Genomic DNA, 58,881 nt, shown 5'->3' with positions numbered 1-58,881 from the left:
GTTTAGGGATCGGGCGAGATGGAGTCACGGATCCTGACATCAGACGTGCTGAGGTAGTTTAGGGATCGGGCAAGACAGAGCTCACGAATCCTGGTGTCGGGCACAACCGAGGTAGTTTAGGGATCGAGCAAGACAGAGTTCATGAATCCTCGCATCGAACGCAGCCGAGGTAGTTTAGGGATCGGGCGAGATGGAGTCGTGGATCTTGGCGTCGGGCATAGCCAAGGCGTTGGGCGTCTTGAGCCCCTGAGACCTGTTGGGCTTGGTAAAGGTTGGTTGAGTTTTGTGCGTTACCCCATCCATGGTTTCTCACAACCAGAGGGGCTAAGCTAATGTCGCTTGCCTCGATGGCTCGAGTGATGCGCTCGCTAACGGGTATGTTCGAGTGAAATCTGGGCCCATCGTTCATGACGGGGTTGAAATAGCCCTCATGTGGCATTCCATTGCTCCTTAACCTATAACCCGGTAGATGCCTGGGTCATTCCAAAGATCGACCTAGGTGGCCCGCTGGCCTCTCCTCGATGGAGATTCTGTGGGTTTGGCTCGAGGTTAGGATCGAACAAGAAGGTTGAGATGACCCTGTTTGCTTCGGGGTAGATTGGGCGAGGCCCGCTTGGGGCTCATTTGTGTTTTCTCCCCTAGCTCTGTTTGATGCGAGGCAGCCTCAAGCCCTTCATGGGCCGGCCTTCAAACCCTGGTCGGTTGTTGCTCATATTGAATGAGACAACTGCCACTTCGTGATGCAACATAGAGCATTGTGATGCTTTTAAGTGCATATGCGATGCTTTTGGATGTATGGAATGAATGAATGCATGTATGGATGAATGAATATTCATATAAAGAAATAGTGGGGGTTGGTAATGTTACCTTGATGACTTGAGTGATGGGGTTCGAGGAGCTCCAATAAAAAATGTCCGACTAGAATCCACGGTCATCGTTTGTGATGGAGTCGGCATGGCCCATATGGGGCATCCCTCTGCTCCTTACCTATGTTTCGGTGTTTGCCTAAGCCGTCCAATTGACTTAGGAAGCCCGATGGTCTCTCCTGGGCGGAGATCCTATAGTTGTGCCTTTCCAAGTCCCACCTGGGAAGGCGGAGGGCCACCTACGTGTGGTGGCACTTTGTTTGTTGCGCCTGGCATGCAGTAGTGGTGGGACATACCCAGGCCATGTCTCGTCTGACCAGACGTTATTTCGTTGGGCAGGGTGCGTCCCATCAGTCAGGGCACGTCCTGTCATTTTTTATTTGCATTAAATAGGGGAATGGAGAGGTTTTTTTCACCCCAATCCTTTGCCCTTCTTCAACTGCTACATCTCCTCCTTAAATAGGGGAAGGGAGAGAGAAAGGAGAACTCACAGACCCATTCATGATTTTGGCGTGTAATGTCGAGCTGGAGGTCATCCAGCGTAGATGAGGTGGTGCTAGCCATCTTCACCGAGAAGGGGCTACTTCCACCCAAGGAGGTGGTGCTAGCCACCTTCGTCGAGAAGGCACTGCTTCCGTTGAAGGAGGTGGTGCACTGGAGGATACTGCTTGTCGCCGGCTTCATCACCGTCTATGTGGCTTTTGTCGGGATGGAGCCGCACGTGGACTCCTTCTGGCGAATCTTCTTCGAGCGAGTCTTGTCAGAGGGGAAGATGCTTAGAACTACGCTGGTGGGGGGTTTCACCCTTGTAGCTGCTCAGGTTGGTCAATTCACAAAGTTTGATGTGACATCCTCAAGCCACGGCGGCCATACTTCGGTGGGCAGCATCTCTACCTAGGAGCTGCCTTGACTGCATGAGAAGGTCCGGAGCTCCATGCTCTTCTACTAAGCATCTATGGGTGCGATGCCCTTGAGGTACCCATTGCGCTCGCCAAAGTCGAGGGAGCGGAACCAGGCGGGGCCCTTGCGGTGGTGGTTATGTCCGGCGGCATGTGCCGTGGCCTCACCTTTAGCATCAGTCGATGCCGCCGTGCGGCCATAGTAGCATTTGGGGTAGAAGTAGTCAGCAAATGTAATCGTTAAGTTCATAGGGGAGCCCCGTGTGAACAGTTTTGTATCAATGAATACACCAGTTCTACTTTGTGATAGAATCACTATCCGTTCCTTATTTTTTTATCCTAGCATAGCTTTGTTTTTATCCTTTCTTTTTTACACCTACCCATTTGTTCTGTAGGCTACAACTTTAAGAACCTAGGCGTGGCTCATGAGGCTCGGCTGCTCGTAATCGTAGGTCATGGTGGGGTGCGCTTGGTCAGGAGTAAAAACAAAGTTACGTAGGGTAATCAAAGAAATGGAATGCTCTTTCGTTTAGGAAAAAAGTTTTTACCATGTGATAGTAAAAAAAGAGAGGTAGTATTGTACCCTCATGGAGCCCCCGAGCAACCTGGGTTGAAAGTGTTCAGGCTAGGATGCTTTATAGGAGCAAGTGTTGAATAAAAAGTGGTAAGACCGAATTTAGGGGGAAAACAACGTAGCTGTTCAATGTTCCAAGTATTGGTGAGAACATTGCGATTGTCGTCCTTCAGTCGGTAGGTGCCCGGTCGGATCACCTCGGTCACCATATAGGGACCTTCCCATGGTGGAGAGAGTTTGTATTTCTCCTTCGTTGGCTGGGTCCTCTAGAGTACAAGATCACCGACTTCGAGGATCCTTCCCCTGATCTTCCTTTCATGGTACCTGCGAAGAGTTTGCTTGTAGCGACCGAAGTGGGTGATGGTCGTCTCACGGGCCTCCTCGAGCAAGTCAACTGTGTCTTGCTGAGCCTCCATGGCTCGATCATGGTCGAAAGCCTTCACTCTTGGGGCACCGTGGTAGAGGTTGGAGGGCCACACTGCTTCAGCTCCATAGGCCAGGAAGAAGGGTGTGAACCCTATGGATCGGTTTGGGGTCATTCTCAGGCTCTAGAGGATCGCTGAGACCTCTACAACCCATCGCCCGACATACTTGTTGAGTCGGTCAATGATGCATGGCTTAAGTCCTTGGAGGACCATGCCATTGGCATGCTCGACCTGACCATTAGTACATGGATGTTCGACCGAGGCCCAGTTGATCTTGATGTCGTATCCATCACTGAAGTCCAGGAACTTCTTCCTAGTAAAGTTAGTCCCATGGTCAGTGATGATATAGTTAGGAACACCGAACCGGTAGATGATGTCGAGGAAGAATTTGACCACCTCTTCTGGGCGGATGTTGGTGATGGGCTTGGCCTCTATCCACTTGGTGAACTTGTCGACCGCTATGAGTAGGTGAGTCATGCCACCCGAGCCCTTTTTGAGGGGTCCTACCATGTCGAGGCTCTAGACCACGAATGGCTAGGTGATGGGGATAGTTTGAAGCTCCTGTGCCGGCAAATGAGTTTGCCGAGCGTAGAATTGGCATCCCTCACACCTGTGGATGACCTCCTCTACATCTTGTAGTGCGGTGGGTCAGTAAAAACCTTAGCAAATGGCTTTTTCGACCAGCGACCTCGGGGCCACATGATGTTCATAGATCCTAGCATGGAGCTCGAGGAGGAGCTGTTTCCCCTGGTTGGTAGGGATGCACTTCATGAGCACCCCCGATGGACTCCGTTTGTAGAGTTCATCACCGAGCATGACAAAGATCTTGGTGCATTGAGTGATCCATCGGGCTTTAGTCCTTTTGGGTGGGAGAACCTCCTCAAGGAGGTAGGCGAGTAGCGGCGCTCGCCAGTCGGTTTGATCGAGTGCCAACACAGCAACATCGGTGGGTGACGTCGTCATAGGGACACTAGGGTCAGAGCCCCCGAGCGCTGGCTGGGCATCAGGGTTTGTCTAGATCAGACCTTCTAAGACACGGGCAGATGGCTCATGGAGATCATTGATGAAGATCCTGCTCAGAGATGGATCCTGCCTGGCGACCAATTTTGTAAGAAAATCGACAGCATCATTGTCCTTTCGGGGGACGTGATGCAGCTCGATCTCCTAGAATTTGTCCTCAAGCTTGCACACCTCCTAGTAGTATGCTGCCATGAGTAGGGTTCTGCAGGAGGACTCCTTCATGACTTGGTCAACGACCAACTCTGAGTCGCCGTGGACGTAGAGTCGCGTAGCGCCAAGCTCAATGGCGATGCGCAGCCCGTTGATAAGGGCCTCATATTTTGCGGCGTTGTTTGAGGCCGAGAAATGGAGGCGGATGGTGTAGCGGAGCTTGCTCCTGTCTAGGGATATTAGAACCACTCCAGCCCCTGAGCTAGGTGCCATTACAGACTCATCGAAGTACACTGTCCAATACTCGTGGGTGACGTCCGAGGTCGGTAGCTAGACCTCCATCCATTTGGCAACAAAAATCCATGAAAGCCTAAGATTTAATAGCGGTACAGGGGATATACCTGATGTTGTGGCCCATGAGTTCAAGTGCCCACTTGGAGATCTGTCCCACGGAGTCACGGTTGCGAACGATGTCCCCGAGCGGGTATGAAGTGACGACCGCGACTTTATGGTCGGTGAAGTAGTGTAGGAGCTTTTGGGTCACCATCAACATGGCATATAAGAGTTTCTGCACCTAGGGGTACCAGACCTTGAGGTTGGTGAGTACCTCCCTGATGAAGTATATGGGTCGCTGGACCTTAAGGTGGTGTCCTGGCTCCTCCCTTTTGACAACCAGGGCGGCGCTCACCACATGGTTGCTTGTTGCGACGTAGAGGAGGAGGGGTTCTCCCCGTTTGGGAGCGACAAGGATTGGAGCCAATGTTAGTGATGCTTTGAGGCTCTCCAGAGCCTACTGAGCTTCCTCAGTCCAGACGAAGGCGTCTATCTTTTTGAGGAGCTTGTAGAGTGGCATCCCACGTTTGTCGAGCCAGGAGATGAATTGGCTTAGGGTAGCCAGACAGTCGGTGAGCCTTTGTATGCCCTTGATGTTACGTATAGGTCCCATGTTGGAGATGGCCATGATCTTTTTGAGGTTGGCCTCGATGCTGCGCTCAAACACAATGCATCCAAGCAGCTTCCCCTTCGAAACCCTAAAAACACATTTCTCAATATTCAATCTGATGTTGAACCTTTGGAGGTTCATGAACGTTGTGGCCAAGTTTGTGATCAGGTCACAACCTTGAGCCATTTTGACCACTATGTCATCAACATAGGCGACGATTGTTGGTTTTGGTCGCTCAGCTTGATTAGGCTGATCGAGCGGGTCGATTTGGTCAGCAAAGCATTGCTGCATGCACCTTTGGTTGGTGCACGAGCTATCCATGAGCTTGTTGAAGTGGTCAGGTAGGCCCTGCTAGGGTTGCTTGCCCATGTGATCAGTTGCGGCGACCAACGCGGTGTTGGCCACTTGATGCTGATCCTTTTTGTTCGTCTTGCCCCTTTGCGTGGAGGGGCCCTCATCTTGGTCCTCGCGCTTGGCCTTGCCTTTGTCCCAGACTTCGTTGAAGACCACTCTAACCGCCTCCTTGCTAGAGGCATTGTTTGTGGCAATGTCGAGCAGGTCGCGGGTGGTACGGGGCTTTAGGCAGCCAAGCTTGTGGATCAGGGACTCGTAGGTTGTTTTGGAGAGGAATGTGCTGATGACGTCCACGTCGATGACATCAGGGAGGGAGTTGCATCAATGGGAGAACCTATGGATGTAATCCCACATGGACTCGTTGGTCTCCTGCTGACAGCTCTTGAGGTCTCGGAGTTACCATTCGTGTACCTATGGTTAGTGCAGAGCAGGCGCTAGGTCGAACCGTGGCGCAGTTGTGGCCTCCTATGCCATGCTTGGCGGCTGTAGCGGTGAGCAGATAGAGCGATCCGTTTGGTGCCTCCCCACTCCCCTGGCGGGAAGAGAGGCCATGAGTCGAAGTCACGTTGCGGTGCTTTTTGCCTATTGAACAGTAGCGGCTTCCACCAGCGCCTAGAGGTTCTGGTGGACCACCTGCTCTTAAGGGTCGATAAGCTCGGGAATGCCACATAGAAGCATTGTCACAGCGGTGATGTTCTGGCTAGCCCGAGCAAACTGTGGGGGGTCGTTCCCCTCGTCCATGATGTCGCACTGGACCTAGCGAGCGCGACCCCAGGTGCCGCTCGTTGGGTTACGCGCATGGGGCGCAACATGATGCACTGAGCGCAACAGCGCAGGTGGCGGCTGGTACTACCACCGTTGTCATAGCTCCTTAGTGTGCTCTTGTGCGAGGGCGAGGGCCCCCACATGAGGGTCCAAAGGGGTGTGAGTCTATAAGGATTCCGCTACCACCAGTGGCTGTCTCGGAGCGTCTGCCACAGCGCACTCCTAGGACAGACGATGTCTAGGTGCCACATCACCGATGCTAGAGCCGTCGCTCTCAACCTCGTCATCTAGGAGTTCATGAAAAGTGGCGGGAGCATAGCTCGCCATTCCCACGAATTCGGATGTAAGACAGGGCGGCACCAGTGTCCTTTGGAATCCCCGAGTGTACACATCCACAGGGGATGCAAGGCTGTAGGGGAACCGGTTGTATGGTGGTTGTGGTGCGGACAATGCGGTCCCTTTAGATAATCGGCAAAAGATAGTAAAAAGCGAGTAAATAACAGCATGTACATTACTCACAGCGAGGTTTGAGTAGAGCGTTTGCTCGGAATGAAGCACAGGTGCCTCGTTGTTGAAGTTGTCGTGTGTCCCGGAGCTGATGGAGGGCGCCCCTCTAACGGGAACCAGAATGAGTGCCTCCTCGCAGAGGTGTAGTACGCCGAGCCAGTCAGCGATGAGGTCTAGGCTTTTGAAGAGGAAGGCCTAGGATGGCTCAAAGATAGGTGGAACCCAAGTCCCAATAGGTGGGAGTACAGGAAACTTCAACGAGCCAAAGCAAGTCGTATCGTTTGAGCCTGCCATGGCGAATGTGGTAGAAAAGTGAGTCATCCGATGACTAAAAGTGTGAACATACAGCACCTTCTTCACGGACAACACCAACTATCAGTGCAGAAAGTGACTAACACGTAAATATTTATAGTTTTGTCATACATTATGATCGGATGTGGCCTAACACTCAATGACATAAGGTTTATACTGGTTCAGGTAATGTGCCCTACGTCCACTTTGAGTCAGTCGATGACTTTATTCCTGAGCCTAGGTGCTCGAAGTTTGCTGTGGGGTTACAAACGGAAGGGAGAAAGATGAGGGGTGCAAGAGGTCCGGTTGGACTCTGGTCTGAAGGGCTGAGAGTTATGGGAGCTCTGCTATGTGCTAAGTGTTTGAGTGTGAGCTCGAGGTTTGAACCTAGTGGTTCTGTTGTGGTGTGTGAGTGAACTCTGGAATCACGCCCTTGTTGGGAGAGAGTGCATCCCCTTTTATAGATGAAGGGGACGGCCTTACAAGTGAGAGAGAGAGTACGTATGGTACTAAGTCTTGTTGCCCACGCCGTCGGGTACAAGATGATGGTAGGCGCCCATAACACTATTATTGTTAGACGTATGTGGGAGGTTGCATCGTCTTCTTTTGGTATGGTAGATCTCGGTGCCTGCCATACTATTGATGCCTAGAGGCACATGGAGGAGCCTTACTGCGTTTGTCTGGTATAGGAGTTGATGGCGCCCACAACACTGTAGGGCACATGTCAGCGTCTATAACACTGCTTGGGTTCTGACATGCTAGGAAGGTTACAGGGTACCCTTCTAACATGCCCTATTGGTACTACCCTACAGGTATACAGGGTATGGTCCTTGATATTATGGTTGACTTGAGTTCCCTACCATACTTTCTCTGTCCGTTTCCTGGTTCTCACCGAGCGAGCATCCCTGGTCGGTTGGTCCCAGTCGGCTCTGATTGCGCCAGTTGAAGAAGAGCTGTAAGCAGGGGTTCGGTGCATCCCCTGTTGGAGACATGGGTCAGAGTCAGAAGTGGTGTTTGGCTAGGTCTTCCAGTCAGAGAGGCCATTTGGAGGTCGGCCAGAGTCAGAAGTGAGCGTTGTTCCTCCTTAGTGAGGCCTTCCGATAGGAGAGGTAGGCCGGAGTCGAAAGCGGGCGTCGTTCCTCCTTGGCTAGGCCTTCTGGTCAGAGATTAGATTGCCCTTCTAGCCTGTCATTTAGGTATTTGGGCCGGCCCATGAGTTACGCGTTGTTTGCAATGTTTATCTACTGGGCTGAGCCTTTGTTGGGAAGCCGGTCTATGAGGGACCCCGAGTTTATGAACACGATAATTTCTACCCTAATAGCCTCCTTGTCTAGTGCGAATCATCAAAGTTTTTGCTTGATCGGTTTGGTGGTCGGCAAGACATTCAAGGAGTGCTCGATCTTTTCTTGTGGTCCCCCCTGCATGTCTGTAGGTTTCCAAGCAAACACGTCGGCGTTGGCACGTAGGAAGGAGATGAGCGTGCTTTCCTATTTGGGGTCGAGATGAGCCCCAATCTTGACGGTGTTGGTAGGGTCATCGAGGCCAAGGCCAACCTCCTTTGTTTCCTTGGACTTGGTGGAGGCACATGGAGGCTCCAATGCTGGGATCTCTAGGTCATCGGCGGGCACCGTCTTGGCGTTGGTGACCACACTAGCCATCTGGATGGAGAGGTTGGTGGCTTCGGCGAGGGTGAGACTCTCTATTTTGTAGACATAGGCGATGGAGAGGTTGGCCTATAGAGCCAGAACTCCAGGTGGCAAAGGCATCTTTAGTACCAGATAGGCGTAGTGCGGTATAGCCATGAACTTAGCTAGAGCTGGCCAACCAAGTATGGCATGATAGGCGGTGTTGAAGTCGGTGACGTAGAAGTTGATGTGCTCGATGTGGAAGTTGCTAGCCATGCCGAACTGTACTGGGAGGGTGATCTCTCATAGCGATTTTGATTCCCTGCTAGGTACCACACCCTAGAAGGAGTCAGAGGGAGTGAGGTCTTCTATTCTGAGGCCCAGCTCCGTCAAGGCTCCGGCGAAGAGGAGGTTCAGAGCACTTCTGCCATCGATGAGTACTTTCCTGATGGTGACATCAAGGACAAGGGGAAAATGCCCTGTGTAAGGGATGTTTGCTGAAGGTGATAGGGACCTTAGACTAGGGGTGACAGCTGGGGTTGGCGATGGCGTCTTCTATGTTGATGGTGAGTAGCCGGCGGGCGATGAGCTTTTGATCTCTTCTACTCTCGGCTATGGCAAGGCCCCTGAAGATAGTGGCAACCACCTTGTCATGATCCTAGAAGGCGTTGTTGTTGTCCCTAGGTGGTTAGCGACCTCTGGCTTCATCATCGTTGTCATTGTCCTTCTTTTTGGCCTAGAACTTCTTAGCTAAGCCAAGACAGTCCTTCATCTTGTTTTTGCTATTCTTGTGGAGGGGGCATAGGTCTTCGAGGATTTTCTTGTATTGCTCATCGTAGTTGCGCTTGGCGCGAGGTTCATCAATGGCGGCAATGATGTGGTCTGGTCGACGGCAGCGATATTGACAAGCTTTGGACCCTTTCAGCCGATCACGGTCACTATCATGATGGTGGCCACGGTCATCATAGCGGCAATCACTATGACGTCGTTCGTCAGGGCGCTTGTCGCTGTGGCGAGTTGGGCGGTGATTGCCTACATCCTCGTTAAAGCAAACTTCAGCCTCTTTGGCGTCGGTGTACTGATTGGTGATCGTGATCATCTCGCTGATCCCCTTTGGCGGCTTGCGATTGAATTTGGAGCAAAGGTCACAGTGATGGAGTCCTTGGACAAAGACGGTGATGGCTTCTGCTTCCGTGATGTTGGGAATAGAATTCCTCATCTCAGAAAATCACCTAATGTGGCTACGAAGGAGCTCGGACGATTTTTAGTAGATGTGATTCAGATCGTGCTTAGTGCCCGGCCGAGTATATGTAGCCATGTAGTTGTTGGTGAAGACCTTCTTTAGCTGTTCCTAAGATCCGATGGAATTCGAGGCGAGGCTCGTGAGCCAATTCATTGCGGTTGTCATGAGCATGACAGGAAGATAGTTTGCCATGATGCTGGTATCTCCCCCGACGGCACACACAGCGGTGGCATGAGCTTATAGCCACTGTGTGGGGTTCATCCGTCGTTCGTAGGGCTCAACCCTGGTGATTTTGAAACCATGAGGCCACTAGAGTGTTCAGAGTGCTCTAGTGAATGCTCAGGGCCCTTTGGGATCATCACCATCGAGATCTATAGCGTTGCCGACATTGAGTGGCTGGAGGGCTGTGTCCGGGTTACCAAACTCTTGCTCGTATTCTTGACGCCAGCGTACTTCCTCTTCTTGGCAAGAGAAACGGCGCCTGTCAATGTGACATCGTGCATCCCGAAGGTTGTTGATGTGTGCTCGAACATCTCGGTCGACTTCCTAGTCATGTTGGCGAGGGTAGTTGATGCGGCTCCCCCTAGCTCCCCCATGGAGGGGTTGTCCAACGTCACGCTGTTGGTCAGTGAAATGGCTTCGGCTAGGGTGGCGATTAGATCTTAGCACGGTGGATCGGTGAATCGAGCTTGTCGAGTAGGAGGGTCCCTGATCCTAGCCGAGCTTGTTGACCTAATAGTGTGCAGCTTTAAGCATTGCGGCGACCTTGGTGACCTCCAACGTTTACTCGAGCTGAGCGAGCTCATTAACGCCCATGACCAAGTTGGCGCTTTGGGTCTTGTAGATGTCATGGCCGTCGACACGGATGAATTCATCATTGAGGTTGCGGCGGAGGGGGCATGGCCTCCCTTGTGAGTCGAGCTTTTCTCCATTACGGGCAGCCTCGACTAGCACGATGGTGACCTCATTTGCTTGGCGTTGTGCACAGTTGGCATTCCTGTTCACATGAGTGGCGCGGTCCTCGTTGGTTTCCCCATCCCATGGGGGGCTATCGACGCTGACATTAAAAATCCTGCCTCCTCAGAAGGGTGGGAAAGGAGGTTGAATGGCGGTGGTTTTAGCCACAGTCTCCATAGAGCCCTAGGACTCGGAGTCTAGGTTTTCCTCTAGGATGGTTTGGAGGGATGCTTCGAGACGTCGGTAGATTTGCAGCATGTTGATAGTTAGCGAGAGCTAGTCGGTGATCTGATCGGTGAGAGAATAGATGTCTCCCACCTGGTCGATGAATTTTCCCCTTAGGGCATCTTTGTAAGAGGCGGTGATGTTGGTGAGCCCAAAGGGCAGGGCCATAATCCCTGGAGTTTCCTAATCAGCCTTCGATAGATCGGAATCGGAGGGTGGTCGATGCTGAACCAGAGTGGTTAGAGCCGATTCCGCAATGGAGAGGCAGTCGGCGAGCTTCTAGCCAACTTGATCGATGGATGCGATCAGATCATCGTTGTCGATCTGCTTTCTTGGATAGCGGGGGAGAGGGCGACGAATTGTTAGTGAAGACGACCTTAGAAGTGATTTTGAGATTAGATCTGCTATTGCAGGTGTTGGTGTGGTCGCCATAGAATCGATCTATACCGGCTCGATGATCTCTCCATCTTCGTCAGCGTTGATGACCCAGAAGATTGATCCGACCGTGAAGATCTGGTCAGGCTTTGGGGAGGATGAAGAGCCTACAAAATATACCATCTTGTTTGTCGTAGAAACAGCACGCATACCCTTACCTGGCGCACCAACTGTTGACACGATAGTCCCCCGAGGGGTATCCCACGAAGGTAGATTGATCGGCAGCGGTGCATATAATTAAGAACAAGAAGGCAATAGAGACACAAGAGTTGGACAGGTTTGGGCCATCAGCACGATGTAATACCCTACTCCTATGGTCTGTTGGTTTGTATTGGCGGTCGTATGATATTGCGTGTGTTTTGAGGGGGTCCTGCCCGCTTTATATAGTCTAGGGGACATGGTTATAAGTCAATTAGATCTAGGAGATAACCTAAAAGTAATAATAGATTACATGAATCATGGGATCGAACGTATCCTAACAGATCTCGTAGTATCTTCAGGATATCTTCCCGGTGTCTTGCAGGGCGCGCCGAGCAGCGCCGTGCTCCGCAAGGCTTCGTCTTGTGGGCTGGACCACCCTAGGGGCGTAGCCTATGTAGTCTGCCGTGGGTATCTGGGGTCGTACCCCCCACACTAAGAAGTAATCATGACTGCTAATAAAACTTGACTATAAGGATAAACTATTAGTAATACTTTTCGCAAACAAAAAGAAAACAACAAACCCATATTGCCTATCATATTCCTTGGAGTCGGAAAACTATTCCCACTAGTCGGGTAAGTCTTGCGAGTATATTTGTGTACTCAGGGTTTATTTTACCCCTATTGTAGGTGCAGCTTGAGGAGTAGGTCTTGTGTGGAGGATTCTTCTGGTGGGCACAGACGGATCCTTGTATCATTTTCGCTAGATGCTTATTTCCATTCCGATGTTTAATTATCGCACTCTAAACTCTAGCATTGTAATAAATAATTTCTAAGAACTCTTGTTGTATGAAATGGACTAAGTATTGTAAGCTCATACTCATTATTGGATTCTGGATATAAAACGTAGATTGTTTCGAGTTCTCCCTTGGGGTGTGCTCGATGAAACTATCCGATGTAGCTCCCTTTCGAGATGCTTAGTGTCTAGTGGAAGACGAGCGCCTTCGAAAGCGTGTTATTTCGAGTGGTTCTGCCACAATAAGGCATGGGGCCCACTTGTAAGTGATGAAGAGAGAGAGAGTAGCTAGGGTATTTCAAGCCATACGAAGAATATGTATCAACACATGCATTAGGCCCGACGTCAATGGAGACATATAAAATGGCATGTTCAAACAATACGTGAATTGTAATGGCAAGCTTCCAAATATACGAATAGTAATGCCATATCTTAGAAGCACGAAAATTATAATAACATGATAAAAAAAACTATATTATTCTATTCAATTCTCCTATATTTAAGGTGCTTGATATTATTATTGTTTAGGTGACATGTTTCTTTTTGTATTGTTTGACTATAGAACTGTTTTCTTATAGTGGTGGATGGGTAGATGCGAATTTGGGGGCACTTTATACTGTTTTTCTTAATTTTACATGTGGGGTCACTTTAGATTTTTTTTTGATAATGGTGGAGTTGCTAGTTTAAATAGTTGCAAATTCTTATGAGTATGTGGTGCGTGGTGGGGAGGGGAGTGTTTAGATTATTTGTCAATATATACCGGTTCTTGTAGGTAGTTTAGACATTGACTTGTATTACTTTAGGTTTGTTAGGTATAGATTTAATGGGTTATTTAGAGATTTTCATAATGGTAAATGTGACCATACACATGAATAAAAAATAGGATCCATTGGATGCATTAATGTTAATAGTGACCATAGTCTCCCCATGTTTTTATATTTTTTTTATGAATTGTGATACTTGTCTATTTTGTGATAATTAACGAGGAAGCTTCAAAAGAAGCCTTCGATTAGTAACAATAATGTGAATTCACTATATATAGAACTGAGTGTAGCACGTACCTTTATATATATTATGCATACAAGTAATGCTAAGTGGATTAGTTCTTAGTTGACTATTGTTTTGGAATGAATCACTTTTGGTGTATCATTCATATAGCATTCACAAAATAATGCCTAACTGCTATATACAGTTTGTGGTGGCAACCTCACCGCTCCAAATATCTTATCAAAAAAAAACAAACTTGAGAGTCTTGAGTCTAGTACTAATACTAATCTATATCAGTATCAATATATCTATATCTATATCTATATTTTTTTATTAGTGTCATGTTTATATCTATATATATCTATATGTATCTATATTTTTTTATTAGTGTCATATTTATATCTATATCTTTCTATATCTATATTTTTTTATTAGTGTTATGTTTATATCTATATCTTTCTATATCTATATCTATATTTTTTTAATTAGTGTCCTTATATCTATATCTATATCTATATCTATATATCACTCTATATCTATATATCTTATTTTTTTCAAGGGTGCACGCTCTTCCATGGTGGACTTCCAAACGGACCTAATGAAGAGAATTGATGACGTGGAGGCCGCTCTCGGCGCCCGCTTCACCACCCTGGAGAACGCCCACAAGTTGTTCGACGATTGGCGTCCCCGAGTGGATGCGACCATCGACGGCTTCCGCGTCGAGCTGGGTGCGATGCGCAAGACTATGAATCAACTGGTTCTCGATTCCGGGGCTGCTTCATCGGCAGGCCTCCTTACCAAGTCGAAGATGACCATAGTGTCATCATCTGTCGGCAACCCAGTCATCGGCCCTGATGGGCATCGCATCGACAAACATCACTGGGGGTTTGGGTTTCAAACTCGTCTCCCGGCCAAGGGTACATGTGGTTTCCCTAAACCCAAGCTCATTCGGTTTGCATCTCATTCGTTGTTGGAGGGTTTGGGTCATCATCCGTTGGGTCCATGTGAACGTCGTGTAAGAAATACGTGTATGAATCTAGACTCTCCTATCTCCAATAGAGACCTCATCCGAACCTGCCTCTTTCCCGCTTTCTTCCCCAAATTCCCTACTGATTACCTGGTGTTAACACAAACCACATCGTTCACTAACATATATTTACTTGTCCACTTCACAGTGCTACATCATCCACTAACATACTTTATGATATTTATCCATTCATATAAGTAATTATAAGTAGTATAATTTCACCTATGATCCCCGTAGCAACACGTGAAGTATTCTTGTAGTATTAAGAAAAATACATGGCTGTTTTGAAAAATTTGCGTACATTGTATATCTTTTACAGTGTTTTTATATGCTCAACCTACATCCACTAACTTCCATCGTTTCTGTGGTAAAATAGTGTATCGTTGGCTTTCCTAAATTACTATCCTGGCATAGAATTTTTTTTGTAATTAAAGGGCAATTAAAAGTAGTGGACCAAATAGAAGTCCCACAAAAGTTTTCATATTAAACATGCATTTGCTTTAGGGCTCGCCCATGTATCCACATCAACCTACCCAACACATATGTATTAATGTAAATATATGGACAATCAAACAAGACCTTAGGGATTGAAATGGGTTAGACCCATGTATTGAGAGTAATCTTCTTTGAGAAAAATAAATCGAAGCGTGGAGGCGTGGAGCAGAAAAAACACAAACTTCAAAACAAATTGCCTGTATTCCAAAAGTGACTTAGCCAGCCGGCGCATTGGCAGGGCACCCAGCGGAAATATACAAACATGCTCGCCTGAAGCTGCAAGCAAAGCACGAGCGAGCCACGAGGGCTCTTGGTACAACTCCAGACCACACGTTGTAGGCCGTGCTGTTGGCTGTTGGTTTGGCTGATAAGTATTGTCGGTACAGAAAGTGACCAACTAGTAAATATTTGTAGTTTTGCTGTACGTTGTGATTGGAGGTGGCCTAGCACTCAATGACATAGGATTTATACTGGTTCAGGCAGTGTGCCCTACGTCCAATTTGGGTCAGTTGGTGACTTTATTCCTGAGCCCAGGTGCTCATAGTCTATAGTGGGGTTACAAACGAGAAGGAGAAAGGAGGGGTGTTCAAGAGGCCCGATCGGGTCCAACCGGAAGGGCCGAGGGCGACCGGAACTCCGCTATGAGCTAGAAGTCCAAGCGTATGCTTGAGGGGTTGTGAGCTATCGATCTAATGAGTCTGAACTTGAAGAAGTTGACCTCTCCTGTTGGAGGGAGCACATCCCCTTTTATAGATAAAGGAGATGGCTTTATAGGTGAGAGAGAGAGTATGGATGTTTCTATGCCTTGTTGCCCACGTCGACGAGGGTAGCGATGATGGTAGGCGCCCACAATACTATTGATGTTGCTGTAGAATGTTAGATGCACATGAAAGGTTGTGTTGGCTTCTTCAGGAAGGGTGGATGTTGGTACCTGCAAAAATACTATTGTTATGTGAGGAGCCCTTACCATGTGTACCAGGAACGGTGAACCCTGGCGCCCACTATTGATGCCTAGAGGCATGGGGGGCTTTTTGTCGTATGGGAGCTCAACGATGCCTACAATACTGTAGACACAAATGTCAGCGCCTATAATACTATTTGTGTCAGGGTGGTTGTGAAGCACTGCTCTCGTAGGCGTGTAGGGTACGGTCCTAGTATCATGGTTTGACTTTTTGCACTGCTTTCTCTGTTCGGCCCTGGTTCCTTCTGAGCGGGCATCCCCGGCCGGATGGCCCCAGTCGGCCCTGGCCGTATCAGTCGGAGAAGAGCGGTAAATAGGCTTCCTATGGGGTCCCCGATCAGAGACGTGGGGTTAGAGTAGGAAGTAGTATACTTACATACCCAGATCAGAGAGACACGGGGTCAGAGTCGAAAGTAGGGTTCAGGGTAGCTTTCTGATCGAAGAGGCCATTCGGAGGTAGCTGGAGCCTAGAGCGAGTGCTCTGGTCAGATAGGTGGGCCGAACAAAGTTTGATGAGCGGGTGTCGCTCTTCTTAGGCTAGACCTTCTGGTCGTCTGCTAGGCCATTCCTTTGCCCTGTTGTTTTTTAGACTCTTGGGTTGAGCCTTGGCGTGGAAGCCGGTCCCTGAGGGACCCTGGGTTTATGAACCCGACAGGAGCCCTTGAGCCCCTGGGCAATTCAGGTAGAATCGTTTGGGGAATTTTTTGTCTTGCCAGCGGGTGCGCGCGAGCACACCTGCAGGTGCAGCCCCGAGCCCCCAGGCGGTTCGGGCAGAACCGGGGGGGGGGGTTGAATTGCTAGTGGGGGAGGTTCTTGTTCGACGGGTGCGCGCGGGCGCACCCGCGGGTGTAGCCCCTGAGCCCCCAAGCGGTTTGGGCAGAACCGTCTAGGGGGTGTTTGGAGCGTGTTGTGCGTGTTTTTAGTCTGAGATGGATTTTTGTTTAACCACGATGTCGTTGTGCCGCCAAGGCATTTTTAGGCACAGGGATTGGATCGAAACAGAACTTACTGATCCCGACATCGGTGCATGCTGGGGATCGGGCGAGGAAGTTTAGTTTGAGACAAAACTTGGCATCGGTGCGCACCGTGAATGGAGACAACTTAGTTTGGATGCGATAGAGCTCACTAATCTTTGGCGTCGATGCACGCCGTGGGATCGAGTGAGGCGGAGTCACGAGTAGACCCAGGCGTCGGTGCGCGCTGTGGGATCGGGCGAGGTGGAGTCGCAAGTAGACCCAGGCGTCGGTGCGCGCCATGGATCAAGAGAGTTAGTTTTTGTTAGTTTCAGTTAATGAAGCCATTACGCGAGTTCAAAGTTGCGGTCCCAAGAGCCGTAGCCGGATGTCGCCGATCCTGTCGACGCAAGTTCGGGGTCACAATCTCAAGAGCCATAGCTGGATGTCGTCAATCCTATCGACACGAGTTCAGGGTCATGGTCCCAAGAGCCATAGCCGGATGTCGCCGATCCTATCGACGCGAGTTTGTGATCACGGTCCCAAGATTTCTTTGGAGCATAGTCAGAAGTGAAGCTATTACAAAGACGTTGTTAGTTAAGTTAAAGATCAGATGAGATTGTGCTCACAGATCCTGGCATCGATGCGCGTCATGGGACCGGGCGAGTCATAGTCGTTGATGTGGCGAGTTCGAGGTTGCTATCCTTAGCATTTTTCTTGAGCCCCCGAGCCCTATTAGGCCTTCACAGGGGTCGATGTGAGTATTGTGCGTTACCCCATCTGGTTCCTCACAACCGGAGGGGTTGAGTTTCATCGCCTATCCCGATCGATCGGGCTCGAAGACTAGCTCGGTGAGCTCGCTAATGGGTGTGATCGAGTGGAATCCAGGTCCGTCGTTCGTGATGGGGTCGGCATAGCCCTCTTGTGACATTCCACTACTCCTTTACCTGCAACCCGACAGATGCCTAGGTAGTTCCGGAGACCAACCTAGGTGGCCTAACGGCCTCTTCTTCGATGGAGATTCTATGGGCCTGGCGAAAGGTTCAGGATCAAATGAGAAAGTTGAGATGACCTAGTCTACCAGACCAGGCTAGGGCCACATGGTGCTCATCTATGGTTTTCTCCCCTGGCTCTGTTTGGTTGCTCATGTCGAATGAGGCAAACCACCGCTTTGTAATGCAACACAGAGCGTTGTGGTGCATTTCGCTGCACGTGCGATGCTTAGTTCCCAAGCCCCCGGGCGGTTCATGCCCTAACCATCTGGGAGGGGTTCAGGCGTATGAGATGAATGCGCGTATGGATGTATGAATGATTTGTAAAGAAATAGAGGGGGTTTTGGAAATGTTTACCTTGACGACTGGAGTGACGGGGCTCGGAGAGCTTCTGTCAGAAATGTCCGACTAGGACCCATGCTCGTCGTTCGAGATAGAGTCGGCATGGCCTGCATGAGGTGTCCCTTTGCTCCTTACCTATCGCCTAGTGTCCCTCCTAGGTGATTCGATCGACTAAGGGAGGTCAGGTGGTCTCTTCTGGCGTAGATTTTGTTTTTGGCCCCTACACCCATGTGCGGTGGCGCTTTGGTTCCTGTGCCCATCGTGTGATAGTGGTTGATCGTGCGGTAGTGGTGGGCCATGGCTAGGCCACGTCCCATCCGATCAGGAGCCATTCCATCGAGCGGGGCGTGTCTCATCGGTTCAGGGCACGTCCCATCTGCATTAAATAGAAAAGAGAGAAATTCTCGCTCCGCCATTCTACCTTCCGCTATTCCTTTTCCTCTAAATAGGAGCAGGGAGAGGGTTTTTGTTTCGTTCTTTTGCCTATTCTTCATCTTCATCTGTCGCCGCCTTCTCTCTTCCTCTTTTGCCGTGAGCATTCCTGAGAGCCGTGAAGGTTTCTAGGAAAGAAGGGGGAGAGCGAGGGAGAAGAGAAGAACGCACCGACCTTTTTTCGATCCGAAGCGAAATGTTGGACTGGTGGACGTCCAACATGAGGAAGTCAGTGTTGGAGGCTTTCATCATGAAGGGGTTTCTACTGCCGTAGGAGGTGGCACGCTAGAGGGAGGGGAGGAGTTCCCGCAACCTCGTCCCAATGAGGTGGTTTCTTTCCTTACCTTCCATGAGCACGGATTAGGATACCCCACGCACTGGTTCCTATGCAGGCTCCTCAACTAGTGGGGTCTGGAGCTACAGCATCTCAATCCGATAAGGGTGCTGCACATTGCTGGTTTTGTCATCATCTGTGAGGCTTTCCTCGGGATGGAGCCGCACGTGGATCTCTTCCGGCTTTTCTTCTCTGGGAGAGCTATGGCGGACTGGAGTTCGGCCGAGATTGCACCGGTCGGAGGCTTTGCCCTACAAAAGAAGCTATGTGTAGGAGGCTCGTATCTTGCATACTCCCCATGTGACTCCAACCGAGGATGGCATGGGGAGTGGTTCTACATTAGGAATCCGGTGGGGGCGCCATTTCCAGCGTTTACCAGCAGGAGGCCGATGAAGTAGAAGAGTTGGTCATGGGGCTATGCCCACATGGAGAGGCACAAGGTGGAGGCCATCGAGGAAGAGCTCTGAAAGCTCGTAAGGGCCGGCCTCGATGGGGTGCAGGTGTTCCACACACTTTACCGCCACTGGGTTGCGCCGTTCATGGAGAGGACACACCCGATGTGGACATACGGTGACCGGTCGGACCTGGACCGTGCATCACCAGAGGAGCTGCTGGACGATGAGATCTGGAGTTGCATCGGGCGAGTGTTGCAGCTGAGGCCTGGAGAGACGGTGGTGGGAAAACCCATACCGTTCAATGCCTCGATCGTGCCCACGCTGGTATGCTCCCTTATTTTGTTCGTGCTTTTTCTCTGCCCCCTTTCTTTTTTGATTTTGGTTCATTTGTTCTATAGGGGCTTGGGAGATACAAGTCCCGGCCATACCTTCCCAAGGGATCGGTAGGCTAGGACTGGCAAGCCACCTAGAAGGACGCAGCAGACGCCTAGAAGAAGAAGAAAACCAAGGAGGTTTAGTGAAAAGAAGAAAAGAAGGAGGTCGCCCAGCGCATGAGGGCCAGGGAACATAGGAGTGACATCGAGTCGGAACTCACATCAAATGATCCTACGGATTTGGACGACATGGTCTTCTCCGACGAGGAGGAGAGTTGGGAGGTCATTGTGACCTCGGCGGTGCGTCACGACCCCATGGTGACATCCGCTGGTGAGGAGCAGGAGGCCTCGCGACACATGGAGGTTCCTACATTGAGGAAGCATGCGGTGAGCGTGGACGCCATTGGCGAGCGAGCGGTGAAACGGATGCGGTCACCGCGCCTCTCGGTGGTGTTACCGGTCCTGTTGCCGCCTGTGGCGAATGCGGCTGAGGGAGCCGAACGGTCCAAGGAGTGGACCAGCGCTCATGCAGCGATGGGGCCGGCGCCAACACCGGACTTGTAGCCAAAGGAGGCCCCACCTGCCATGGGTGTGGTCGAGCAGTCTGGGCAGTCTGAGGGGTAGACTGGTGCCCGGTCGATGCGTGACTCGCAGTTGGGGGATGCCCTACCCACTGCTCCAGTCAGGGAGCCCCGAGCCGGAGGTCGTAGTGACCCGCAGGCCATGCGGGAGCCGGTCAGGATGACTCTGACCCCATCCGAAGTGAGGGGCACGGGTTGTAGCATGGGAGCGTTCCTCGTCCTATGAGCCCGTTGTTGTCAGAGCCTGCCTTTAGAGTTGTGCCGCTTGCCACCCGGTATGTTTCCTTTTGTTGCTTCTTCGACTTTTGGTGGTTGAGTCTTTTTTTTGGAGTGTGGCTTACCCACAATTTTTGTCAGCGGTCGGGGGATGCTGGGGTTGAGCATCGCCCTGACCCCCATGCGGGAGGCTTGGAGGCCCACTCTACAATGTGTTACGATGAGCGAAGGGGGCAACAGGGTGGTGGCGGTGAAGCCTTCCCTCCTGGGGGTAGTGCTCCTCGGGGTGGCTGCTGATAACATGATAGTGGTGATAATGTTATTGGCGGTGATCCCGGTGCTGATGGCAGAGGTTGCATTGGAGGTAACTCTCGTGGCCCCTCCTCCGCCAGTCGCGGTGGAGGAGACAAGGGGGGCGAGCTCCCTACCTTGCCGGGTGGAGGGTTGCATGACCTATCCTTGCTATCGGAGCCAAAGGCACCAGAGGGAAGCATGGCTGGGACGGAGTTGGGATGCTCGGCGGTGTCCCATGCGAACAAGGTGGTGGAGATCTCGTCTGACGACGAGGCGGATACCGTGGCGAAACCACTGATGTTGCCGTGGGAGCTAGCGGTGGTCCGGTCAAAGGCTGGGCCCTCTGGCGGTTCATTAGAGGGTGACCTGGAGTGGCCCTTTCCCGAGGACCCATCAAAGGCGAGGTTCGTCCTCTAGGATTCCTAGGAGCGCCAGCTCTGGGACATTTTCGGGGGGCAAGGGCATGCCGCGGTGTCTGAACTCACCAAGCTACCTGCGAAGCTTGAGAGTGTCCAGAAGCAGGCTTAGTTTGCCCGGTAGCTGGTTGAGGTTGACCTACAGCTCACCGCGGAGGTGAGTTTCTAGTACTTATCCTTGCCCTTTGAATCTTTCGTCGGTTGTTTTTAGCATGCCTGTTTTTCATAGGAAATAAGGAAGGTGTCGTCCCGCAAGTCTTACTTCCTCCAGGCAGAACACAATCAGATGGTCGAGCTTGAGCGTCGGGTGGAGTTAGCTTGCCACGAGTCCTAGGTCCAGGCGGCCAAGGCATGGGTGGAGGGGCAGTGTGCGGCGAAACGAGCGACTGCTGCCAAGCAAGGGCTCGAGGCAGCAAGGGTCCGCCAGGAGGAGACTAAGGCAGGGCTACGGACATAGCTGGAGAACACCGAGGTGGTGCTTCAAGTGGCCTTGGTAGCCCTTGAGCCGAAGCGAGCCACTCTAGAGTCAGCACAAAAGGCCCTGGAGGCAGAGCAGAGTGCCCGGTCGAAAGCGGATCGAGAGGTGCTCGCGCTCCGGGACCAGGTGATGGGGATGGAGGACGCGAGTGCCCGGCTACATAAGCAGGTGGCTCGGTAGGCAGAGGATCTCTCCACCCTTGAGGCCTCTCGCATCGGTGCGTACCTTTTTGTTTTCTTGTGGTGTTGATTTTTTTCCCTAGCCTGTTTCTGAGCTTGTCGCCCTTCTTGTAGAGCTAGGTGAAAAGGTGAAGGCGCTGGAGTGAGACCTGGAGATGACTAAGGTGAACTTTAGCCAGAATGTCGAGGAGCTGGCCAAGTCCCATGAAGAGCGACGTGCTCTCAAAGGGGAGCTTGGCCAGATCCGCAACGCTACCCAGCTCGTCGTCTCGGAAGTCTTCGGGTCAGCGTCAAGTACCAGCACGCCCGTAGTTTAGCTGACAGAGGTCCCGGACGCGGTCAAGGACCTCGTTAGGAGTAGGCTATTTTATAGAGCATCGGGGGTGCTGACCTCGGTGGTGACGTACCACCCGAATCTAGATTTCACCACTATCTGCAGCGGGTATGCTGAAGGCCCAAGCATGGAGGACATCCAATCAATCAGGGAGAGCTTTCTACCACAGACGCGGTCGGTGTCAAAGCAAGTCTCCACCGAGTGGGTGATGAATGTTCACCATCAAGACATGGCCCAAAGCATGAGTGGAGAGGACACTTCCAAGCCTACAGATAGCCCAGAGCCTGGTTTGGGGGGGGATGCCACCTCGGCCTTGACCGAGCCGAACGTCATGTCGCCAGGGAGTGAGCAGCCTACGCCTTCGTCGGTTGCGCCGCCAGCAGATGCCACCGGGTCGGTTTAATAGCTTGCAGAATATAAGTAGTTTAAGTTCATGGGGGAGCCCTCGTGTAAAACGTTCATGTGTGTTTTAATGACTGCAATCGGGTTTTGTTTTTGTGATGGAGTTGCTCCGTTCGGTGAAGCTTGTTCCCTTTCGTTCCTTAGTTTTTCCTTAGCATAATTTTGTTTTAAATTTCTTTCTTTCTCATACCTACCTGTTTGTTCCATAGGCTACAACTTTGTGAGCCCGAGGTGTGGCCCGCGAGGCTCAGCTAGTCGTAACTGTAGGAAAAGACAGGGTGCGATCAGTCGGAATGTTCTAAAGCAAAGTTACGTAAGGTAAATCAAAGGAATGAACTGCCCTTTTGTTTTGGGTAGGAAGGAGTTTCTCCATATGAAAGTAAAAGAGTACTTAAAGTAAAAACAAAAATAGAGGGGTAGTGGAGCCCCCTAGTGGAGCCCCCGAGCGCCTCGAGCCAAAAAGTGTTCGGGTTAGATGCTTTTATAGGAGCGTTTGCTAAGTAAAGGTAAGACTGAAACTTAAGAAAAGAAGAAACGACATAGCTGTTCCAAGGTGCTCAGAGAGAGCATCGTCGTCGTTGTCCTTCAGTCGATAGGCATCCGGTCGGATCACTTCATCCTTTAGTCGTCTGGATCCTTGCCTGCTGTGCCCCCTTCTTCGGTTGCTGCTTCCTCACCTTTTTCTTCCTTTGTCCTGCCAGCTTACCTTAGTAGGCGCTTGAGGAGCTGGCAGTCCTTGTAGAGGTGTTTGATGAGGTAGTCGTGGTGGGTGCACGGGCTCTCCATGAGCTCGTGAAAGTGGCCCAGAGGGTCTTGCTGGGGCTAAGTGCCCGCGTAATCTACTGTGGCGACCAACGCAGAGTTGGCCGATCGGTGGCGATCCTTTCTGTTCTTTTTTCCCTTCTGAGTGGAGGGGCCCTCGTCTTGATCCTAACATTTAGCCTTACCTTTGCCATGGCCCTCGTCAAAGCGCGGTGGGGACGACGCTTGCTGGGGGTGTCGGACAAAAGGTCCATGGTTCTAGGCTATTAGGGCTGGGACTCTAGTTGACGCTGCACGTGTCTTGGTTCAGCCCGAGCCGCGCGTAGATAGGCGGTCGGCACAGGGCAGTCGTCAAGTCGAGGTGAGGTGCCATTGCGGCCTCCTGTGCCACACTCTATGGTTGTTGCGGTGATAGGGTGTAGTGCCCCATCTATTGCGTCCCTGTTCCCCAGACAGGGAGTGAGGTTGCGAGTCAGCTTCATGATATGGAGCACTCCGCTTGTTGAACGGCGGCGGTTTCCAGCAGTGCCTAGAGGTTCTGGTGGATCACCCGTTCGTGAGGGTTGTTTAGCTCGGGCAGGTCGCATAGGAGCATTGTCGCGACGTCAACGTTTTGACTGGCCTAAGCAAACTGTGGGGGATTAGTCCCCCAAACTAGGACGTTGCATTGGGGCTGACGGACATGACACCGAGCATCGTTTGCTGGTCTATGCACACAGGGCACAGTATGGTGCGCCAAGCACGCTGGTGCAGTCGGTGGCTCATACAGCCATCGTTGTCGCAGTTCCTCCCTGTGCTCACGTGTGAGCTCGGGGGCCTCCGCATGAGGAGCCAGAGGGACGTGAGTCTGTGAGGACTCCGCTTCCATCGATGGGTGTCCTGGAGGGTCTGCCATGGCGTATTCCTAGGACAGACGGTGGCTAGGTGCCATGTCGTCGATGCTGGAGCCGTCGCTCTCGCCATCATCATCCATGAGGTCGAAGAAACAGGTGGGAGCATAGCTCGCCATTTCCACAAATTTGGATGCGAGAGGAGGCGGCGCAAGCATCCTTCGGAGCCCTCGGGCGTATGCGTCCGCGGAAGACGCGAGGCCGTAGGGGAACTAGCCGCACGGTGGTTGCGTTAGGGACAACAGGGTTCTTCCGGGTAATCAACGGAAGATAGAGAATAGTGAGTACATAACAACGTGTATATTACTTACAGCGGGGTTTGAGCAGAGAGTTTGCTCGGAATAAAGCGTAGATGTCGTGTCGTCGAAGTTGCGTGTCCCGGAGTCAACGGAGGACGTCCCTCCGACGGGTGCTGGGTCGCGAGCCTTCTCGCGGAGGTGGAGTACGCCGAGTCGATCGGTGACAAAGTCTAGGCTTTCGAAGAGGAAGGCCTGGGATGGCTCGAAGACGGGTGGAACCCGCATCTCGGCGGGCGAGAGTCTGGGGAACTCCAACGAGCTGAAGCGAATCGTATCGCCCGAGCCCGCCACGGCGAGGTTAGCGGAAAGGTGGGCCATCCGATGACCAAACAGTGTTGAACGTATAGCATCTTCCCCACGGACGTCGCCAACTGTCGGTACAGAAAGTGACCAACTAGTAAATATTTATAGTTTTGTTGTACGTTGTAATCAGAGGTGGCCTAGCACTCAATGACACATGATTTATACTGGTTTCAGGTAGCATGCCCTACGTCTAGTTTGGGTCGGTCAGTGACTTTATTCCTGAGCCTAGGTGCTCGTAGTCTATAGTGGGGTTACAAACGAGAAGGAGAAAAAAGGGGTGTTCAAGAGGCCCGATCGGGTCCGATCGGAAGGGCCGAGGGCGACCGGAACTTCGCTATGAGCTAGAAGTCCAAACGTGTGCTTAAGGGGTTGTGAGCTATCGATCTAGTGAGTCTGAACTTGAAGAAGTCGACCTCTCCTATTGGAGGGAGCGCATCCCCTTTTATAGATAAAGAGGATGGCTTTACAGGTGTGTGTGTGAGAGAGAGAGTACGGATGTTTCTATGCCTTGTTGCCCACGCCGACGAGGGTAGCGATGATGGTAGGCATCCACAATACTGTTGATGTTGCTGTAGAATGTCAGATGCACATGGGAGGTCGCATTGGCTTCTTCAGAAAGGGTGGATGTCGGTACCTGCAAAAATACTATTGTTATGTGAGGAGCCCTTACCATGTGTACCAGGCACGGTGAACCCTGGCGCCCACTATTGATGCCCAGAGACATGGGGGACTTTTTGCCGTATGGGAGCTCAACGACGCCTATAATACTGTAGACACAAATGTCGACGTCTATAATACTGTTTGTGTCAGGGTGGTTCTGAAGCACTGCTCCCGTAGGTGTGCAGGGTATGGTCCCGGTATCGTGGTTTGACTTTGTGCACTGCTTTCTCCGTTCGCCCCTGGTTCCTCCCGAGCGGGCGTCCCCAGTCGGATGGCTCTAGTCGGCCCTGGCCACGCCAGTCGGAGAAGAGCGGTAAACAGGCTTCCTACGGGGTTCCCGGTCGGAGACGTGGGGTTGGAGTAGGAAGCAGTGTTCTTACGTACCCGGGTCGGAGAGACACGGGGTCGGAGTCGGAAGTAGGGCTCGAGGCAGGCCTTCCGATCGAAGAGGCCGTTCGGAGGTGGCTGGAGCCTATAGCGAGTGCTCTGATCGGATAGGTGGGCCGAACGAAGTTTGACGAGCGGGTGTCGCTCTTCTTGGGCCAGACCTTCCGGTCGGCTGCTGGGCCGTTCCTTTGCCCTGTTGTTTTTTAGACTTTTGGGTTGAGCCTTGGCGTGAAAGTCGGTCCTCGAGGGATCCTAGGTTTATGAATCCGACAAGTACCGTTCGTTGATTTATTGTAAAAAAAATATTATTCGTTGGCTGAAAAAATAAGGTTTATAAGCACAGCCCGATGATAGTGCTCGTCACTGCCGACGCGGGCCCTCACACCGGCGCCACCACGGCACCGCTATAGCAGCAGCAGCCCAAGCAACGGAACGTGCGCCCCCAGGTTTCTCCTTCCTCTCCAACGGGCTACGGGCTACCGGCTACGGTGGCGGGGGCATAGAGAAGGGGCGGGAGCCCAGAGATAGGAGTCAGCGCCGCGGCGCGGTCTGCTGCCTGCTGGAAGTGGAGATAGACGATCCGCACCGCAGGCAGGCCCGCCGCGCAGCATCCATCCAATTCCATCCACCTCACCTCGCGTCGTCGTCCACCTCACTCCCCCGCCGCGCCCACGCTCCCCTCCTCTCTTCCTCGCCGCAGGTCACGCGCGCAGGCAGGCGCCGACCAGTAACTGACGCATATCTCCTTCCTCCCCCCCCCCCCCCCCCCCCCCCCCCCCCCCCCCCGCCGCGCACAGGCCCCTCTACAAATCCCCTATTAAACCCTAGAATTCCCCCCAATGTGCGCCCCCTCCTAGGTGGCGCCCCCCGAATTCGGCACCGGCCCCGCGGAAGGTTCGGGATCTCTCGCGCCCCGCTCCCACTCCTTCTGCGCTGGCTTTGATCTTGCTCGGAGCTCGCCGCGCCACCGCGCTGTGTAGTTCGCTGCCGGCTCTGGGATTAGGAACCGCCGCTGCTGCTTTGGGATGCTCGTGCGTGGGAATTTCCCCTGATTCGGTTTGGTTTAGTGCCGCGCTGGGATGGTTTCAGCCGGAGTCGGGTCGGGGCCTCGAATGATTTTTATTTGTTTGATTAAGCGGCAGCTTGTTCTTCTCTGGAGTGATGTTGTGTGCACACACACCTGCTGCTCAAGCTCAGCTCCTGCGCGATGTCTTAGCTGCAAGGTTTTGGTCTGGCGTCGACGACGGTCATGCCATGTGCTGCTCGGGTAGTAGTCGGGTTGTTAGTCACAGTCTCTGCTTCTGCTTCTTCTAATGCTCTCCACTCTACAGGACAGAACTCCAGGTCTGTCATAACGAGAGGCAGTTCTCATTACGGCTTGCCTGGCTCGGCATCCTTTCTGGGGCTGCTTTTACTGCCTTATCGAAAAGGCTCGAATTTTGTTGCCATCTTTTGCAAAGCCAGAGTAGGACTCTAGCTACTAGTTTCGGCTATCAATGCCTGCCTGGTTGGTGAGTTGGGAATGGATTTTTATTTGGCTTCCAGCTGCCTCTGTGCTTTACCTTTGATCCTTGTTTTTAATGGTTTCCTTTTGAGAACCTGAATATTCGGTGCAGTTACAATGTCAGAAACAACAGACAAGAATATTCAATTATTTTACCGCTTTATTTTTCCATGATTATTCCATATCCGGGACATTATTTCAGCATGAAGTGATTTGTGGACTGTAGTTAATATTGGCTTCACAATGTTACGTGTTTTGCAGGTGTGCAAGCCAGGGTGCATACAATGAGTGTGGCGGGTTTCAACAAGCAGATATTGGCTCAGAAGCTTTCGAAGCTTAATAGCTCACAGCAGAGCATAGAGAGTATCCTTCTTGCCAGTTTCTCAATCCCCATTAACTTAACGCTTTCTTTTCTGCATGAAGTATTTTTTATCTTAACTTCTCATATGAGTTATTTTCATATTTTATTGGCTTGTATAGTTGTGTGGTTTGCAAAGTGCAAAATCATAGCTTAAAATTACAGGGAAAAAAGGTAGTTTTGTTGTCTTAACATTCCAGATCGCTGGGTCAATAAATCCCATTCAGTTGATAACCTTTCATGCTTCATTGTGACCAGTTAGTAGCAGTATGCTAGTCATTCACTGCCCCCTACTCAAGATTGCTACCTACTATTGCTGACTGTGATTATTTTCTCATGTGCTACCTACTATTGCTGACTGTGATTATTTTATCGATTCACGTAATGTCATCCTTAACAAAACAAAAGCTTTATCACATTGGTGTGTCTTTCATCATCGTTACTGCCAACAAGTTGTACACACATGGGATTGCGAGTTCCATGCAGCTCCTGTAGAGAGGAGGGTATCTTTGTTGTACCTTGCAAATGATATTATGCAGAATAGCAGAAAAGAAGGTAATGGATATATAACTGAATTCATGAGGGTCATCCCTGCTGCCTTGAATGAAGTGTTGACTGTCAGAGATGATTTTGGGCGGAATGTCCCAAAAAGACTGGTATGTTGTACATATCATTGATATCTATATTCATGCAAGTGCATTATTACTCATGTCGTTCAAATTGTGGTTTTAGTTATCATCATAACAAATATGCTAACAACTTCATGTCCATATCTATGTGCTTACTTTAGGGGCAAGGTTATTAGAATGGTAATCGTTATGCTTACTACTTGATATTTTTATTCTAGATACTCTTTGGGCACAAGATACACAGAGCATGCGAGGGTTCATGAATAATAGTATTTCTAGCCTCTAGGAATTGGTGCAAAAAAACAATCATGTTCCTGCCTTCACTCCTCTCAATTACTTTCTTTCTCTTAAAGTTAAAGCAATTGGGGTTGGGGAATTCAGTGCTTGTGTCACATACTGGTGATGAAGAAAGGTGGTGTAAAGTATGGAGAACATGAAAGCCCACTCTTCGCCTTAACTTTGTTGGCATGTCGTCGATTTAGAAGTTGGCATATCATTGTCATTGTGTTTGGGGACTCATGTCAAGATACTTTAGCAGAGCATCGTGCTAACGATACGAGCTAGGCCGTCGGTGGTCAATGTATTTTTTTTTTTTTGGGTGGGGGGGGGGGAGTGGGGAGAAGGGCAACATAACTCTCTCCCTTCCTCGCTCCCAATCCCTCACTCTTTTGCTGGTGTATGTTGTTGAATAGATGGTCATAGGAAGCAAGCCTCGATAGGGCACCTATGCTAACACTTAGATGAGACACCCGAGGTAGAAGGGGCGAAGGGCATTGCACCATCGAATTCGCTTAACAATGGCCTTTCGGTGGGCTCATGGACAAAATTGTTGCATCCTGGTCTTCAATGCCCTAGGTTCATTGTCTCCATAACTTGGACGACGTGGGTCGATGTTTGGGACGGCAGGTGGGATGACATCTTGAATGTTGCCATGATAGAGCCGTACAGGTTCATACTCTAGATCCCAATTAGATGGAGAACTTTGATTAGGGTGGTGTGCTTGCATGTCTCCATGCAGGTGCTATAGGTGATCAAGGTTGGGGAGGCACACTCGGTGGAGGAAGGATTGGTAGTGGTGGCATGGTATCCTGTTGTCTATGGCGGTGTGAGGTTCTTAGTGCCGACATCACGCATGAGTGATTAGCTAGCGTTGAGCCCTACAAACTCAAGTATTGCTTGGACGTCTTGTATGTTGGACATGCAAAGGCTAGATTGCAAGCTTATTTATGTGCAAGAAAGCGAAGGAGATGAAGGAGTGTTTATTGTTATTGCTCCTTTTTTTTGACAAGAACTTTTTTGAGGAATGATCCACAACTTCTATTTTGACTGGTTGTTAATTTGTTCAATAGGCTTGTAGGCGGGGCAGGTAATTACCGCAACCCGCTAACCCCGCCCCGCAAAATCATGTTTGTGGCTCATGTGGAGTAGCTACAATTGTTTTGCGGGCCAAACTACCAATCTCGCAAGTGGCTTTGGTCCGCAAGCAGTTGTTCTCCACGATTAGAAAGCCTCCATCGATATCTGCTTCGCCTACCTAGCTCTGATCCCCTCAGGTCACGGTAGCCGGCACGGTATTAAGCATGCTTGTCGGGCTACTTCAAACCAACGCAGGAGCACGCACATAGGAGCACGGAAGCTGAAAATTTGTTCGCATGTGCTGTGGTCTTGCTAATGGCGGGCGTCATGAGGCAGGTGAGGCACTCATTGAGTCGGGCGTCTTCTGCGGCGGGGTGTCTGCGCCGACGGGGCCACACACACTGCAACTGGCACACATCAAGAAGATCATGAAGCGCTCCGTGGGGAGACTGTGGACGGCGGCGACAGGATGATCTCAAGTGAGGTCCCCGTGGTGTTCTTCCAGATCATCGCCAAGTTCAAGTGCTGCCCTGGGCGGCCATGCTGTCTGGACTGTGCACAACACCAACCTATTCGATGTCCTCATCCACGTCGTCCTAGTGGACAACACGGGGTTCGACGGGCACTATGACGGTGACAAGCAGGGTGAGCTCAGAATAACTTGCATGCGAACAGTATGCGGGTTGCCGTAAAGTCCACAAAACACTAGCGGTTCCATGCAGGTTTGCCGTAAGTCCCGTGAGGACACTTGGCGGATAGCCGCGGACGAGCCCGCTTGCAATGCTATTGTTCGATGAAATTCAATTGAGGCATGTATCCCTATGTAATCTCCTAAAATTGTGAACCTTGTTGAGGATTGATCGTCAAACCATTGTCCAAATAAAATTTGATTCATGTGCCGCGCAACATGCTACAAATGGTAGTTTGGATTTCCATTTTGGTCTTGTATTGACCTAGCAACATGTAATAGGTAGGTTCTCGCGGATTGCGCTAATTGGATGCCAAGTGGTGCCACTTGGCCATTCTTCAAACAATTAATTGTTTTGTGCATCCTTTGAAGGAACCATTACTACTACACTTGGAGTAATTGTTGTCTTCTGTGTGCAATTTTCTCGTTAATTGTCGATTGAGATGCTCGATCCGTCACATTACCTATCCATGTGACATTTTAAGCATAACACTTTTTTGTCGATGAATGAAGACTGTAGCATGTATGTTTGAAGCTTGCAAAGTGTCCATTCAATATAGTGGAATTTCCTCTTTCATCAAAAGTCCAAAAAGTATGAATCGCAAGCACTTGATCTTGGTGTGCCTTTTCTCTATAAGAAGCTTCGTCATCTATTGGTGTCACAATTGGGGTTGCCTACACACCCAGATTGTCTCGCCATCGAATGACTGGATGTGGTGGTCGCATTAGGTCCATGATGTGGGCTAGTGAGGCTTCAGCTCATTTGTGCTTGTCCCTTGGCTTTATGGAAGGATCGTAGTCACGCATGATCTTTTCCATCTTCGTAATGGTTTTGGCTAGGATTGGTGCCATCGGAGCTAAGAAAGATCTCTTAGGTGTTGACGAGAGCCAAGTGCTAGCCATGGTATAGCTCTGAGCCAAGACTTCAACATGCCCAATGCCCGAGGAAGGGCTACGTGAGGGCGTGCTTCACATGTGAACGCCAAGTCGGAGCATCTGCAACATCTGTCAATCCCACAATCAATGTGGTCTGATGTCACGATGGACTTCATTGAGGGACTTCCCAATGTCGATGGCAAATAAGTGATCCTCAACCTTGATTGATCAAGGACTTCCCAAGGTCGGTGACTGATAAGTGATCCTCAACCGTGATTGATCGGTAGAGACGATGGCATCTTCTTGCATGGCATCCTGTCTTCCATTTGTGTGGGGCAGACCTTGTTTTCACTTCAACTTTTCGAAAGGTGTTGTTCGATGCATCTGGTTCCAAGCTTCAGATGAGCTCTGACAGGGTAATTGCCATGACAGTTGGTCGTCCTTGATTGTGGGTGAAGTGGCTCCCTTGGGCCCAATTCATCTACAACAATTACTACCACTCGACGCTCTGTGACGATGTTCTAGGTGTCAGTCCGCTCCTATGAACCGAGCAAGCTATGTGTCGTCTCGACACCCTGTGCCATGCAAGAGTGTGACAAGTTCCTCGTCGACATCCACGACTGTCTCAAGCAAGCTTAGCACATTGCCAAGTGCAGTTATGACCGTGGCCATCGTGCGACATCCTTTGCTGTCGGGGATTGGGTGTGGCTTCGCCTTTGTCATCATGCACCTGTAGCGGCGACAACAACGACGCGTCCACCACAAGAGAGCGCATGAAGGGAAGGTGCCAGGCAATTGACGGGGTCAAGATGTGTGTGTCCACCTGCACGTGGAGGGTATCCAAGTAGGGCCTACAGACAATGTAAAACCAGCTATATAGCTAGGCACTTGTAAGAGGGAAGACAAGCTAGAACTGAGTAAAACTCTAATCGGGTTAAAGGAGACTTCCTCCTCCCCAAGTTTTCCGTTTCGATCCTTGCCGCGATTACTCATGTCGATGACGGCCACGTGTGTTACAACACCCTTGTTTTCGACGGCTTCCAAGGGGAAGCTCCAGCCTTGCTTTGATGGCCCACATACAAAATCAATGCTCAAATCTGCCCAGTGGATTTCAAACTTGAGCTCCCAGCTGGTGCATGCATCCATGACGTCTTCCACATCGGCCTGCCCAAGAATTTATTGGGTGATCCTCCTTAATGCAGTGGGAGAGTCCGACTACAGTATCACCGCTCCACCATGGTGCGACCTCTCTGTTCATGAACGAGCACTAAAAATGCGGTTGGCTCACGGTGGTTGCCCACTATTGATCAAGTGTTAGGACCAACCTGACTCCACCATGTTGTGGGAAGACCTAGAGCTCTTCCAAAGGAAGTACCCCACCTTCTAGCCCGACGGAGTGATGTTATGTGGGGCAAGAAGAAAGAGCAAGAGAATCATGAAGGATCAGAGGAGTTGATCCAGGCGCTAGAAGGAAGGCACCATTATTAATTAGGCTTGCCATTTGCTATTGATCTCTATTAGGATAATTGATTGGAATTTAAACACATTCTACTTTTGGTTGTAAGCTCTTGTATCTAAAGGAGCGCTGTCAATTGGATAAGGCAAGCAAATAATTATTCCTAATTCTCCTCCCATCTTTGTTAGCTCTCTTCCTCTATTAGTTCCGAGGAAGCAAGGCAAGGATATCTCCCTCCCGTCGAGCACCTTCACCAGCCACTCTCAAAACAGACAAGCACCCACAACAACGAACTTCTTAGCTTTTGCTATATAATGAATATGTCATCCTTTGGTCTACATGGGTTTGCTTATGCATTGTATGTAACGACATGTGCACACCGTCAAATGGAAAACGTGAAGAAAAGTACGGTTCATGAGCTCATTATGCTAAGTTCCTTTTGTGTCTTCGGTCGACCAGTCATCTACCCGTCACCGTGGAGAATGAGCGCCTCTTCGGTTCTATCCTCTCCACTCCAACCCTAATGCCCTAGTAACGATCTTGATGCCATCATGGCCAAGCTGGATCGCATGCTGGCGTAGCGGACCACAATGAACAATCGCCTTGACAGCCATGATCGCCAGATCACACGCACCGAAAAGTTCAAGATGGGCAGCGACTGCAAGGTGGACGAAGGTGGTGCCGATAAGACTCCATCAGCGTCCGCACGATGTCTCCCTCGGGTGGCAGCGGTGGTCATGGCGGCGGTCACCGCTACTACCATGACAACTACGACGACGATGGCCACGGCCGCCATCCGTGCCACCCGGGGCTCAAATTTCCCTGCTACGACGGCGAGTCCGATCGCTTGCCTTGGCTCAACAAGTGCGACAACTTCTTTCGGGGTCACTGAACCCTGGAGGAAAAGGTGTGGATGGCTTGTCTTCACCTCGACGGCGCAGTGGGGGAATGGTACTAGCAGATGGAACGTGATTTTGGGATCGTGTCGTGGCCGCGCTTTGTCAAGTACGTGAACCTATGCTTCGGGCCGCCCATCTGCTCGAACGCTTTGGGTGAGATCAAGGCCCTCCAGTGTATGGGGTCGGCAGAGGACTACCGGCGCCAGTTCCTTGCCCTACTGTGCTGCTGTGAGAGGCTCACACCGCAACATCAGATTGATCTCATCACCGCTGGTCTAGGGCAGCCGCTGTGCTCTGATGCACCACTTAAAAAATGGAATGAAACTATCCCTTTGCACATCATTCTGTGATCCCTCTTAGATATATGTTACTTCTTTTGTTCCTTAGCTGTCCATACTTCCCCAAAGGCTGATGTTAAGCTTCCTCAAAGCACTGTTTGATTTGACCTAGTAAACTGTTGAGGTGCAATTGTGCAAGTTAGCATCAGGAGATCTATGCGACCTAGTATAAATTAGCTTGCACGTTAGCACCTATCCTACTTTCTGCATTATTTTGTCTTGCACTTTAGCATAACTTAGCTTGCACGTTAGCACCTATCCTACTTTCTGCATTATTTTTTCTTGCACTTGCCCTGGTGAATCCTTGTGCAAAAATCAGAAAGTGGTTGTATACTCATGTAAGTCTTAGCTCCATAGTAAATTAATCACTTGGGATGATAACCTGTGGGTTTATACCTCGCTCTCCGACAGATAATTTTTTGTTTCATCTCATATTTTTTCCCCTCAATGTTACAGATTGACATATGGGAAGACCGTAAAATATTCGATACTCAGGCACAAAGCCTCAAAGATGACTTTTTCAGGAGGTTAAAGGACATTAGAAACAAGTTGGTAAGCGAGTTGATTTATTTCTATTTTATGACCCTCTGACCTCCGTTGAGGTATACAATCGTGGTTTCCATATGGACAGACAAATACGGGCAGTGAGCTGCTGGAGAAGGTTGTCTCTAGCTACAAACATGTCCTGAATGCTCCTATGGATGAGGATACTCTGATGCGGAAATGCCAAGCAGCTCTTATCAATTTTGATGAACTCAATAAAACGTATGGAAATAACTCCGTTTTAGGTAAGCTATCTGTATTCAAAGGATATTCTGACATGTCCTGTTATTATTTACTAGTTAATATGTAGCTCATAGCATGCAGAAACTAGTGATTATGTGGAGCTATAGTTTGGTCTGCAAGTTCTTCACCTCTGAGTTGTGGTGCGCCACATCTGCAGGGTTTCCACAAAACCAACAAACTACCATGGCCTCAAGCCATAACACATTGATGTTTATCTGGGCATGGGTTTGTTATACCTAGGTTGATGTAGCTAATGTGCAAAAGGTTTGCATCACACCTGTGTTGCAACTGAGAGATCCTTGAGCCTAGATGGTTTGTATAAAGAGATGCACTGTATGTTCAAAACCCTCATTTCCATCTTTGGCAAGAGGAGGTTCAGTGACTAGATTTATTGTGTTTCAGCCCTATGCCCTGATGGCATTGTCAATGGAACTTCTGAGCAATTTCTACCTTGAGTTGCCTCACAGCAGACACAGCAATTGCATTCTTCCACCGTAGTTTCTTCAGCCTTGGCTAGATTCAGGGGTTGGTGGTGTCATGGTCTTCCCTCTGAAATATGGGCAGCAAGCAAAAGGACCTATGCTTTTGATGATCCTTTCATACTCACTGTTGGTTTATAAGGGCTATAATATAACAAACAACTTCGAGCTTAGCTTTGTGACCACAATGAATGGTTCCCTTGGCTTTTGAGGGCACACACTAAATAAAATCTAAATAAGTGATACTGAATATCATATGCCACATGGTGTGCTATGGAGAATTGATTCATAGCCTCATAGGTGGGCTGGGCACAACCCAATTGTTGTCCCAACCTCAGTCCAACCTGCTTAGATCCAGCTAATTTTAATGAGGTTGCAAGGTAATAACTAGATTGGTTATCTTCTTTGTGCTGTAGCTTGAATTTTCTGTCGCATATTGGCAGGTAGCAGCAATCGATCGGGCTTTATGCAGGAGCTGGAGGAACAACATAGCATTCTCAGAAACTCCATCGAACAACTCAAAATGTCAGAATCACTCAGGACCACTCTGATTTCTCATTTGAAGGAAGCGCTGAATGAGCAGGTGCTTCGCAGATAACTCTGTAAGGTCTGTTTTATCTGTTAAATGGATCTTCCGGTGCTTACAGCGATTCATTTATTTTCAGGAGCTCAAAGTGGAACAAGTCAGAAGCCAGCTTCAGGTAATTTCCTTCAACCAGCATTGCTGTTTCTTCTGATCAAAGTTCACTTTGTGGATTCCTAACCACAATACACCTTATGGAGTTTTTTTTTAAACATTGCTATGCACTTATGCTTCTCAATGAATAGAACTTTTGTATTGTAGAATACTTACAACTTACTTCACCTTTATGTGTTCGCGTAATGTTATGTTTTGGGGCTATCTGTTTTGGGTTTAATGAGACTGTTGATTCCCCTTAGTAAAATGGTCGCAAACTACTTAGAGGCAGGACTGACTGCTACCTGTAACCTTTGAATCTTACAGTTACGGCTCTCTATGTTAGGGAAAGAAGCAGTTTATCAGATTACTAATGCTTTTCCATCATGAATCAGGACGCTCAGCCCCGATTCAAGAGAGCTGCTGAGCTCTGCTTGGGGCTTGGAAGCAACATGGAAAGGCATCAGCCATCAAATCAAGGGCTTAAGAGGTCCAGCCTCTCTGATCCACCTAGTACTGTTGCTTCAGAAGCTGCGAAGTCTCTTCAAAAGGGACAATCAACTGCAGTGTTGTATTCAAAGGAGGGCAATGGTGTTGAGCACAACGTGACAGAGACAAAGCTTGCTGCAGGTGCTGCTTCAGACAATATACGTGGTGGTGCTTTGCCTTCACGAGTCAATGGGGGTAACACCATGTTGAAAATAGAAGAGCACACTTCTGGTAACAAGAGGCAGAAGCTAGAGGATGACACACATATTTCTCAGCGTCAATCACAGTCACCACCACCACTGCCACCCCCATTCCCTCATCCTGATGCATTTAAACCACCACCACCACAGTATCCTCCATCACCAGACCCTAGCCCGCCACCACTTCCGCCAAATTCACCGCCACCCCATATAATCCCCCCACCGCCTCTGCCTCTGCCCGCAATGCGACCCCAAATGATCTCACATCTACCACCTCCAGCTGGTACGTTTGTACCTTTTCCTGCTGGACCCCCCGGTCCAATGTATTGCACTTACCCACCTTTTACTCCTGTGGTCAACTTTCCCATGACCAGCCCACCTGGTTTCCCTAGTCCAAACCCGCCTCCACCTTTTCAAGGATTAGCGGGTACATTCTATGGCCCTCAGTTCCCCACCCCACCCCCACCAGCAGACAGGAAATAAGAGTAGTAACTTACCTGCAGATTTGTAGTGCCAGCAGCTTTGGCAAGTATCATACTAGTTTTTTTTTTTTTTTGTTTCAACAGAGGATATGACTGTGGGGATGCATCGCCATGTGTTGTGGAGCTCAGAAGATTGTTCTATTGTTGTACATTTAGCCAGTCAGCGCGCAACAGTTAATTTTCTGAACTAGTTCTGGTCTTGGTCCTGGAGTAGAAGTGTAGAACCTGTAGATTTCGACTGCTAGAGGGAATTTGGATTTCTGAGAGCCGAGAGCAAATGCCTGCGACAGTTTAATAATTGTCTGATTTAGTAGTTCTGGTCTTGGTGATGGAGTAAAAACTGTAGATTCTGACAGCTTAGAGAGAGAATATGGAACCCAATAGGCAAAGACAAACGTTGTAGCATGGCGTTGTAACTCATCACAATTGTGTTCTTTGCTAGATCATCCGAGAACATGTAGATGTTCTTGTGATGTTTTGAGCGTGTAATTCTGTTGTTTGGTGTAAGGTATGATGACTTCAGCTGCTGTCGATGGTTGAATCTTTTGCTCTGTTTTTAATTACCCTTCTGCTCTCAGCTATTCTAGACCTTTTGCGTCTACTTTTGCATGTGTTCCCAAGTAATCTAGTGTTTTGCCTTGGTTTCCATGTGTATAGGAAAGCTATATCATGTTCTGGTGCTTCGGCATTGTTTCTCTCCTGCTGGCTGCTGCATTCAGGTAGGCATGTTTCAAGCACAGCTGGGTATTGTTCCCTGCCAATCTCTTGATAAAAAGGTTTGTTTTTTGGGGTGCAGATTGTCGATGGTGGATTGGTGGTTGCAGTGCCATGGATGATTGATATTGGTCTTGAAGCATAGGGGCAATAATGCATTGCTTTAGTCTTGTGCGCAGAACCACCTATCCCGAGAGTGCTGGTAAGTCGTGATGTCCTGGTGGCCCAAAGTCTTCAATTTTCGTAGTGAAATATGTGTGCGATTCCTTCTGCGCCCATCGATCCATGTCTAGTCTAGCTGAAGAGAGAGCCCTTTTTCTTTACATTTACATCACATCATAGGGGAAAACAGCAAGCAACCTTTCCTAAAAAAACAACAACAAGCAACCCTAAATCCCTCGTTCGTAGCCTCATGCTTAGACAATGTAGAGCCCAGTGCAGAGCCGTGTTGCCCAATATGACAGCGGATTGTGTTGCGTCGTTGTCGAGTGCCGACATACATAGAATCATGTCACCCCATAGGCCAGTACCCATTGACCAAGGTAGAAGACTACGGAGAGAGAAAAAAACCTTCATTTCACACTACTCCCTCTGCCACTGTCTCTAAATATCTGTCACTTACGTTTTTTGAGAAACAACTTTAACTAAATATATATTAAAAAATATTAATATTTATGATACATAATTAGTATTATTAGAAAGGTTTTTTAATCTAGTTTTTTAATAAATTTATTTAGAGATACAAATACTGTATGTATTTTCTATAAATTGAATCAAACTTGTGGCGCGCACATCAATGACGACAGTTATTTAGGGACTGAGGGAGTAGGCAGCATGGGCCTGGATATATACCTACAAGTCTACCCTGATGTGCTTGTCCGTGGGCACATCTCTGTGCAGTTCAAGACCGGCTTTGACCTTGAGAGAGAGCTTCGGCTTCGCAGTCGCCGTCACGAGCACCCTGCACCCGCAAAGTCGTGAATCCTAGCACCCCAATAATTACGATTCGTGGGAAAGCAACACGACACGATACGGGCCAGGTTGCCTTTATTTTCCTGCCGCGAAGCTACTCTCTCGCACACTTTTTCGTCCCTTGTTGGCGTTCCAGGATCAAGATGGCTTCATAATTGTCTGTCACGCGAACAGAATCTCGGTCCTGCACTCCTGCCGCGTAATTTTCATGGCCTCCTGGGCCCCGCTACACACGAAAGTGAGGCACGATAACTCTATAGTACCTATAGCCACAGCAAGCACATCCGAACATACTGATAGTTGGATTTTATATTGTCGGGTATTCCCGTGTGACGGGAGGTCCTTCTTTGTATTTTCCAAAAAGGTGACGTCGACCCATACCCGCGCGCCCATATTTCCCTACCGCACCCGCACCTTCGCCGGACAGGAGTATTTTCCAAAAAAGCGATGATGTGTTTTGTGATCACCCGAAGAAGGCCGGGCTCTTGCTCTTGCTTGCGCGCCGCATGCCGATTGATTCCGTTGACACTCCGGCCTTACACGAGTGCATGCAGGACCAGCCATGCATCCAAACAAAACCTTTGAATAATTGACCTTGGATCTCCTCTCCTCCTCGCAGCCAGCAGCCGGACTGCATCGATGGGTCAACGCTAGCTCATCATGGCCTCATGGGGGCACAGTTCCTGCTGGCGACCCCACCGTGCGTGGTGTGTCAGTTCAAGTCAAAGCTGATGCGCCACTTTTTGTGGACAACACAGCACAAGGAATTTTCAACTGTTCACGAGCAGTGCACCTGTAGTTTTCACAGGACGAGCGAGCATCAATCCATCTGCATGCGCATTATTATTCAACGCAATTAAGCGCTGTCTGCAAACTCAGCACGCTTCCATGCATGGCTACAACATTTCGGACCTGGATCAGACTATGACTAATTGTTCACGTACAGTACCTGCAGTTCTGCTCTGCATGGCTAGCTCAAGGGGTAGTAATTCAACACGAAGCTGCGGCGGTTATTTCCGGCCGCCGGCCGGCCGGTCACCATAGCAGCCGCCGCCATCTGCATCACGCCTCGAGAAGAAGAGCCAGACTGACTGATAGATGAACCCAATTTAGCCACGCTGCCCGTTGGCCATAGCGAATACATACAGGACGGGACGACAATTCCAAGAAACGGTCGAGGGTCATGTTATTTTCTGATCCAAATACTCCATTTAAATGTCTTGACTACGGTCGAGAGGTTCGTAACTTCGTATCTTGTCTGAAATATACATTGAATTTTGGAAAGACGGGCTGATCCTATCCTATTGCTAATGATCCGCTACTCAAGGTTTCAAACTGAAAGCGAAAAGGGAAGGAGCAAACGAAGACGTAGGATCACTGATCACATAACAAGCAATTAATGAATGCAAAATCATCCAAACTGCATGCCGTCGCCTCTGCCTCTTCGATCTTCCTTAAGAAATAAATGCAGAAAAAAATCACAAGATAAGACACGACTAAGGACAGAGTAATAACTAGAGATAATGGTAAAATTTTGACATCCAATGATGAAAAGGAATGTCGATGATATACATGCATGGAGATATATGCTATTATACCAAAATTGGGTCACACATATAGCTCGACGTCATGTCATTAACCAACCAATTATGGGGCTTGCTAATTTACATCTGACTTTTTCCAGAGAGTACGTGGGACATGCATGGGAATAAAAATGGGTGAGAAGAGTGCAAACTTGGTCTCCTTGCTAATTCATTTATATTCCAATACTCTCTAGAAGCAAGCAACAGTTATCTTACTATTACTAATTATAAGCCTCAAAAGAGCCTCCACTTTCATTCATACGAGATATATAAAAAAATCATCATCATTGACTATAATAACCACTTTACCTTTTTTCAAAAAACAAATTATGTACCCACATCTGACTTTATGAAAAATAGCATAAGTAACCTCCTACGTTTTCATTTAAATTATCCAAACAAACCTTTATGGAAGATAATCTAAAGTAACTCCTAAATTTACATCGAAATTACCTACTTCTGCTATTGTTTTTTTCCTCACGAGGAACCCCATTTCCATTATGACATAACACAACATTCAGCATATTAGATAGATCAGAGAAGAAGTATTCTGCTATTGTTAATAGATAATATAAGTAAGTAACTCCTTAAGTTTGCACCTAATTAAATTCCTAATGGGTGTGTCTCATCTCATGTTATTGTAGCAGGCAGTGCTTCTTCCACATACAAGGCAGGCAGGCGTTGACCACTGGAGATAGCATGCATGCCACCACGCACACAATTGTTGAGCATGTTGGTGCTCCTTCAGTGCCTCTAATATAAAGCCAACAAAAGGCGGCGCAGCCCTACATATATATATGTACCTGTGTGGCTGTGCCACACATATAGTTTTCCGATCCATTCGCAAATTTCTTGCATATGTACATGTCTGGCACTATATATGCAAGTTAACCATTGGCGTACATCTCTCTTTCCTTCTTCCTATGGTCTCTCCTGTGTTTGTCCTTCTCTCACGTCGCCGCCCCATCTCTCTCTCTCTCGTAGCAGCCATCTCTAGCTTCGCCCTGACATAACAGATGACATGTTGTGCTAGCTCCCAAGAAGTCAAGAAAATCTGCGTCAAGTCGATCGATCTAGGACGATAGAGGCTAGCTATAGATAAGCAGACAGCTAGATACCTGTTGCTATCTATTAGCCTGCAGTGTTGTACTGTACCCGGCCTACCCTGGAGCATGCATTCATATGCAAATAGCTAGCAGCTGGCTGCTTCGTTCCCTCCTCGACCGTCTCCTTATAACCTGATCCTCGTCGCCTCGTCTCGGCTCAGCTCAGTTCTTCGAAGCAGCAGCAGCTGCTTTTCTTGCACTCATCCATATAATATAAGAAGAAAAAACTAGACCCCATGTCGACGGTGGTGACGGCGACGTCGATAGGCAAGGTCGGGAGGAAGAGCGGCCTGATCTCAAGAACCCTGCAGCGGTGCAAGTCCGGGCTGAGCGCCGGCAGCGTCGGCGGCGGCTCCGGGCGGTCGTCGTCGCCGCCGGGGTGCTTCTCGGTGTACGTGGGCCCCGAGCGGGAGCGGTTCGTGGTGCGCGCCGAGTGCGCCAACCACCCGATGTTCCGGCGCCTCCTCGACGACGCGGAGCGCGAGTACGGGTACGCGGCGCAGGGCCCGCTCGCGCTGCCCGGCTGCGACGTTGACGCCTTCCTCAACGTGCTGTGGCAGATGGAGAACGCCGCCGACGCCGACACCGACGAAGAGGTAGCCGCCGCCTCCTCGCCGATATGCGGTCTGCACAGCGGCAGCAAGGGCCGCGCGGCCGGGTACCGGATGCTGAGCCCGCGGTCGTCGCCGATGGTTGGTAGGAGGAGGTGAGTCTGAGATGAGCAGAAAGAAAAGAAAAGATTAGTCGGTCGAGCATGCATGAACTAATGATGATTAGTGAGCTAATGGTGCTGTCGTATGAACTCTAATCTAGTAGTAGTTCTCTCGCTACTGCTATGCATGAGTGAGCGTCATTCATAGCAGAGACTCTCGTTGGCTTTTTGGTCATACAGTGTGTATCGACTTATTTCTTTCTCTTCTTTTCTTTGGAAACTTATATGTAATACCCATTTTCAGTAGTGGCTGAGAAAGTAAATTTTGTCATTAAGAGAACGTGTTCTCCTCATGTGCACCGGTGGATGTACACCATGATACGTACACATTAGAAGAGAGTCTCTCTCTTAATGTGCATGCATCCTAGTGCTGGCGACCCCAAAATATGTTTGCGTGGGATCGATCAACTCTGTCGATCCTGTATACAAAAGTTTGCTGGTCGTTTTAGTTTCTAAGTAATACTCTCTCCGTTCAGAAAAGAATGTAATTATAGAAAGCGTGCTGGTCAAACTAGCACAAGTTTGACCAAGTTTATAGAAAATAATATTAGCATTTATATCTTCAAATAATTTTTTTATAAAAATATATTCTATAACTAATGTAATGGTACTTATTTTGTTTCATGAGTCTTAGTATTTTTTATATAATTCTAGTCAAAGTTTGAATTGTTTGACTTCTTCGAATGTGAGAATTGCATTTTTTTTTATGAACGGATGAAGTAATAAATGTTATTTTAGGTCAGTAGCTAGGTTTATTCTATCTCGAAAGAGCAGCGTACTATTTGCCTACTGCAATATGCATGATGACGATGCAATGCAGTACGGAAAGATTATTAATCACTATTATTTTTTTATTTTATCTCCTCTTTATCTCTATCTATCTATCTATTTATCTAATCCCTCTGTCCTATAATATAGTCAATTCTAGTATTCAAAATTTATCCACAAATATAATGCATTCTAGAGGATAAAAACCAATTTTATATTAAATACTTGCCATTTATCAACCAATCACTATTAATCATGTTGATGATAACGTTTGATTAGGAAATAAAATGAGGGTACATGTGTCTTTTATGTTTTTCTTTAATTTGTCTTAAAATTTCTATAATGCACTGTATATAGGACAGAGGGAGTATCTATCTATCTATCTATATTATATACACCAAAAAAGACTCTAAAGCCACATCTACCTGGCATTTTATCAAGCATTGCACACTGCGACATATATAACTGAAGTATCATTTTTTTTCTCACGTTATGGATGCTCTAAACTCTAAAGACATGTTTGGATCGTGTATATTTTTGGGATCTAGCTTTTAAAAGCTCTAGGTGATCTAGACACAACTAGGTTTTGGTGTATTTTTTACAATCAAACGCTACCCCTCTCTAGTATGTACCGGCATGTAACCCAATCAGTCTAGCTTTCAGTTTTGCTTTTTATAATTTCACGAGCTATAATAGTATAATAAGGCAACTTCCACAATGGTACAATCTGAGGTGGATTCAAACATGCTCTAACCACAATGATGTTCGATCGGTAGGCCTTGTATAGCGCGCCAGCGTGGCCCGGTTCGACATAGCTTCTCTACCAACTTCAGAAGCTGGTTGGTGTTGTTTTGTGCCAAACGGAGTAAATTAAAATAGATCCACCTGAAGAGCGTCTTAAAACGTGCCCACTCAAGAGATGGATGGAAGATGGAACTAAAAATAGCAGCTTCACTAGCTAGTTGTATCTCACTGTAGTGGGCCTTACGTGGGATTCTACGAGAACATGTTTTAAGGAGCTGCATATGTGTGGAACCGTTTTATCAAACAATTCACCAAAATACCTTCAACTCTAGTAGTAGAACTGCTTGCGGAGTTGAAGAAGAAAAAAACTTCTAGTGAAATGGAGCTTGCTACTGCTTCTTGTAGCGGCCGCTACACATGAACAGTAGGCAGCATGCTTCCAGCTCCAGCCGCAGCAAGCACGCTGTTGGGCACGGCATATCGATTCTACACGAGTGCAGGACCAGTCAGACAGTCACGCATCCAAACAAAAACCTTTGAATAATTGACCATTTGATCTTCTAGTCGCAGGTCGCGGCCAGCAGCCTCCGCCATTAATTGAAGAAGATTCCTGGACTGGACGGGCCAGGGTCGATGGGTCAACGCTCATAATCATGGGAGGGACTGCAAGTCAAAGCTCACGCGCCACTTTTGGTGGACAATACGCACGTCAAGTCTAGCGCAAGGAATTCGACTGTTCCAGAGCCGCCCCCTCTGAGATCTGTGTAGTTACCGAGTGCCCCGATAATTACCGAGTGTCAGAAGTCGGGGCACTCGGAAAACAGTATTTACCGAGTGTCAATACTCGGAAAACAAAAACACCCGGTAGTAGACCGCTTTACCGAGTTCACACACTCGGTAACTTAAGACAATCGGTAAAACTACAAGTTTACCGAAGGGGCGCACTCGGTAAAAACAGACACTCGGTATTGAGGTGGCACGTCACCTAGGATAGCAACCGTGCGCCGAACGGCGTCACGACATGACATGTTTACCGAGTGTTATGAGCGTACACTCGGCAAAAATCACGGTAACAGCTCCGCCCGTAAAGCGCCCATAGCAAATAAAAAAGACCGAAAATGTTTACCGAGTGTCACTGCACAACACTCGGTAAACACTATCTTTTACCGAGTGTATTGGCGCAACACTCGGTAAAATTCAACCAAATTTCTTGTTTTTCCCTTCATTCTTTTTCCTCTATCCACATATGATATTTAGTACTCCATTCCAAAATATGGTGTTTATTTCGATTTATTTACTATATTTCACAAAATTTTCATTCTTTATGAAAATTAGGTACATATCGTGTAAATTTAATTGTAATAATTAAAATCGAACTCGATAAATCACGAGATTGGAAGAATTAACATTGAAGCATACATCTATGTTATAGAAAAAATTTCATAACGTTTTGGAAGTATTTTTACATTCGTCGCTGCCGAACCGGTACATCTCCCAAAGAGACGCTAAACATTCACAATGACGAGTAGGATTTCTATTAAGAGTGAAATTCAACAATATGATTTGAACTTGGAATTTTTTAGATAGTAAATAGATGACATGAAATAGTTCATGTGAAAGTTTGGTGAATTTTAGGATTAAATTGGCATTTTTTTCTTTTTTGTTTTGCATGAAATAATGGATACTTTTACCGAGTGTGACCTGAAACACTCGATAAAGGTTAGCCACGGCCCACCTGTCTGCCACAGTGGGCTGCCATGCTTCTGTTTACCGAGTGCCGTAGATCTGGGCACTCGGTAAACATGTACCAGGCTTATATTTACCGAGTGCCGTAGATATGGGCACTCGGTAAACATGAGTTTACCGAGTGTCGTACATCTAGGCACTCGGTAAACAGAAGCATTCAACACAGCCGTTTCTCCCTCAAATCGTGCACAGACGCACACACACACACACCGCACACGCCTCCCCACCGCCGCGGCCGCCTCCTCCCCTCCACCACCGCCGCCACCGGGCGGTCCCCCACAGCCACCGCCACCGGAGAGACGGAGAGAGAGAGAGAGACGGAGAGAGAGACAGCGGCACCGGCGCACCGGACGACGATCCCCTCCGCCAACGCCGCCCCGTGCTCCCTCCTTCGCTCCCGTTCCCGCGAGGTGGGGTGGGGTGGGCCCCAGCAGCAACGGCGGCGGCGAGCACTCTCTCCCCTCCACCACCGCCGCCACCGGGCGGTCCCCCATAGCCGCCGCCACCGGGGGAGGGCGGTCACCCGCTGCCACCGCGGGACTGCCGCCGCCACGGCCGCCTCCTCCCCTCCAAGCTCCAGACCTGCTCATCTGCTGACTGAAGCATTGCTCTCAAATGCTCGGTAATTTCCTTGCAATCGTACAATAGATCCCTTGCTTTTGATAAAACTTGGCCCATTGCTTTGATTCTATCCGAAGCACTGCAAATTAGAGAAGAGATAAATCAGTAGAGAAAGAGAAAATATTCAGTGGTTGATGGATGCTGTTATCTTGTTAAGTGCTGTTGCCCAATTGAATAGTCGCTTCACAAAACAAACTTCATGTTCAGATCCTCTGAACTGTAGGATTTCTATTTCTTGAAGGTTAATCAATGAAAGTTTCTTGATTTTCCAGTTTGATTGTTGAGCACAAACACAACCCGGTGGGCATGAAGTTTTACCCTGACAAGCAACATATTAGCATCATAAGTTTAACATATAACACCGTATGGAATAAAAGGAGAGGAACCTTAAAATTACCAGAATCCCTAAATACTTAGGCCCCATTTGAACCATTTGGATTCTGAGAATCCACATAGAAAAATTCCCAAAATCCTAGTATCTCATCAAACAGTCTTGATTTTAGAGGGATTTTCACTCATAGATATTTAAAATACTCAAATCCAATAAAACTGTTGTGATTCTTTTTATCTGGATTCTCAGAATCCGATGGGATTCAAACAACACCTTAGAGATGTGTCATCAAGACATCAACATCTGTGAAAAAATTCTTCTACTGAACACTCATCTTTTCTTGACATACATGGAGTGTGATCATGTTGTCAATAAGTTAACCGAAAAGCCTTGCGACCAAATCTTGCTAGGCATTTTGCTCCCATTTCTGAATTGAGGATCTCCAGCATGGAGTAGAGTTGTTGGAGCATGTGCTACAGCTGTGCTGTGCAATGTGCATCTGCATCCGAGCCGAGACTGCTTTGCGCCTTTGACTCCAAAGTCCAATGTCCAATGTCCAAAGGGGGCCAACTGGCCATAGTAGTATTAGTATTTAGGAGTACTCCATTTATAGTATATATAGTAATATTAATCCGGCATGCATCAGCAAAAGGAATTGGAGCAGCAAAGAGCCTGCGTTTTTTTTACATCCATCACTATACACAGTAAGTACATGCATACGTACTCCTCCGACTGGCAGTAACCAAAAGGTTGACCACTGTTAGTCTATTACAGTAACCATCCGTGTTTACCTTGTCCAACCGAAATCATGAGACAGATAGGCACTCACGGATTGAGAAATGAGATAGGCAAGCAGCAGCAGCTTCCGGGCGGTACTGTCGGAGATCCCCTCCCCTACCCGGATGTTGACGTGACGGGTCCAGGGTCCCGGGTCCGTCCGGTCAAATGCGTGTTGGTCCGTGAACATGGCTCCAAATGCAAGTGCAATTCAGATTTCAGGGACGTCCATAGTCAGCGAGGCTAAAGTTTACCTCAGGGCATAAGGTTATCAAATGAAAGTGAGGAAAGCTTTGACAGAAGACATACCAAAATCTTACCTTTTCCTAACTTTTATTGTGATATCATGATTGAGCCTGCCCTGCTAAAATTCAATGAACTTGCAGTACAATATACCATATATTTCAAACAGACCGACTAACTAAAAAAGACGCTTATTTCCAGCACAGGTACTAGAAAAGAAGTGCTTTGATAATGAGATACATATACCATATGTTTACCACGGTTAAACTTTGAAACTAACAGTATGAAACCAGCACCTAGAGCAAATAACAACTCATCAGTCTATGGCATGGCAGGAAACGCAAGAGCATATTTCTTTACATTATTTATTTCCATGGCAGCTTCGTACTACCTGTAGTACCAAAAAAGTAGCATATCTTTACAGCTAAAAAGACGCAAAGGGGATTGTCAACCTGCTGATGCTCTACCTCAATCTTCGATAAATCTTGCTAGTGATGTTTGTGGCTACAAAAAAATTGGTTCCATGTATTCCTCCATCTACAAGTGACATAGCGGCCTTTCAACCTTAGGTAAAATCTCATCATCCAATCTAGCAAACATCTTCTATGTGAATCGACCAAGAACATGAATGTCTCTTTATCATCTCATATGGTTTTTCTCTAGCACTACTACTCTATTGCTCTAAACTGCAATATCGTCTATATGTTAGGATGGATGACCGTCAGTGGATGTACACGGGCTATCAGAAGAGGGGTCAATACACAAATGAATGGATTGAGAAGGCCAATGATTTCATGACAAAGGCATTTGCAAACGGACGGCGACATGCCTAGTGTCCCTGTAGGAAGTGTAAGAACAAGGCAATGAAAACATATGAGGAGATGACTAAAGATCTTGTCAACAATGGATTTGTAGAGAACTATACCCGGTGGACCATGCATGGTGAACGCCATCGTGCGAGAGAAGAGGTCGTGAGACAACGGATCGAGGAGTTTGATTCTGAAGTCGGGGTGGCAGAAATGTTAAATGACCATGACATGGCTTTCGATGAAGGAAGTGCAGAGCAGGAGCCAGAGCAAACTGCAAAGGCGTTTTACGCCATGTTGGATGCGGCACAACAACCCCTTCACGGGCGCACCAATGTTTCTAAACTGGATGCCATTGCACGTCTAATGGCTGTGAAGTCCCAGTTTAGCTAGAGTAAAGAATCCTTCGATCAACTGTTGACAGTAGTTGGCACCCTACTTCCGGATGATCACGTTCTGCCAAAGAACACGTATGAGTCAAATAAAATCCTTCGTGCACTCAAGATGTCGTACGAGCAGATACATGCTTGTCCGAACGGATGCATCTTATTCAGGGGAGAACATGCTGACGATAAGTACTGTCCGAAGTGTAAGGCATCTAGGTACATTGAGTTAGAATCTGGTGATGGTCGGAAGACGCAAACAAAAGTCGGCGCAAAGATCCTGAGGTACCTTCCTTTCATACCGAGGATCCAACGGCTTTTCATGAGCGAGGAATCCGCAAAACAGATGACGTGGCACAAAACTGGACGCCGATACACTAACAAGATGATACATCCGTCCGATGGTGAATCATGGAAAAGCTTCGATCGGAAGCATACCGACAAAGCTGACGAGGCTCGTAATGTACGCATTGCACTGGCAACTAATGGGTTTAATCCTTATGGAATGGGTTCTTCACCATACACATGTTGGCCCGTATTCGTCATCCCTCTCAACCTCCCACCTAGCGTCGCCTTTCAACGGCAAAATATTTTCTTGTCACTTATAATTCCAGGACACCCGGGGGCTAATATGAGTGTGTACATGGAGCCTCTGATAGACGATTTGGTCCATGCATGGGACGAAGGGGTAGTGACATACGACCGATTCACAAAGACAAACTTCAGAATGCATATTTGGTACCATTATTCCATGCATGACTTCCTGGCTTATGGGTTATTTTGTGGCTGGTGTGTTCACACGAAGATGCCATGCCCGATATGCAAGTCAGCTGTGGAGTTCTTTCGGTTGGAGAAGGGGGGCAAGTTTTCATCGTTTGACAAACATCGACAATTCCTCCCTCTTGACCACCCATTCAGGAGAGACAAGAAGAACTTTCGAAAAGGTGTCATAGTGGAAGACTCTGCACCGGAAATGATGACAGGTGCCCAGGTTCTTGAGATGTTAGATGGTCTTGTGGTCAACAATGAAAAGGGAGGCTTCGTGGGATACGGAAAAGAGCATGCCTGGACACACAAGTCGTGCTTGTGGAAGCTTCCTTACTTTAAGGACCTCCTTCTTCCACATAACATTGATGTAATACACACTGAAAAGAATTTCGCCGAGGCGGTCCTTCACACAATCATGGACTGGGAAAAGTCAAAGGACAATGTCAAGGCTAGATTGGATCAAGCAACGCTGTGCGATAGACCAAAGCTAAACATGTTGCCTCCCTTACGCGGGAAGTCATGGAAGAAGCCTAAGGCCGACTTCGTCCTAATGAGGGCTCAAAAGAAAGAAGTTCTTCAATGGTTCCAATCGTTGATGTTCCCTGACGGGTATGCAGCGAATTGGAGGAGGGGTGTGAACTTAAGTACCATGCGAATCACAGGGCTCAAGAGTCATGATTACCACATATGGATTGAGCGCCTTCTTCCGGTGATGGTTCGTGGCTATTTCCCTAATCACATCTGGCGAGTGATGGCAGAGTTGAGCATGTTCTTCCGCAAGCTATGTGCTAAGGAGATATCTCGGACCGAGGTTGAAGAAATGGAAAGAATGGCCCCGGTATTGCTCTGCAAGTCGGAGAAGATCTTTCCCCCCGGCTTCTTCAATCTGATGCAACATTTGCTCTTGCACCTACCATATGAGGCAAAAATGGGGGGCCCTGTGCATGCCCGTTGGTGCTATCCAATTGAGCGATGCCTAAAGGTTCTTAGAACAAAATGCAAAAATAAATGCAAAATTGAAGCTTCCTGTGCAGAGGCATCCATTGTGGAGGAGGTGTCATACTTCACAACAAGATACTATGCCGACAACCTTCCTAACGTGCATAATCCACCCCCTCGTTACAATACTGCCGACAATCAGTCGACCCTCAGCCTTTTCCGAGGGCAACTCGGAAGTGCAAGTGAACCTACCTTGAAGATGTTGAGCCTAGAAGAGTGGCGCTCTATCCAGCTGTATGTGTTGCAGAACCTTGAAGAGGTTGGCCCATACATTGCGTAAGTTTTACACAAACTTGTTTCTTTTCTTGTCAATATTTCGCATGCACCCATCCAACCCTCTTGTTAACGGCCGTTACAGCAAATTTGTTCTCCTCTACCATCATCCATCACGGAGGGAACCCACCGAAGCGGAAGTTGAAACCCTTCTAAGACATGGCGCGGGAGAACGAAATCCCACTTTTATTTGTTGGTTCAAGGAGGAGGTACTGTTCAATTTCATTTGTTGTTTGTACTTAACTCTCAACTCGACAAATATATAACGAATCATCCTACTTGAACTAGCAGGCCAAAACTGACGTGTCTATGAGTGCCGAGTTGAGGCAAGTTGCCAATGGATTTGAATTTAGGGTCAAGTCATTCTCTGTGTATGATGTCAATGGATATCGCTTTCACACAACTCGGCACGAGCAGAGTCGGCCGAATCAAAGAACCACAAATACCGGTGTTTTCACGCCAGGCACAGATGGGTTGGACTACTATGGAATAATTGAAGAAATATACGAACTCAAGTTTCCTGGTTGTGTACCTCTTCGTCCTGTCATATTCAAATGCCATTGGTTTGATCCCAAAGAAGTGATAAAGACCCCTGAGCTTGGGTTAGTCGAAGTTCTAAAGTCATCCGTCTTGCTAGGAGACGACGTGTACATTGTGGCCCAACATGCCACGCAAGTTTATTATCTCTCATACCCGTGCCAAACCAAAGACCGTCTTAAGGCGTATGATGTTGTGTACAAGGTATCGCCGCATGGTAAAGTACCCGTCCCAAACGATGATGATTATAACATTGATGCAAACACATATGACGGAGAGTTCTTTCAAGAAGAAGGATTAGAAGGGAGTTTTGAGATTGTCTTAGATGTAGATCTCGCAATGGAAGTAGACAATGATACGGTCATTGTTGACGGGGATGATGGAGAGGAGGTTCACAACACGAAGGACTTGTTATTACTTGAGCAACACCATTCAGGCAGTGTCGCTAGTGATGAGACTTTGAGAGACGATCATAATTACGTCGACAATAGCGATGATGAGATTTTTGGCCCACCTATCGATGATCTTGATGATTATTTCTAGTACATGTAAGATCTGTAGTACTTATGGCAATTTTATACATGTATGATACATTTACTTATTTTGCATCTCTTTTATACATGTATGATACATTTACTTTTGTATATGCATACTGATAGTTTATTCCTTTTGTTGCAGGTGATTGATGGTGGGCGGTGGAATCAGGAAGATTAGGTCGGTTATGACCTTACTGGCTGGTGGCGAGGGGTCCAGCTAGGGTGGAGGAGGAGGGCGTGCACAGACTGAGGGTGGAGGGCGTGCCCAGGGAGGAGGAGGAGGACGACGACGAGGGCGTGCCCAGGAAGGTGGAGCCCAGGGTGGAGGAGCCCAGGGTGGAGGAGGAGGACGGCGACGACGAGGGCGTCGAGAGCTAACACCTCCTCCATAGGACGACGACGACGAGTTCGTAGCAGCCACGGAGGAGGATGAGGAGGAGGAGACTAGGGAGGAGATAGCAGAGGCGGTGGAGGAGGCACGGAGGGAGGATGAGGCCGAGCGGGCTGAGCGCGAGGAGGATGCCGACTTGCTGGCAGAGGAAAATGGGGTGCCTACGGTTTGGCTGCGAGGGTCGTCGCGCCTCCCAGACTTACCCATACAGAGACGACCAGTGATTCGACCCTCCGGAACTAAGTAAGTAATTTTTGCATGTTAACACTACTTTACATGTTTTTAAGTTATAACAGAAACTAATATTCAATCTCAATAACTTTGTGCAGGGATTGGGAAATGGTGATACCAGGGAGTCACTCTCGCCGAGTAAATGGGATCCTGGGTCTTCTGTGTAGGGCAAACTACCCCGGGATGGTGAGGATCGATGGTGTTGTGCAACCCGCCATGAAGTGGTCCCACTGGCACGCCGCCAGCAATCAGACTGATCGAGCTGGCAGGTGTTATAACAGCAAGGCCGATTGGGTGATGAAAGAGCTGTGGGTACGTGTTCATCGCACTATGCTGATAATAACATCACATTAATTGTATATTACTGACTGTATTTGCTTGTAGGATTACTACACCTTGGCGGAGGGAGTACGTAGGGAGGACGCGGATGACGTGGTGAACAGAGTCTATGTTCACCGAGTGCAGGACCTCTTCTACGAGACAAAGCTCATGTGCAGAAGAATTTACCATGCCCGCAGAGGACACAGAGTCACCAGAGCGCAGGTAGTGCACCTGCCCCTGACTAAGGAGCAATACTTGACGGTAAACATGAGATTACATCGTCTGCGATTAATTGCACTGAAATTGATTTATGATTTGTCATGTGCTCGTGTACGTGCAGGTGCCTCCTGCTTGGTGTGCGGGGATAGACAACTGCTGGGAGGCCATTGTGGACAAGTGGTTGAGTGAGGATACGAGCAATATCACGCCGTACGCTCACGTTGCCGTGCGATGATGCAGGGTTCCTCGCACAAACAAGGCCCCACTACCCTCAAGGAATATGCAGCCAGATATGTACGTGGATTTCATTTCGTTGTTGCTATGCTAACTCCTGAATGCATAATATCTTATTGTTGTGCTTCTTCCTGCAGACGCGGTTCCACCCCGGCCAGGAGTGCGCCTCGTTCAAGGCATATGCCTTGGCACACAAGGGCAAGGCAAAGGACCCCGACCTCATCTACAACGCGGAGGACCCGCCCGAGGCATACAGCAACCCGAGCGTGCACAGGCGCCTCGGCGAGTACACGGCGATGGCGAGAGAGATCCATGGGTCAGAATTTGATCCGAGCACCGTTGACCTCGAGGGTGACATCGTCATGAGGTTGGGACCAGGTAAGCCACACGGGCGGTACTATATGGGCAACAGCACCATAGACACGGCCAACACTCAGACACTCGCCTAGATTAGAGCCCGGAGCACGAGTTCAAGTCCGGCCATACGCCCACGCTCACAGCCCCAGGTGGTAGCACTCCAGGTTAGTTCTGTTGCATTCGTTGTCCATTCATTTTCTACTCGTTCTTTAGTTGCATTCTAACTATGTGATAAATAATTGTAGGCCCAGATTGAAGCCCTGCAGGAGTCACAGCAGGCCTCATAGAGCCAGCTTCAGGCCCTCGAGCTGTCGCACTAGGCCGAGTTGGCACAGGAGAGGGCGCGAGTGCAGGCCCAGCTTGAGGCCTTCCAGCAGGCGCACAAGAACTGGTACGAGTACATGGCCCGTTTTTCTCAGAGCATGGGCCAGCCTCCACCGCCTCCGCCGCCACCGATGATACCGTTGGTGCCTCCACCGCCGCGCGACGGCACTCCTGTGAGTCACTTAGATGCACTTTTCACTTTCATGTCATATAGAGCTACCTTCGACTTATACCTTAGTTTGACCTACCATAGCTTAGACCTTAGAATTTGCTTTGATCCAGATAACTCACATGTGCAATCTCATTCTAGGGACCTTCTACAGCTGGATCGAACAACGATATGCAGGGTGATCAAGACCTGGACTTGACTCCGTTTCTCCGTAGGCCTCCGACCATGTGACAGGCCATCCGACCTTGTTTGATGGGTTTGTATGTTGAACTGTGGACTTGGTTGAACTTTGGACACATGTTGATGGTGTTTGTGGACTTTGCATGGTGCTTATCGACATATGTTGGTTATTGTGAGTGGATGTGACATTTGTGGACATATATGTGATATATATTGGCTATCTGTCATGTTATTATAATTTCCTATGATTTTGTTGCTTATTGTGACTGGATATGCACTGAAACAAACAAACAAAAATTATGTGGACATATTTTACCGAGTGTAGCACTCGGTAAAACAGAGATTCTGTCAGTTTTACCGAGTGTAGCACTCGGTAAAACAGAGAACAGAACCAAATTGGTTCTGATTCTGTGAATTTTGCCGAGTGTGCCATTTTTTACCGAGTGCCGAAACCCCACTCGGAAATATTTGACTACTTTTTACTGAGTGGGAACACTCGGTAAACATTATTTCCCGAAGTTTATTTGCGGAATTGTTTTAATCACGAAAATGGTTATTATTTTACCGAGTGTTAGGAGGTACACTCGGCAAACATTATTCAAAAAATTTATTTGCGGAATTGTTTTAATCACGAAATGGTAATTTATTTACCGAGTGCTGGTGGTGACACTCGGTAAAAGTCGCCGTTAACGGTCAGTTTGGAGGCTGACGACCGTCAAGTCATAATTGTTTACCGAGTGTCATTGAAGCACTCGGTAAATCCATGCTCCGAGTGCGCCGATATTAGACACTCGGTAAAATAACTTCACTGAGTCGTTGTTTGCCGAGTCCACTTTACCGAGTGTGACACTCGGTAAAGAATTTGCCGAGTGTGTAGCACTATTTGACGAGTGTTACTCACACTCGGTAACTGCACAGTATCCCGTAGTGCTGACTGAATGATCCATGCTAGTACTTTCTGCATCGTGTGGTCGTGTTTTCGCTAGGGAGGCAAGACATGGTGCAACCATGCATGATTGCGCACGTATAGCGTACTCCCTCCGTCCCTAAATAACTATTGTTTTCATTTTTTGAGAAATAATTTTGATTAAATATATATATATATTAATATACTTATGATATAAAATTAATATCATTAGATAGATCGTTGAATCTATTTTTGTAATAAATTTATTTGGAGACACAAATGTTACACGTATTTTCGATAAAATTGAGTAAAATTTACGGTATGGAAACAAAAAAAAACGACAGTTATTTAGGGAAGAATGAGTACTCTCTCTCTGTATTCGAGAGTGATATATAATTGAATGGTTGCTTTGGCTGATTTCTTTACACATATGGATATATCTAGCTAGCTATGTCAAACTGGCCCAGTGGTTCTGTGGTTGCCTCTTTTTTTCCCTTTTTCTTTTTTAAAATAAAAACGTGAGAGATAACTTTTCTGAGGCCGGAGAAGTTGAGCTTTAATTCGCTGGAACTTAGTCTGGCTCTCTACAGCTTTCATCATCGTCGGTAGTCAAATATTTTTAACTTCAACAAAATATATATAAGAAAACATTAATATTTATGGTACAAATTATTATCATTAGATACATCATTGGATATATTTTTATAACAAATTTATTTGAAGATACAATGTTGATAATATTTTCTATAGATTTAGTCAAATTTAAGAAAGCTTGTCCAACATGAATCTCGTGGCAATACTTTTTTATGGGATGAAAGTAGTATGTGATAATGAAGACAGAACAGGTCAAATCATGAAGTAAACATATCTCGTCAAGTTTGGACTTAGCCACAGTAAAAAAATCAGACTTAGCCACGGTCATAAATTCTAGACTTAGCCATATTTTCACGTGCTTATAGGTCATGACGTGCTTACAGGTGAGGTGTGTTGCGTCCGTGCTTGCATGCCTACACATGCACGTACGGTTCGTTGCATGCACCGATACATCTCCGGTTAGCAATGCAATAGACGCATAGAGCCGAGCCCTGCATCGCCCCGCCGTACTATAGGAGCCGAGTTCTGTACTGTGTCGCCCGGACATGCTGTAGTTCTATTTGGTCAGGCAAATTTTTTATCTTAAGTATTTCTAGATTGTTTTAAGTGATCAAACAGCAAGTCACTGTAAAAACTCTAGTGTTAGCCACATTAATCAATATCCAAGTTATGATAAAAATTAAAATTTATCAATTTCCATAGCTCGGCGCTGTAGCAATTGGCATTAACATATACATAAGAATATTACAAATGCATTTATCATTCATTCTTACATGAAATCCATACATTATAAAACACAAGTCACTAATAGTTTCCAAAGTGGTAGGGGTATTACTAACTCCAGTGTTATGAAACACCTTATGTTCAGCAAATGGTCGAGCTCTCTTCTTAGCTTCCCAAGTTTGCAAAGATGGATCAGCGGCACAGACTCACAGCGGTGTACACTGCACACAACAGCCTGCAAGCCTCACCTTCACCTTGTATAGCAGTCCCCTGCAATCACACATGATAAGATGGACAGGAGATGAAGACGAAGAGCAGGAACCGGAGCGACGACTTCTTGAATGATGAGTGTTTGTGTTAGCTTTTGCTATCAGCTTCTGGGATGTAATCTGGCATGGGGCTCGAGCTCCACCTTCTTTTGTTGTCGTTTGGCAACTCTGTTTGTTCTGTTTGCTTTCCTAAACAAGTCTTAAAAGTCTGCTGTATTTCCGTTCATAAATGGGTTGCATCCCTAATTCGAAACAAACATGCATGGGAAAATTTTCTAGCTAGCTATTATCTCTACATGTTAATTATCGAGGCCTAGAAATTACCACAGAATAAAATAAAAGTACATGCTGATAATTATCCACCACAATCATACGAACAAATTAAACTAGAAATATCTTGTATCTATTTCTGTATTACCAATCCATTACATCATTATGAAAAAGTAGCATCTTTATATTTTTTAAGTGATTAAATCCCCGTCTTCAATAAAAAGAGATTCAACAATTCAAATTATCTTCTGACATCAAATTTAATCAGGAAAAAAAACAAATAAGCATAAAGCATGACAATATATGTATTTCAAAATTACCCAATGTACTGCTACTGGTAGAGAAAAAAAAAACTAACTCAAAGTAAACGTGCACATTATGTGCTACAACACAAACCAAGTATACATACATGCTAAAGACATAAATATACATTTCTATAGTTTAGGGGTCATGAAAAATATCCCATAGCGAATCACATGACAATTACACTAACAATTCATTTAATCATATTAACAATGCATGCCACTAAATTATGTCATTTTGTATATTGAGTGAAACATCACAACATGTCTACTTTTACAATTGTATAAGCACTCTGTTTTTTTATAAAAAGATACTAACGCATCCATATTAATTTATAGAGGAAATTCAAAATCTTGAACACCTTGATGTGGGATGAAATTATTATAATAATGTAGATACTAAGACTACAATGCTGATCTAAAATCTATTTTTTTTAATAGAATATGAAATGATAGTTACATAAAAGGTATGATAAACACAATAGTTTCAACTTACACGTGGATAAAAAAGTTTGAAACAACTAATAAGATCAAAATTTAAAAGTCCAAATCTAAATTTGTGATGTCACAGAACACACCTATTGCAATGTGAGGTTACGTAGACGTGCCACTATTCTCTAGTTTCCAAGACACAATATCATGGCCAGAGTCTAATATTACTGCAGCAGCATCTGCAATAATTTTATTCCACTCAGAATTAAGCTCTACAGTCAACCATCTACAAAAGGTGACATTAACTGTGCCACTGATCAACTGATAAACAGAGATGTTTTGTTGTTCACAAAGTTTAAAGAGGTCAGGGAAAAGAAGGCAAAGAGGGTCACTATAAAGCCAAGTATCTTTCCATGACAGAGTTTTATTGCCATTTTTAACAATCATCTATCTTCCCTGCAAGTAGATGTTCTTGACTTTAAGAAGGTCAGCCCAGACGGGGGAGTCAGTCTGTTTGTGTTTCACAAAGCAGACATTGTCCCTTTTCAGATATTTGTATTTAACAATGTCCTGCCAGAGCCCAGACTCCTTCTCAAGTTTCCACCACCATTTGCAAAGCAGACTTAGATTCATTTTTCTGATGTCCTTGATTCCCAGACCCCCCCCTTTTTTCTTACTCTTGCATACTTAGTCCATTTTACCAGATGATACTTCCTTTTAGCGTGGCCTCCCTGCCAGAAGAAAGTCCTCCTGACTTTATCCATTTCTTTTACTATTGTTTTAGGAAGAAGATAAATGGACATGTGGTAGAGATAGGGGCACTGTTCCGACTGGATGTAATGAGAGTTGACCTCCCAGCAATAGACATAGAGGACCCTTTCCATATGTCAAGCCTCTTTGCATTCTTCTCCACAAGAGGGAGCCAATCCACCACATGAAGCTTACTAGGACTTACAGGACCCCCTAGATACTTGATGGGGAAGTACCCTATTTGGCAGTTAAAGATCTCAGCATAGGAGGATGCTACATTATCAAAATCATTAATCACCACAATCTCACTTTTGCTAAAATTGATTTTAAGGCCAGCCATCATTTCATATAAGTATAGAAGAAGGTTTCATATTTCTAGCACATGCTAAATCATGTTTTAGACAAATGATTTTCCCATGCATCTACAACTCAATATACATGATGCGTTGATTAATATACCTTGTCCAGTGATGAGCTAGCGTTCAGCGCTTCCATTGTTGACCCTCCTCTCTTTTGTACGTACTACGCATCAATACAACATATGGACGTACGTAGACATGTTGTGATGTTTCACTATAGCTTTATCAAGTGAGTCTTCACTTTCATCGTGTCTACAACAAGCAAAATTTCAAGCATTTTATTAAGTCAAAGAGTGAAGGAGCAAAGT

General features: G+C 47.7%; 2 protein-coding genes across 4 annotated transcripts; both read left to right on the top strand.

Moving 5' to 3' along the window:
• Positions 1-26,145: 26,145 nt before the first annotated feature.
• Positions 26,146-37,482, top strand: LOC136457057 (uncharacterized). 3 transcript variants are annotated; one of them, XM_066457100.1, is made up of 9 exons: positions 26,146-26,600; positions 27,472-27,573; positions 27,977-28,224; positions 34,267-34,362; positions 34,442-34,598; positions 35,519-35,658; positions 35,741-35,776; positions 36,147-36,381; positions 37,007-37,482. In XM_066457100.1, exons 2-9 carry the CDS (start codon positions 27,495-27,497, stop codon positions 37,111-37,113), a joined length of 1,098 nt encoding a protein of 365 aa, XP_066313197.1. In that variant the 5' UTR covers positions 26,146-26,600; positions 27,472-27,494; the 3' UTR covers positions 37,114-37,482. The 3 variants fall into 3 exon arrangements, with proteins under 3 accessions (XP_066313197.1, XP_066313196.1, XP_066313195.1); XM_066457099.1 differs by having other exon boundaries at positions 26,148-26,419; positions 36,147-37,482; XM_066457098.1 differs by having other exon boundaries at positions 26,148-26,600; positions 36,147-37,482.
• Positions 37,483-41,533: 4,051 nt separating this feature from the next.
• Positions 41,534-42,234, top strand: LOC136459755 (auxin-induced protein 10A5-like). The gene has a single exon (XM_066459592.1). It carries the CDS (start codon positions 41,534-41,536, stop codon positions 42,005-42,007), a length of 474 nt encoding a protein of 157 aa, XP_066315689.1. The 3' UTR covers positions 42,008-42,234.
• The last annotated feature ends 16,647 nt before the right edge of the window (positions 42,235-58,881 follow it).

This window comes from Miscanthus floridulus, chromosome 6, assembly GCF_019320115.1.
Source record: "Miscanthus floridulus cultivar M001 chromosome 6, ASM1932011v1, whole genome shotgun sequence".
Lineage (NCBI taxonomy): Eukaryota > Viridiplantae > Streptophyta > Magnoliopsida > Poales > Poaceae > Miscanthus > Miscanthus floridulus.
Note: the sequence above shows the minus strand (reverse complement) of the source record. Positions and strands in the feature narration are given on the sequence as shown.

Coding starts and splice junctions, on each gene's coding strand:
- LOC136457057 (XM_066457099.1), top strand. CDS start 27,495: ATGAGTGTGGCGGGTTTCAACAAGCAGATATTGGCTCAGAAGCTTTCG. Junction 34,363..34,441: donor AGGACATTAGAAACAAGTTG/GTAAGCGAGTTG, acceptor CCATATGGACAG/ACAAATACGGGCAGTGAGCT. Junction 34,599..35,518: donor TGGAAATAACTCCGTTTTAG/GTAAGCTATCTG, acceptor GCATATTGGCAG/GTAGCAGCAATCGATCGGGC.
- LOC136459755 (XM_066459592.1), top strand. CDS start 41,534: ATGTCGACGGTGGTGACGGCGACGTCGATAGGCAAGGTCGGGAGGAAG.